At 43.0% G+C, this 72089-nt stretch overlaps 1 long non-coding RNA gene across 1 annotated transcript; it reads right to left on the bottom strand.

Annotated features, from left to right (window-relative positions):
* Window positions 1–31607: 31607 nt before the first annotated feature.
* LOC120387567 lies at window positions 31608–47794 on the bottom strand. Its single transcript, XR_005590228.1, has 3 exons — window positions 47430–47794; window positions 34021–34145; window positions 31608–31864 (listed from the first exon to the last, which is right to left on the bottom strand). It is a non-coding gene; the product is annotated as an uncharacterized LOC120387567 (long non-coding RNA).
* Between the last annotated feature and the right edge of the window lie 24295 nt (window positions 47795–72089).

Here is a 72089-nt window from a genome sequence, read left to right as displayed (position 1 = left end):
TTCCTTTTGGCTCTCTTATGAGGGTGCTGTTTTTGGAGATGTTTTCATAGATACATAGTCAGTCATAGAATTAAGGCCAGAAGGGGCCATCAGAGCATAGATTCCAAAGCCAGAAGGGACCCTTGGGATCATCTAGTCTGACCACTTGTCTAACACAGGCCATAGTGTTTCCCTCTCCCCCCCCCCACAAAATCCTAGATTGTATCTTTTTTAATCAAGACTGAATAGCTTACTAAAATCACCATTGATGGAGAATCCACTATAGAAACAGACTAGGTAGTGAGGCATACAAAGTAGCTGTAGAAGCACCCTGGTACAAGAAGTTAGGAAACATCACTTTTTAAACATGGAAATTTGTTATACCAATATAATAAAAACCAGCAAATGTTATACCAATATAATAAAAACCAGCAGGATCTTATTAAGAGGGATAAGGCAAAGATGCCACATTTATTGTAAATACCATAACAAAACAAAAGACGATGTTTTCCTACTTATTTCTATTACTACTTATTCCTTATACACACACACACACATATTCATTCTCACAATCATTCATTCAGGTTCTGTATAGATGTTATAGTTACCAGCCTAGAGGTTGCTCATGCCAAGTTACTGGCCAGGTATCTTGGTCATGAGGATGGAGCCGAGTCTGTGTCAGATGCATCTGATGCTCCTGGAGGCTGGCAGCAGAACCATAGACTCAAAGTCCTCAGTTTTTAGAGTCCAGTTTTATAGGAATTTATTCCTATGTCAGTTCATGAGAGTTGCTTCATTTTGCTGTTGCTAAATCAATCAGCAGGTGGCTGGCTCCATGTTAGATGCTTTGTTTTTCCTTCCTTTGAGGTGTGGTGGGTGGATTACAGTTTGCCCTCCGGGGGTCATCTGGTTAATCCCACTTGACACCTTCTTCAGCCGACACTGAATTCTTCAGGCTGGTACCTCCCTAACCATTCATTCACATACATTCTCTATCTTAATCACATCTATTTCACTGTCTCTTTACTTTTTGGGGTGTTACCAATTTATGTGAGACTCCCTGTCTTTTAAAAAGCAAAGATAAAGTGAGATGAAAACTTACAGAGGGTGGGGGTCTCTATCTATAGACTATAACAGCTACTGTTTTGGCTTACTTAGAGTTAATTAATGTTTAACAAGTTTTATACAAAGTATTTCTTTGAGCTTAACAAGTTTTATACCAAGTATCTCTTTGAGCAGGCTTTACACAGGCACAGCTGGTGGCTTGCAGGTTAGAGGCTAAATGCTGGGAATTACAAATTTACTTTTAACATAAATCTTAAGTTATAAAGTATTAATTAACAATAAATCAATAAATCATTTCTCATATAAACCATGTTTAATATAAACCTTCTTTAATATTCCTACAAATTCCTCAAGAGAAACAGGAAGCTGAAAGTCTTTTCCCAGGGCATTCTTTGAATTGTTTCCTGGTGTATTTGACATGGCTAGAGCAGTTAATAATTATTTAATACTATATACACAATATTACTCTTATGTTTAAAATCCTCAAAAGGTATATTTAGGTCATTCTTTTAGTTACTATAATAATCTTAAAGACCTTTGCAGTCACCAGCTAATTTGTGTAAGGGACCAACTGTTGCTTCTACGCACTTTGGATTATGATATTGCTAAAGAACATACTTTATATGTTTCAGAGTAGCAGCCGTGTTAGTCTGTGTCCACAAAAAGAACAGTATTTTTCCCCTTCCTTTATACTCACTTGACTGGTGATCTATTAGATTTATGTCTTCACCCCAGATGATGAAAGCAATATGGTAATATTGCTACCAACGTCGAATACAGAGCTAAATTTGCTGGATCAATTGATACCCAGACTTACCCCTCTGTAAATCAGGACTAGCCCCAGTGAAGTCAATAATGATATTTCAGGTTTACTCCAGTGCAAGTGGGAGCAGAATTCTGGAACTGCTGTCTGTTTTGTTAAGGCGCTATAAGGGCACTCTTCAGTCCCTTTTTTTCTTCAGTAGAGAAAAACAACAACATTAAAAACACCTCTCAGCCACACAGTGGGTCCAAGTAGGAGTGAGAGACTTTGGTGAGGAGAGGTGGGGAAGCTTGCATAGCTGTTACTCACAGTGTTCACTGAGATGAGCAAAATATTTACAGACTGCTTTGAAAACTTAGCCCAATATGTTTTAATGAAAAGTGAATACCGTGGGTTTTTTTTTTTAAGGAGAATTGCGTGCTTATGTAAGATGACAGTCTTAAAGACTGAAATCCTCTGTTTATCCGAAGAAAAAAGGAACAATACTGCACCGTCATAAGCACTGCAAGTATCTCCACATTGTCTCATCAGTCTGTCTCAATCTTACCTGGAGAAACCACTTTATGGCTTATAAGTTATTAGTCTCTCTGTTCTTTCAGTTATTTGCCTCTTGTTCCCTTCAATTATTTATTGAGCCTAGTACAATTGTGATGGTAGGTGTTGCAATGCAAACATCAGTCCACAAGGAACTAGAGTGAAACCAGCTATTAACTTCTTTCAGGAAATGGCCATCTGGTACAAGTGTCTTTCAGTCACCACTGACCTGAGTTGGATTTGAACAGATACCTAGAGACGATCTTTATCTTAGTTTAATGTTCTTAATTTTTTCTCCCTTGGAGGCTCTGGATATACTTTAATACCAAAATTCTATTTACCTTGGGCACAAATCCAAACTTTTGCATAAAAAGCTTAATTTTAAATAATTCATAAACTTTCATCTGCTGGGTTGTTCAAGTTTATAGGGTTTGAGTGCATTTAAGCACTCAAAGAATTGGGGAGGTTGTGGAAAGAGCTTCAGCCACATAGTCTCTCCTCCTTTTATATAGGGTTGCCAACTTTCTAATTGCACAAAACTGAACACCCTTGCCCTACCTCTTCCCTGCCACTTCCCTGAGGCCCTGCCCATGCCCCACCCCTTCTTCGAGCCCTTGCCCCCACTTACTCCATCCCCCGCTCGCTCTCCCTCACTCTTACTCACTTTCACTGGGCTGGGTCGGGGGTTGGGATGTGGGAGGGGGTGAGGGCTCTGGCTGTGGGTATGTGGCTCCAGGTGGCCAGAAATGAGGGATTCAGGGTGTGGGAGGGTGCTCCAGGCTGAGGCAGGGGGTTGGGGTGCGGGAGAAGGTGAGGTCTCCTGCTAGGGGTGAGGGCTCTGGGGTGGGGTAGGGGATGAGGGATTTGGGGTGTGGGAGGGGGTGTGGGCACCAGCTGGAGATGTGGGCTCTGGGGTGGAGCCAGGGATGAGGGGTTTGGGGCGCAGGAGGGAGCTCAGGGCTGGGGTAGGGGGTTGGGGTGCAGGAGGTAGTGTGGGGTGCGGGCTCTGGGAGGGGGCTTAGGGTTTGGTTCAGGAGGGGGTGAGGGGTGCGAGCTCTGGGAGGGAGTTAGAGTGTGGGAGGGGGTTCCAACCTGGGGCAGGGGTTCAGGGTGTGGGAAAGGGTTTGGGGTGTGGGCTCCAGCCTGGTGGCACTTACCTCAGGCAGCTCCTGGTCAGCGGTGCAGCGGGGTAAGGCAGGCTCCCCGCCTGCCCTGGCTCCGCACGGCTCCCGGAAGTGCCTGCCATGTCCGGCTCCTAGGCACAGGTGGCTCTGCACAGTGGGCGCTGCCCATGCCTGCAGGAACCTCCCTTGCAGCTCCTATTGGCCACAGTTCCCAGCCAATGGGAGCTGCAGAGCCGGTGCTCGGGGCAGGGGCAGAGCATGGAGCCTCCCTGGCTGCCCCTGCACCTAGGAGCTGGACATGGCAGTCATTTCCAGGAGGCATGCAGAGCCAGGGCAGGTAGGGAGCCTGCCTTATCCCCACTGGGCCACCGACTGAACTTTTAAGGGCCTGGTTAGCGGTGCTGATCGGAGCCGCCAGGCTCCCTTCTCAACTGGGCGTTCTGACTGAAAACCAGCCTGGCAACCTTACTTTTATATACTCTACTGAAAAAGAAGTTAAAAAAATATTATAGCTATTTACAAAGCAAGGCAATCACATTTCAGTGGCAGAATGGACACCACTCACTACTCTACTATCTTCACAGAGGTGTTGGTAGCTTAACTAGTTTTTCTTTTTTCAGTTGTATATGTGCTATAGTCAGAACAGAAGTAAAATTTACATCTGTACAATTCATGCTAATTTCCAAAGTAAACCATTGAAACAAAATGTTCAGTACTGTCTACAGCATTGTGGGACATTCCTTTTAAGCTTCCTTTCATTTTATAAAAAGGAAACAAAATGCCAATATAATGTCATTGTATTTACATAATGAGTTGTATTAAGTCTTGTACTACTAAAGAAAATGCTGAGCAAATCGCCAAATATAATTGGAAAATGAATTAATTTTCTTTGCAAGCATGTAACAGTTATAGCCCTCAATCTTGAAAGCTTACACCTGTGTAGAAACCCTTCAAGGGCAGCGGAACACCATGCAGGTATAAGTGTCCACCCACATGGACTCCGTGCAGGATCAGAGTCTATATTCATGTATCTAGGATGAATTTTGTAATAGGATGCTTGGAAGGTCAGGCAGCCTAGTGGTTGGTGCACCTGACTTCTGGCCCCTTGTTTCCCTGGTCAAGGTACCTCAGTCTTTTAGGCAGTGGGGTAGTGGGACCCAGGCCCTCACATAGGGCCATCCCTCCCTCAGCCCAGGGCCCTATGTGAGTTGAACCCTGGACAGAGCTCCCTTCCAGCAGGGAGTCTAAATCCATTGCCCTGGACTACTTCTACCACTGTCCCTTCAGTTTGGGGCATGGCCCCTATAGTCTGTCTGAGACAAATGCAGATTTGAGTAAATATTTAATTGAGAGAGGAAAATCAAAACGTGACAGATTGAAATTTCAAACCACGTGGCCGTTTATTAACAAGGGAAAAGTTACAACTTGGGCCCGGGGGAGGTAATTTATCAACTAGAAATACTGTCAAGATAAACCACACACAACTTGAAAACTGTCTATTTGCATCTAACAACAAGAACTAAACGACCTATGATTAACCGCTTACTAAAATCCAAAATAGACATGCAAACTGAGTAAACTGTGCACGCATTAACCGAATGTTGTGAAATACACCAACTAACCACAACAGTAATCAATACAACAATTTGATTCTTCTATACTGTATACACAACTTTGCACCAAATAAGGGAGAAAGGAAAAAAAAAGGAAGAGGCTAAGCAAACAAAGTGTTTACAGAAATTAAAATGCACATACCACACTCCAGGCGCAGCTGACCAGCAGTACAGACACAGAGTGCATGATGAATTGAGGGGAAGTAATCCTGACACGACACGACACGAGCCGGCAAAGTCCGGAAGAGACCCTGGCTGAAAGGGTGATCAGGCCTTCCAGCTAACACGCGGGCACTCCTGCCGTTTTTGGCACGAGATAGTTTTATTCAAAGACTTTTACTCGTGCCAGCCTCTAATTGGTCCCTAGTTCCTTTGCCCTCCAGGTTCCGAGCTGGAGCCCTCTACATCAACAGGAGCTGCACCCGGCACACTACTCTTTTGCACACAACACGCTGGTATTGTAGCACACAGCACCAACTTGACCCACAATTGACCAGATAGAAGGTTTGGGAATAGGCACATGGCACTATAATGTTGCACACCACACTACGGTGTTGCACACGATACCAATGTGACCTTTTGACCGACAATTGGCCATACAGATGCCATGTTTGAGCATGTGTTTAGGGTTGCAACAAGTCCAATTCATTGAGGTGGCTTACCTCTCATAGTGCCCTCTCATAGATCTTGGGTGGCGCCCTGCCGCAGTCCCAGGCTCCTTTGGGCAGAGCAGCCGTAAGTTTGTTGAGTCTGAACTCCACACTGTTTCTGGGCTTCAGTTACCTTTTTTCCTCAGTTGCTCCGAGGTCTCCTCTGCAGTCTCCCTTGGCTGGGGAGACAGCACTTACTCCCTGGCGGTTGCCTTGGGTGGCAGGCTAGTGCTCCTTCCTCTCAGGTATCGAGGCAGCTAGCTCCTGCCTCTTTGCCAATCAGCCCTGAATTGAGCCGAGCTCTCTCTTTTCTCCCCCTTCCAGGCCTGGCACTGGCTGCAGGTATAATAGGGCAGAGCTAGTTGGGCCCAAAGGCTCTCTTTGATCTCTGCTGTGCTGGTGGGCAGTTTCTGTGTGTCATCACAAATGACAATGAGTTACTATAGGCCCAATAGTGCAACATTTTAATTACAGTTTTGGGTACATCAGGACTATAGGATGGGATCTTTGGTTGTGTACTCCCAGGAGCGGCGCCAGAGTTTCTGGCGCCCTAGGCAGAATTCGGGGGGCGGCATTTTGTGCGATCCCCACGGGGCATGCGGGAGCTTCCGGTTCCATTCCCATCACGCCGCCGAAGAAGGACCCTCCGCCGAAATGCCGCAGGCGACAGTAGCAGTCATTGAGCTGCTCAATTGCCTGCCGCTGTTTTCCGCGGCACGTCAGCAGAAGGTCCTTCTTCGGCGGCGCAACAGGAGCGGAAACGGAAGCTCCCGTGCGCCCCCGGGGGAGTGCACAAAATGCCGCCCCCCTAATCCTGGCAGTTGCCTAGGGTCGCCTAATGGAAGCGCCGGCCCTGTATACTCCATAAACCAGTGTTGAGCAACCTGCGGCCTGCAGGCCATAGGCAGCCCGTCAGGGTAATCCACTGGCAAGCTGTGAGACAGTTAGTTTACATTGACTGTCCGCAGGCACAGTCACCTGCCGCTCCCAGTGGCTGCAGTTCACCGTTCCTGGCCTATGGGAGCTGCAGGAAATGGTGGCCAGCACGTCCCTGTGGCCTGCGTCACTTCCCGCAGCTCCCATTCGCAGGGAATGGCAAACCACGGCCACTGGGACAGAGGCAGATTTACAGTAAAACACAGAAAGAACAGGAGTACTTGTGGCACCTTAGAGACTAACAAATTTAATTGAGCATAAGCTTTTGTGGGCTTAAATTTGTTAGTCTCTAAGGTGCCACAAGTACTCCTATTCTTTTTGTGGATACAGACTAACACGGCTGCTACTCTGAAACCAGTAAAACACAGGGTGCTCTGGCACAGGGCCCCCCAACGACAGTGGGCCCCAGGGACGGGCAGCTGTGGGGGGCAGAAGCTTGGTCCTGCCAGCTCCTGGGGTTCCTGCTGCAGGCTCTGCCCCCACCGGCAGCCAAGCTCCCCCCTCTCCCACCTCTTCCCTGCTTCCTCCCCCAGCATGCCATGTTCCTGTCCCTCCCAGTGCTTTCCCCGCCACCAAACAGCTGTTTGCCGGTGCTCAGGTTTCTCCAGGAAGAAGGGGGAGGAGCAGGGCTGCAGCGCACTCGGGGGAGAAAGGTGGGCGGGGCCTTGGGAGAGGGGGTGGAATTGGGGCAGGGCGGAGCAAAGGCAGGGCCCCCACACTCCCCCTACACATACCCCCCCAGCCCCCTGCCGTAAGCCGCTCAGGGCAGGGGGCTGGGAGCACCCCCACAACCCCAACCAACACCTCAGCCCTCTGCCCTGACTCCTGCATCCCCCTCACACGCCCCCAGCCCTCCCTGACTCCTGCATCCCCACACATACCCACCCCCCCACCCCATGCCCTGACTCCTGCACCCCCCCACATCCGCACCCCCACCCTGGGCACCAAACGGGAGCTCCTCCACTCCCCCCCATTCCCACCTGCACCCCTTGCAGCAAATGAGAGCTGCCCCAGGTAAGCACTCCACACCCCAACCTCCTGCCCCAACCCTGAGCCCCCACCTGCATCCTAACTCCTGGTCAGACTCTACACCCCAGCCTGCTCCTGCACCCCCTCACATACCCCCAGGCCCCTAACCTCCATGACTCCTGCACCCCTTCACACACATCCAGCCCTGACTCCTGCACCCCCCTCATACTCCCCCAGCCCCCTGCTCTCCCTCACTCTTGCACCCCTTCACACACACACGCAGTCCTGACTCCTGCACCCCCCTCACACACACCCAGCCTCCTGTCCACCCTGACTCCTGCACCCCCCCACATCCCCACCAGCACCCCTCACATCAAACGGTAGCTGCCCCAGGTAAGTGCTCCACACCCAAACCTCCTGCCCCCGCCATGAGCCCCCTCCCGCATCCTAACTCCTGGCGAGACCCTTCACCCTAACCTCCAGCCTGCTCCTGTACCCTAACTCCCTCCCAGACCCTGCACCCCCATCCGAGCCACCTCCCAAACCCTAAGTCTTGTCCAGACCCCAAACCCAAATGTCATTTTAACATTTTTTTTATAAAGTGCTCTTATCCAAAGTGCTTTACAATAGCTAGCTAATGGTACAAACAATATTTGGAAAGATCATTAAGTCATCCACCACGACCCTCAGCACTTTTCAAGTGGTCTGTGGAAAAATAAGTTAGACTACAAAAACAATCAAGGTACCTCACTTTATTTTCATTTACTTCCTATTACTTATAAGAGGAAGATGAAGAAGAAAAGAATGAAAAACAGGGTGGAGGTGGGGAAGATAAGAGAGAAGGTTATTTTTCTTGGCTGGGAGGGGCCCCAAAAATGAAGCTGAGCACAGGGCCCCACTAATGCTAAATCCACCACTGCACTGGGAGCTGCGGGCGGCCATGCCCGCGGACAGTCAATGTAAACAAACAGTCTCATGGCTCACCAGTGGATTATCCTGATGGGCTGCATGCGGACCACGGGCCACATGTTGCCCACCACTGGTCTAGATGTTGTACCACTTCAGGGATGCAGGCTGCCTAACTTTAAACTACTGCTTTAAACAGTTCCATGGTCACATAATATGCTTGGCTGTTTATACAACGTGACGCTGCTGAAGCAGTACATTCAGAGCAGGGCCGCCCAGAGGATTCCGGGGGCCCGGGGTCTTCGGCGGCGGGGGGCCCTTCCGTTCCGGGACCCGCCGCCGAAGTGCCCCGAAGACACGCGGCGGGGGCCCCCGCTGCCGAATTACCGCCGAAGCGGGACCCGCCGCTGAAGTGCAGCCCGGTCTTCGGCGGGAAGTCGGCGGCGGGGGGTCCCCGCCGCGGGTCTTCTGGGCACTTCGGCGGTGGGTCCCGGAACGGAAGGGCCCCCCCGCTGCCGAATTACCGCCGAAGACCGGGCTGCGCTTCGGCGGCGGCCCCCGCTTCCGCCCCGGCCCCAACCTCTTACCCCCGGCTCCCTCCTCACCCGGAGTCTCAGCGCCTCGCCGGAACAGCCACAGCGTGTGGCCGGCGGGGCCTGAGCTCCGTCCCACTCAGAGCCGCGTGGTGAGGGGGCGGGGCTGTGAGCTCCGGGCCGAGCGGAGGGAGCTGAGCTCAGCCCAGAGCTCCCAGCCCCGCCCCCTGATGACGCGGCTCTGAGCGGGGCGGGGCTCAGGGGCCCCGGCGGAGACTCGGCGTTTGGTGCGCTGAGGCTCCAGGAGAGGGGCGGAGGCGGGAGCCCCCGCTGTTCTCTTGGGGGCCCCTGCGGAGCCCGGGGCCCGGGGCAAATTGCCCCCTTTGCCCCCCCCCTGGGCGGCCCTGATTCAGAGAAGAAGAGTTGCTGAGGTAACTAATCCTTCTTTTGATTTTATATATCAGGAGCGTAAAGCAATGAACTGGGAATGTGACAACGTAAGAGACTTGGGCAGTTAACAGATCCATGTGTGGGGAGAAATACCTGAGACAAATTGCAAGTGGTAGGAATCAGCTGACAGAAGTGACAGGTGACAGCTCAAACACACCAGAAGTAATTCCAGAGGAAAGTTTCTCTGCAAATAGAAATTTTAAAAAAAGTTGATTCTGAAAGCTACACTCTGACTCAGAACCTATTGCAGCACCGCTGCTCTTACTTTATAAAAAATGCAACCTGGGTGTAAATATTTAAAAAAGAAAAATGCAGGAGAGAAAGGTCAGAGAAGAGTGAAGTGTCATTTCAATTTATCATTTAGGGGACTTTTGGGTGGGAAGGTGGATGTCAGGGGCAAATGGATGGACTCTCAGCTGCTGCCATTCAAGAGTTTCTACAGGTGTATTTTATCTTTTTCCTCTCTCAAATGTCATAACTGAATTTCAACCTTGATAACAAGTCCTTGGAGGTTAGTGAGGTCTTGTTCTTTGATTTGCTTCTTGTAATGAAGTGTGACCAAAAAGAATCAAGCTTCAAATGAACAAGCCCTATTTTTAATTCTCAGCTGTTATGAAGAATTTAAGAGGATAAAATTAATGATGCTAGTTGGCACTGCTTCCTAAATAGTACTGGATATACTGAGGGCAGCACGTGAACATAACCACAGAGCTGTGTATGCTGCTGACACTTAGTTTTGAGCTATTTAAATAAAGTATATGTCAAATTATAATTCTTACAGCGAGCCATGCTAGCTGGATTCTCTCTTCTTGTAATCAAGGGTGACTGAAAAAGCAAGTGGTTATTTACTAATCAGAATTAAGGTGTTTCTGCCCCAGTTTTACGTCAGAAGAAGTGTCAAACAGTTGATGAAAATCAATACAAAATGACTGTGTTCAAAGTTATAGTTGCTGTAACGCAGTTTCTCAACAACTGGTCCGTGACTGGTGCTGGTCCTTGAGGTCTCCCTGACACAGTTTAGGAAGGCAGCAAGCCAGTCCCTGGTATCAAAAAGGTTGAGAAACACTGCATAGTGTATAGGAAGTCACTAATATCCTTTTAACTAATCTATGAACCTTCTAATGGCCCTGTGTTTCAGAAGCCACCAGAATCCTGCCTGATCAGCAGAGTATACGTGTAGCTAGGCCTTGGCTGTTTTGTATGTTTAACAAACATGGTTGTTTGGATCCCACCATACCAATGTGATTCCTTCATATTACAGATGTTGTATAAAAAGCACAAGAGACAATAGTTGCACTCTAACAAAGTGTATGTAACAGCAGGGTTCCCCAAGAATCTGTATTGGGACCTGTGCTGTTCAACATATTTATTAACGATCTGGAAAAAGGGGTGAACAGTGAAGTTGCAAAGTTTGCAGATAATACAAAGTTATTAAAGGTAGTTAAGTCCAAAACTGACTGTGAAGAGTTACAAAGGGATCTCACAACACTGGGTGACTGGGCAACAAAATGGCAGATGAAATTCAACGTTAAGTGCAAAGTAATGCACAGTGGAAAAAATAATCTGAACTATACATATACAGTAACTCCTCACTTAAAGTCATCCTGGTTAACGTTGTTACGTTGCTAATCAATTAGAGAAAATGCTCGTTTAAAGTTGCGCAATGCTCCCTTATAATGTTGTTTGGCAGCCATCTGTTTCGCAGAAAGAGCTTACAGAAAGAGAAGCCCATTGGAGCTAGTTGGTGGGGGCTTGGAACCAGGGTGGACCAGCAGCCTCTCTATCAGCTCCCCGCTCCCCTAAGTTCCCTCTGAGGCAGCCGTCCAGCAGGCTAGCAATTGCCGGGCAGTTCAGCTGTCTCTCCCCCCACTGCCATGTGCTGCTCCTATCCTCTGCCTTGGAGCTGCTCCCGGGAGCCCCCTGCTTGCTGTGCAAGGGCGGGGGGAAAGAGGGGTGCTAATGTCAGGGTGTCCCTCTTCCCCCCGCTCCTTTACCTCATCTCCACAGAGCAGGGTGAGGACATGACAAGGCTCAGGACAGAGGGAGCTTTCTGGCAGCAGCTGCTGTCTCAACTTGCTGATCTACTTAAAAAGGCAGTGTACTTAGAGTGGGGTCAGCATATTTAAAGGGGCAATGCGCCTCTCTCTCTCTCTCTCTCACAGACAGTATGTGTCTTTATCTCTCTCTGCCATGCTGTCTCCCCTCCCTCCATTCATACTGCCTTGTAGAGTGTGAGGCTACATTAACAACAATGTGTTAACCCTTGAGGTCTCAGCTGAGCTAGTTCACCATTTAGCAATAAGGCATTCCCTGGGAAATACCCCACCCTCTTCCACCCTCTGACTTCACCATTTCAATCAAGCTTCACAATCATCATTGCTGAGTACAGTATTAAACTGTTTGTTTAAAACTTATACTGTGTATATGTGTGCATATATATATAAAATATAGTCTTTTGTCTGGCGAAAAAAAATTGCCTGGAACCTACCCCGCCCCCCATTTACATTAATTCTTATGCAGAAATTAGATTCGCTTAACATCATTTCGCTTAAAGTAGCATTTTTCAGGAACATAACTACAACATTACGCAAGGAGTTACTGTACAATAATGAGTTGTAATAGCTAATTTAGAACCTCAGCAAGATCTTGGAGTCACTGTGAATACTTCTCTGAAAACATCCACTCATTTCACAGCCGTAGTCAAAAAGGCTAACGCTATGTTAAGAACTATTAGGAAAGGGATAGAACACAAGACAGAAAATATCATTCCACTATATAAATCCATAGTGTACCCACCCCTTAAATGCCGTGTCCAGATGTGGTTTCCCTATCTCAAAAAGGATATAGGGGTCCTCTGGTATACATCTCCCCCTTATATGTTGTCTTGGATATCCGTCGCTCATCAGTAGGGGAATGTGTTCCAATTGACGTTGGTCCTGATCTGCATATCAGTTGTTTGCATGGATTGGGGCTGATGTGAATTGGAACATGTTCCCCTATAGTACAGTATAGTACTGTACTTGCATCCGCCGGCCACATTCAAGGCTTATTATCTACAGAGGACATTTTCCATGCTGATTAAGGAGACAGCAGGTGAAGGAAAGCCCAGTGTAAAGGAGTTTTGGAAGCCCTACAATATCTTGAATGGCATTGAAAACATTGATGCATTGTGGGAAGAGGTCACTTTGCAATGTATGAGCGATGTTTGGTGCCGTGCATGGCCAGATGCTGTCCACAGCTTTGTGGGATTTGATGCCATTCCTGCTCTCAAGCAAGAAGTTGTGAAGTTGGCGAAGGATGTCGGCTTTGAAGAGGTGGAGGAAGATGAAGAGGAGTTGTTGGAGTCTCATGCTGAGCAACTGACAAATGAGGAACTGATTGAGCTGGATCAACAACAGATATCCAAAGAAAGCAAAGACAATGATGACAATGACATAGGGCAGGAAGCCAGGAGTCTAACGACAAAGAATCTCTCCCATTTCTTTGTATTGCTGGATGAAATGACGGAAATCATACAGAGTGGTGATCGTTTTTGTTGACGATCTACCAAAGTCTCCAGGGCTCTCAATGATGCAGTGGCTTGCTACAGGGAGATCTATCATTCAAAGATTCATGCAGGAGAGCAGACGTCGATAAAATCCTCTTTTAAGACTTCTGTACCTAAAAAGCCAGCCACGGAAAAGCCAGCCCAAGAAAACCCAGCCACTACCCCTACCTACATTTAGCATAATCGATACTGTTTTATACTGTATTACTGTACTGTATTTACTGTATTAAAATGCTCCATGTGTTTGAACGGTGTTAGTAGGGTTCTACCTCACATTATTCAATGTTTTATGTGTAAAATTTGTACTGTATAACCTGTCATTGTAAAAAGATACACAGTTTAGGTGAAAAGAGCATTGGCATAGGCAAGTGTGGTGAAGTTGTGAACACATTCCCCCTTATTCCATTATTTCTTATAGGGAAAAATTCGTCAGTATATGTCTTTTCAGTATCCCATGCCCTTTTCAAGAACGCAACCTCAATGTATACAGGGGACCCCATGCATAGCAGAACTGGAAGAGGTTCAGAAAAGGGCAACAAAGATGATCACAGATATGGAATAGCTTCCGTATGAAGAGAGATTAAAAAGAATAGGGCTCTTTAGCTTAGAAAAGAGATGACTAAGTAGAAGTATGCTAGAAGTCTATAAAATCATAAATGGTGTAGAAAAAAGTATTATTTACCCTTTCACAACAATACAAAAACCAGGAGTCATCCAGTGAAATTAATAGGCAGCAGGTTTCATGCAAACAAAGAGGAAGTACTTTCTCACACAGCGCACAACTAACATTTTGGAATTCGTTGCCATGGGATGTTGTGATGGCCAAAAATATAAATAGGTTAAAAAAATAACTGGATGAGTTTGTGGAGGAGAGTTTCATCAATGGCTATTAGCCCAGATGGTCAGGGACACAATCCCATGCTCAGCGTGACCCTAAACCTCAGACTACCAGAAGCTGGGAGTCCAAGACAGGGATGGATCACTCCATAATTGCCCTGTTCTATATACTCCCCGTGAAGCTCTGGTATTCCAGAGACAGGATACCTGGCAAGATAGACCATGGTCTGACCCAATATGGCAAGTCTTATGTATAGTAAAAATGGGCCCATTTACTACTAGCCCTAATACTTTATTTTCCACCTCCTCCTTTCCCCCAACCCATCTTCCTTCCTCTCTGGTATAGATATAAGCCTGCTTTCTTACTCTGTGCTGTTTTTCAATCTAGTTCTTTAGTTAAAGTATGTCTAATCTAAAACTTCTTCACATTGGCCCCAACTCAGCAACTGGATTCAGATGGGAAGCCCCTTGGGTCCCATAGAGTCCCAGTGTACTCAAGGGTTCCATTTGCATGGATCCATTTGCAGGATTGGGGCAGTTGAGTGCTATAAGATTGTGGAATTGTCTCACAAGGAAAGTAGTGAAAGCTCCATCAGTTGGGACTTTCAAGATATTCAATGTGAGGCTAGACTAGACAATGTACTGTAAAGAACAATCCTGCCTGTGCCGGGAAATGGACCAGATGACTTAATAAAGGTCTCTTCTATTTCTAACTGCTGTGATAACATCACTGATTCAGGCAGTTCTGGGCCAAAAATCTTTACTTGCTATCCGTCGGTTTAGTTGTCAGAGTGGTGTCCTTTCCAAGTCTGAGCAGACAGGATAATTCTTCATTCTTGTTGATGGCAGCAGCCATAAATAGCAGCAGACATTAATCACCACCCATTTGGTGAACGACTGCAGAAAGTACCATAAAATGGAAAGAGAATGAATATGAGATGACTGCTCGCCTTTAAAGTTTCATTTTATGCCAAAGGGTGGCCTGGAAAGGAAAATAAATTTGCCTTGTGCCCGATTTTGTTTCTCTATGATACATAAAGGAGGCCTAAAAATTATGTTTACTTATTTTTTACATTAGAAATCCAGGTCCTATCTTGAAGACTATGGTGACTAGAGAAGTAGTAAAATGATGATATATGAGCCACATATGGAAGTTGAGCAATAGAGAAGAACAAATGTTTAGTCAGACTTTAAAACTGGGGGTTTTACTTGTTTTTATTAGCACCTACAAAAGGGTCAGAAAGAAAGGGACAATCTGGGGAAAGAGTATAGGTACTACAGAATATAAAATATTGCTTAAATCTCTATTACAACACAAGGAAAGAGTATTTAGACTAACTTTTGCTGGAGTGCAGACCAGATATGGTAGGCATATATCTTGTTATAATCTGATTCTTTCTTCTCTAAAGAATTTTCAGTCCTACCTTCACCTTTAAATAACCCTTAAAGAATTCTGTGTTAATAGTATTCTCTTTAGATCTTCTGTATATAAAATCCTGTGTTTGATATTAAAAAAGCAGAGAATATATTGCCTGGAAAGGGCATGTGTGAGAAATGAATTCTGTTATCCCATAGAAGATTGACAGTGATCCAATTTTGACCTGTCTCAGTATAAACAAATTGCTGCTAAACTAAATCTGCAATTCCAAAACTAAATTGTATGATTTATTGCATTGTGTGTTATGATCACATCATCTGTGCTTCCAATGCTAATGACTCTTCTTATGCTTATTGTTGTTAGCCTCATGTAGCCAGAAATATACACCTGACATTTGATGTATTGTTACAAGCCAACTCAATTTAATTTTGTAATTTAGGACAAAATAATTTAGTGCTTCAGCTCTGCCTTTCAACAAAATGCAACTTCAAAATTTGGATGAGATTACTTGCAATCCTGCATTTATTAAATTCCAGCAAGATTAATTATACTATATAATATTAGAGCCCAATGCTCTTCGGAAAAGTATTTGTGGATACCAGATACAGCAATTGTTGTGGGAAGCTCCTTTGTCCCAACCATAATTTACCCTTCTCAAGTTAAAATATGAACTTGGTTTAATAAACTCTATTATAAGTTACAGCTGGGTGAACTATTGTGATTGAATCTGAGCTGGATCACCAGTTTGTACTAGGAGAACAAACTTTTTCATAGAACATGTTTGAAAGCCTGTCAAGGGTTTGTCTATAGCGATCACAAGTGACATGCCTGGCTCTGAAGTAGACTTGATAGACAAAGGGTGAAAGAAGCAAAAAGAAGTGAAGTGGCTTGCCCAAAGTCACACAACAGGTCAAAAATAGAGCCAGGAGGAGAATCCATGTTTCCTGGCTTCCTGTCTAGTGCCTATCCACTGCAACAGGTTGCCTCAACACCAAAGTGAAATTGATTCCCTTTGGTACTATTAAAGCCTCAAATTATGTACAAACTCACTTCTAGAGATAAAAGGGTGGTTCCTCTGAACCCTTCTCGTGGGCTTGAAAAGTTAAGGTCAATTTCTTCAAAATTAGGTACTTACATTGATTTCATATTTAGGCATCAAAATACAAAATCAGTGATAGCTATGGGTGCTCAACACCTTTGAAGAAAGCCAGGCCTTCTTGGGCAGAATTCAACCCTGAACTTCCTCCAGGCAGTGCCATCCAGCACTAAACTGTGTCTATCTGGCACAACTAATTCACACAGTACAATATTTTTTTCACACGCCCAAACCGTCCAAAACAATTATTACTTTGGAAGGAAGCATCCTGGTGTGCCTTTCCTATTCCTATGTTCCTGATCCAGATTCCTCTGCTGTAGAAGGCAGCCATTAGAGCAGGAAATGCTCTGCCTCATGCTTTGTCTGCTGCTCAGTCACCTCAAGATACAACATGACCTGAGAAGAGAGACTGGGATCAGGGTGGTGGTTGACATGCCGGTTTTCCCACCTTCCCCCAGTTCCTAGTTTTGGGCTCCTAGCAGTAGGCAGAAGACCAGTAACAATGAGCCACAAAGCATACTTTTAACTGCTGTTCTCTTGCAGCACTCCAGTTATTGGCTATAGCAGAGCATTGTGTCCTCTTCTAATGTAGGGCCCAGATCCCAAATTAATCCTCTCTTATGGGGAGGAAAAAGAAGAACTGAGAGGAAATTTGCCTCTGTCACCAACTCATGAATTTCACAAATGTAAATCAATAGGTGTTACATTAATGGGAATATCTCATACCCAGATGCTAGGGTCGGAGATTACAAAAGACTGATATCGGGGGATTATCCATATTGTTGTTCATACTATTCAGACCTTTTCATTTCTTGTTCCATAAGAACAGTAAACAGCAACAAAAATAAAAGAACTACTGTCTAGTTTCACATGAGAATGATTTAATGTCAAACCATGATTACGGAGAAGTTGGAAGTGACTCACTCTGCACTTCTGGGGAGTTTGCACTTATGCTCAGCATAATAACTTTTCCCTGACATCAAGATCTTTCAGGCTTGAGCACTATATTAAATAATCGTAAAGAAGATGTTAGGAAAATAATACAGTGTGTGGTTTTTAAGTGTAAATTGGATTATGCCAAGCTGCTTTAAATAAAATTGTAGTCATGCTACATTTCTATTACAAAATGAGTGGAGAAAGCCATGTGATGCTGTTGGTGTATAGCACACAGCATGAAAACAAATGATGGCACTTAGGCCTTTTTAGCTCCTTTGAATAAACTCAATTCCTTTGAAAAAGTAAAATTACTTTAACTGGATTCAGTTTTACTGTAAAAATATATAATATGTTTTTAGATTATAAATGTATTCAACACAGAGGACCCTGGAGAAAGTCTGGCAACGATATAGACTTCCTCCACTTTAAGTTCATTCTCTTGTCTCTCAACTCTGGCCTCTTTCTTTCTCAGGGGCTTTAATTCTCCTCCCTTATCAACTGATGCTGTCAGTCCCCATCAGCTCTGCTCTATCAGGGTATGTCTACACTACGGGATTATTCCGATTTTACATAAACCGGTTTTGTGAAACAGATTGTATAAAGTCGAGTGCACGTGGCCACACTAAGCACATTAATTCGGTGGTTTGCGTCCATGGTCCAAGGCTAGCGTCGATTTCTGGAGCGTTGCACTGTGGGTAGCTATCCCGTAGCTATCCCATAGTTCCCGCAGTCTCCCCCGCCCATTGGAATTCTAGGTTGAGACCCCAATGCATGATGGTGCAAAAACAGTGTCGCGGGTGATTCTGGGTAAATGTCGTCACTCATTCCTTCCTCCATGAAAGCAACGGCAGACAATCATTTCACGCCCTTTTTCCCTGGATTGCCCTGGCAGATGCCATATCATGGCAACCATGGAGCCTGTTTTGCCTTTTGTCACTGTCACTGTATGTGTACTGGATGCCACTGACAGAGGTGGTACTGCAGTGCTACAGAGCAGCATTCATTTGCCTTTGCAAGATAGCAAAGATGGTTATCAGTTGTTCTGTACCGTCTGCCATGTCATTGTAAATTGGCAATGAGATGACAGTTATCAGTCGTTCTGTACTGTCTGCTGCTGTCATGGGTGCTCCTGGCTGAGATCAGCTGGGGGCGCAAAGACAAAAATGGGAATGACTCCCCGGATCATTCCCTCCTTTATGTTGTATCTAAAAATAGAGTCAGTCCTGCCTAGAATATGGGGCAAGTGTGCTAGAGAACCAGTGTACCAGAGAGCACAGCCGCTCCATGTCAGATCCCGTAGAAATGATGAGCTACATGCCATTCTAGGGGGTGCCCCTGCAACAACCCCACCCATTGCTTCCCTGCTCCCCCAACCCTCCTGGGCTACCGTTGCAGTGTCCCCCCATTTGTGTGATGAAGTAATAAAGAATGCAGGAATAAGAAACACTGACTTGTTAGTGAGGTAAAATGAGGGGGAGGCAGCCTCCAGCTGCTATGATAGTCCAGACAGGACATTAAAGGGTGGGGGGGGGGGGGAGGAGCCCAGCATCCCACTGCTATGATAGTCCAGGCAGTACAGAATCTTTTCTTTAGACATGAAGGAGGGAGGGGGGAGGGCTGATGGAGCTCAGCCCCCAGTTGCTATGATGCATACCAGCCGTTCTGTACCATCTACTGGGAATGACCGGGAGTCATTCCTATTTTTACCCAGGCACCCCTGGCCGACCTCACCTGAGGCCAGCCAGGAGCACTCACGGGCTGATGATGACGATGGATAGCAGTCATATTGTACCATCTGCCACCGGGGAGGGGAGGGGAGAGGATGCTGCTGTTCACTGCCGCAGCATCGCATCTACTAGAAGCATTCAGTAGACACAGGGTGACATTGAAAAAAGTCAAGAAACGATTTTTTTCCCTTTTCTTTCGGGGGGGGAGGGGGTAAATTGATGAGCTATACCCTGAACCACCCTGGACAATGTCTTTGACCCTACAGGCATTGGGAGCTCAGCCAAAAATGCAAATGCTTTTCGGAGACTGCGGGGACTGTGGGATAGCTGGAGTCCTCAGTACCCCCTCCCTCCCTCCATGAGCGTCCATTTGATTCTTTGGCTTTCCGTTACGCTTCTCACGCAGCACTGTGCTGAGTCCCTGCTGTGGCCTCTGTCTGGAGATTTTTTTCAAATGCTTTGGCATTTCGTCTTCTGTAACGGAGCTGTGATAGAACAGATTTGCTTCCCCATACAGCGATCAGATCCAGTATCTCCCGTACGGTCCATGCTGGAGCTCTTTTTGGATTTGGGACTGCATCGCCACTCGTGCTGATCAGAGCTCCATGCTGGGCAAACAGGAAATGAAATTCAAAAGTTCGCGGGGCTTTTCCTGTCTACCTGGCCAGTGCATCCGAGTTCAGATTGCTGTCCAGAGCAGTCACAATGGTGCACTGTGGGATACTGCCCGAAGGCCAATACTGTCGATTTGTGGCCACACTAACCCTAATCCGATACGGTAATACCGATATTAGCGCTACTCCTCTCGTCGGGGAGGAGTACAGAAACCGGTTTAAAGAGACCTTTATATCGATATAAAGGGCCTTGTTGTGTGGACGGGTGCAGCGTTAAATCGGTTTAATGCTGCTAAAATCGGTTTAAACGCGTAGTGTAGACCAGGCCTCAGTTCCCTTCTTATGCCGCTGCTTCCTAGCCGCTCCCTCCACCTTCTCCTCCTTTCCCTCTGCTCAGGAGCTTATTCAGAAACAAAAGTGATAGCGAGTTCCTTTTTCTCCATTTCCTCTCCCCCACTTCATTCTTCTTTGACTCTGGAGGCCTCTGTGAGACTATTTAATTTGTCCCTTTCCACACATCTGTCCCGTCTCCTGCCTTTCCTAGCTCCCTTACAGGTTATCCCTCTTTTTTCTCATGATGGCCTCCCTCATTTCCTTTGCCTTCAAGCATGGTCCTTTCCTCTGATCTTGCGCAGGGGAGTATCTCAGTCTAGTTACTATCATTCTTGCCATCCAGAGAGGTAAAGTTTGAGATTACTATTTTATAATCTTCTCTCCACCCTTCTCTCTCCCAATAGACCTAATATAGGGTTAAAAATCCTTCTCGTGTTATGTTTTGTTCCTACTGCTAAGGCTAACCAATACTTTATTTTAAGAAGATTTTGGGTCCCTGTATTCACCGTTGGTCATAAGCTCCTGAAGGGAAGAACGATAGGTAGTGTACCCAGCTGCACCTGCTGCTTAGGCACCATTGATACAGAGGGTGCTGTAACCAGGGCCAGTCTAAGAGTTGGAGAACCACAGAATTCCACTCCAGTTGAGTGAATCCCTTCAGAATTCTCCACAGGATTCCCCTTCTGGCCAGGCACTGCATAGCAGTTGTCTTTCGGTCTGGTGCCTCCCAGTGACAGTCACTCTGTTGCTGCAGTGGTCTCTCTTCCCATAACCCAGCCCTCCAGCCAGGTTACAGTTTAGTTTACCCTCCCTCTAGCAGTGCAAATCTTGCACTTCTTTCAGGATGCAACACCAGAACCTACTAACTCTACCCCAGTGGCTCTTTTATTCCTCTCCAGCTGCTTGTCAGGCTGGGATCTCAGGGATTATTCTACCCCTGTCTTCCTTCTCACCTCTTCTCTATTCCCAGAGAGCGACTGCAGACTCTCTCTCTTCCCTGGCAGTCCTGTCTGCTCTCAATTTCCTAGCTTCATAATCACCAACCAGCCCTTACTCAGCTGGGTTTTATGATCAGGTCAGCCTGACTTTCTCTGTCACAGGTGCTGTCGGGTATGTTCTTTGGTCTCTTAGGCCCACATTAACCCATTCAGAGCCTCTGTGGGGTATACACAACATCACACAGATGTAGAGGCATGATGTCTCGCTCAGCTAGAGGTGCACTCAGGTGCAGCCAGCCCTGCAACCAGGACATGTCTCTCAAGAATTTGTAAGCTAGAACAAATGGTGTCAGCAATTTGACTGTATGAATCTCTACTTCTAGGAGTTCATGGGAGTATTAGCTGCTAAAATCATGCTAGCTTTAAAGAGTGTGCATATGGGGGAAAGAGGTGGGGGAGGAGAGTGAGGCAGTGAATTATAATAACCTATGTTTATACATAGATGTGATCTCATTTGTTTTTTTTTACAGCCTTTTGCTACTGAACATCAGCTACATAAAACTTCAATAGGTTCACAGAACTTAATGTGCCCCTCAGCTGTAATTCTTCTCATAAAATCAGAGACCATTAGCGTTCTATTCAGCTACTAACATCATAGCATGTCCTGTTTATATTTTCAAGGACAGCTACAACAGACCAGTGAAATTGAGTACAAAAAGTAAGAAAAACTGAAGTCCAATATTTTCTACATTTAGCTACAACAACATCCCAAAAAAGTCCTGACTGGAAAGAAATTGCTACGCCAGCAGCAGTACAAGATGCAGACTTTACTAGGAAAAAGAACCACAACAGGGATCAAATATTGGGTTTAAATTTTATGAAACTGTCTTAGTAAATTGACATATTTAATGATCAATAAACAAAAATAATTAGCAATTTAATAAGCTAGGTGACACCACACATACAAGGTTCAACAGTTCTTGAGTTCAGAGAAACATTGACAGAACAGTACAAAAGCTTTTTGAAAAAAAATTTAAAAAGCACTGGGCTCCAACTAGTCATTAGAAATAAAAATGCTCACTGCCTAAGACCAGCATCTCTGGCTACCTAACAGCACCATCAACCAACAGCTGTAACTTCCGACACTTTTACCCAAGACCATTCACCAGCAGCCAGGACCAACTTGTCTACCAGCACTGAATGGGGAACAAGAAATAAGTGTGTGAGTGACTTCCTGCTTGGGGCGGTCAAGGAAAAGGTATGCCTGCTGTGCCCTTTTCTTGTAGCATAGTTTCCTACCCTGTCTCCCCCATGGATTGGCAGGGGTGAAAGTAACTTAAAGGACTAACCGGTATGCTGGAGACCTGAGTGGGGCATGGCCTCAACTGGAAGAGGCGGGGCCTTTCAAGCCTCTGGAGCCCTGGGCCCTTTAAATCACCACTGGAGAAGCTGGTCCAGTGCGGCACGGCATACCAGCTCTTGCTAGTATGCCGTATCGTACCATACTGGCTTATTTTCACCTCTGTAGATTGGGGAAAAAAAACAGAGAAGCTGAATTTGTTGAAGGGAGTGGCCTCTTCACCTTCTAGCTCCCAACCCGGACAATGGGAACCAGAAACAAGCCCATTCCACGGCCAGTAGCTCATTATGCAAGTCCAGAACTAAGAATGAGTTGGGCCATGGGATGCAGTGAGAGTTAGGTTGTGTTTTGGGGGCCTGGAGGCAGGTGTACTTGAAACACCCTGCTGCTGAGTCCATTTATGTGAGAAAAGGGTTAGTTGTGGGATGTGAAAGTCCTTTCTGTACGGAACCCAGGGCATTCCCATCAGCCTAGGATTTGAAAAGCAATTAAGTGGAATGAAAGGTGACCACAGTTGACAGGGGTTATTGTTGGATAACATTTTCTTCTGCTCAATACAAGTTGTGGCCAACATGTAAAGCAAAAGTAAGTATATGACATCTTTGTTCACCAACCCTTCAATGGGGCCAATGAACTATTTAATGGTCATTTTTTTAAGTGACATTAAAATTGGCTTGATATGGCTGACAACATTGGCTTATTACTCAGACTCAAAATGGGATTCAAACTAATCCATCAGGTTTTTGTGAGCTGGCACATTAATGCTGACTAGTTGTTCTAAAAAGGCATTGCAATGGGATTGCATGTAACAACTAAACCCCACCGACCCCAATTAAGTAAAATATTGCTGCATTTTTAGCAATACCCTGGGGGATGCAGAAAAGGAAAGCTGCTATGGCAAACTCCTCTTACGAAGACTCTAGGAGAACAGGATATAAGATAAATGTTTATTAGCCAAGATGGTCAGGGATGCAACCCCATGCTTTGGGTGTCCCTAAGCTTCTGATTGCCAGAAGCAGGGAGTGAATGACAGGGGAAGGGTCACTTTATGATTGCTTTGTTCTGTTCATTCCCTCTGAAACATCTGACATTGGCCAACTGTCAGGAGACAGGACTGGGCTAGATGGACCATTGGTCTGACCCAGTATGGCCAGTTTTGTGTTCTTAAGTAAAACTGTCCCTGTAATTCATGAATGAATTCTGATTTCATAGATGTTTGATGTGCCCATTTCATACATTTACCTCCCTCTAATTGCTAGGAGCCAGGATTTCTCTCATTGGCACTATTATCCTCAGTCACTCCTCTTTTCCTCCACTTGTTGCACACCCTCACTCTTCCTCACCCACTTTGAATAAAGCTATCTTTCAGGGATACCTAACAATGATTTGTAACAGCTAGTGAAGTGCAAAAGTAAAGCTCAGTGACTAACATCACAGAACCTAGCATCTAGAACTGTTGCCTTCCCCACGATTTTTGTGATACCACCAATCAGCACATCTTTCAGGACATCAAGTGGAGTCCCCTTCCCCTGCCCATAAATGAAGCTAGCCTGCAGTTTAAAATCTGCCCCTGATGCTGGTTGGCATCATTCTGTTGACCAATTAGAGAGCAAAAATAGCTGGTGACCCATGGAGTACAGTTAAGCAGACTTATCTACTGGTAGAATCATTGGTTACTGTGTGTGACACTCTGTACCTCAACGTAGCAGGAACCCCCATATTCACCACTGTCATATAAATTATGATATGTTTTGTACCAAGTATACCTTGTGAGGTGTCATTTTAAAAGTCTTGATTTGATGAACATGAATATTGTGTTGGGTTGTATGTGCTATCATTGTATGTGGAATTATGCAGTATTGCTGTGTGTGTTACTGAAATATGTTGTGAGGTTGGGAACACCCACAACCAGCCTTTCAGTTACAACAAAGGAGTAGCCATCAATAGCCAGCCAGTCCTTAATGACTCATCCACACACAATCCTCTATCTCAGAGACTTCTTGGAGAAGGTACGTACGTCATAGGGGTGGACTAACACACATCACAGCAAGGATCTTTCCAGCAGCTGGAAGAAAGTATAAAAGAGGAAGAGCTATTTTCCCTATTCCATGATGCAAATGATGTAGGAGCCACTATGGTGGTCATATGTCATCTCAGGATCCCACAATATAGGACAGGTCTCTGTTGGCCAGGTCCACAGTCTGATGTTGATGTGCACTAGCGGAGCAGTGCAAAGTGTCTAGGTTGTGGCTGAGGCCTTCATCAGGCCTATATAATTGGTGACAAAAAGTTTAAAGTATAGACTGATGAGTCATGATGTTTATGAACTGTCTCTCTGAGATGAAAATATGTCTACATATTTACGCAGGATTTATGCCTAAGTTCCATTTTCCGATACCAATGTGTGCTAACTGTCAGTAAATGCTGACTTTTTAATGTTGACTACTGTATAGAAAACCTCCTAGTGACTTCAGTGAGAACTAGATTGAAGCCCTGGTTTGGAGACGAGAGAATAGACTTTCTCACTTACTATGCAATTACAATCTGAGCAATAGTCGACAATCTTCCTTTTTTCCTTTGTGCAGTTTTTCACTTTGTAGATGCCCTTGCAGGCTTTTATCTATTCTAGGAGTCCCACAGGACAAGAACATTCATGCTAATTCTGTAGAATGGCTGGCTAGTAGTTTCAGGGGACTGTTTGAGAAGCACTTTCAGCCTCTGGCTAAAATGTGAAGTACAAATATACAAGAGGAAGGGGAATTAGACTAAGAACAAGGATAAAAAGAATGATCTGAGAGAGAGAAAACAAAGAAGCATCACTTGGATCTCTGCAGCCTTGGCCTATTACATTTTATCTTATATATGGAATTGAAACTCCAACTTAGATATCCACATCAACTGAAAAGCATGGAAGGAGCGGACGAGGCCTGGATGCTGGTAGTTACAAATAAGCTTTTTATGGTGAAAGAAATGAAAGCACAAGCAGGACCTCACAAGACAATTATTACTTGAATCATAGGTATTCTTTCTAAGGATTACATAAAGCCAGGAGACAGATGTCCTCTCTATCTATATCTTGATTTTAGTATGGCTTTGATCCAGCTCCACAGGACACATTCATAAGCAAACTAGGGAAATGTGTTCTAGATGAAGGTGAGTGCACAACTGGTTGAATGACTGGACTCAAAGAGTAGTTATCAATGGCTCATGGTCAAATTGGAAGGGCATATTTGGTAAGGGGAGGGGTCCTGCGGGCAGCTGTCCTGGGTCTGGTACTATTCAAAGTTTTCATTAATGACTTGGATAATGGAGTGGTGAGTATGCTTATACAATCTGCATACAACACCAAGCTGGGGGCGGGGGGGGGCAGGGTTGCAAGCACTTTGGAGGACAGGTTTAGAATTCAAAATGATCTTAATAAATTGGAGAATTGGTCTGAAATCCACAAGATGAAATTAAATAAAGACAAGTGCAAAGTACTACACTTAGGAAAGAAAAAATCAAATGTACAATACAAAGCAGGGAATAACCGGCAACGTGGCAGTACTGCTGAAAAGCATGTGGAGGTTATAGGGGATCACAAAATTGAATATGAGCCAATAATATGATGCAGTTGCAAAAAAGGCTAATATCCTTCTGGGGTGTATTAACAGGAATGTTGTATGTAAGATATGGGAAGTAACTGTCCCCCTCTAGTAGGCACTGGTGAGGTCTCAGCTGGAGTACTGTGTCCAGTTCTGGGCACCACACTTTAGGAAAGATGTGGACAAATAGGAAAGAGACCAGAGGAGAGCAACAAAACTGATCAAAGGTTTAGAAAACCTGAGCGATGAAGAAAGGTTAAAAAAAAACAACAATGTGGGCATGTTTAGTCTTGATAACAGTCTTCAAGTACATTAAGGACTGTTATAAAGAGGACAGTGATCAATTGTGCTGCATATCTACTGAAGGTAGAACAAAAAATAATGGGCTTAATCTGCAGCAAGGTAGATTTAGGTTAGATATTGGGAAAAACTTCCTAACTACAAGGATAATTAAGCACTGGAATAGACTCCCAAGGGAAGTTGTGCAATCCCCAGTCACTGGCCATTTGTCAGAACAGGTTAGAGCAGGGGTAGGCAACCTACGGCACGCGTGCCAAAGGCAGCACACGAGCTGATTTTCAGTGGCACTCACACTCCCCTGGTCCTGGCCACTGGTCCGGGGGGCTCTGCATTTTAATTGAATTTTAAATGAAGCATCTTAAACATTTTAAAAACCTTATTTACTTTATATACAACAATAGTTTAGTTATATATTATAGACTTACAGAAAGAGACCTTCTAAAAACATTAAAATGTATTACTGGCACGCAGAACCTTAAATCAGAGTGAATAAATGAAGACGTGGCACTCCACTTCTAAAAGGTTGCCGACCCCTGGGTTAGAGTTAGACAAACACTTGTCAGGGATGGTCTAGGTATACTTGGTCCTGCCTCAGCACAGAGTGGATGGAGTAGATGACATCTTGAAGTTCCTTCCTGCCCTACTTTTCTATGATGCTATCTTTCCAGGTTTTTATGAAGTATCTGAACATAGTATCTATATTTGAATGGATCCCTTTAAGTTACTGTAGGATATGTTGCATTTTGCCCCATGTATTCCTATTGAATATTATTTCCTATAATAAAGGCATTTGTGTATTTATCATTCATAAGAATTTCATTTTCTTCTATGTGTATTTGTCAATTTCCACTGGATATGTATGAACTGTAGTGTTGTCATTTTTTGATCCATGCTGCTAATCAAAGTTCTGGGCCCTGTGGTTGTTCCAGCTGGAAGTAAAAATTGATAGACTCTGGTATTTTCTTTGATGCAAACTTGTTTATTTATAAGGAATATACAAAATCCTTTTTCTCTGACTGCAGAAAAAATCAGGAACAAAAAGAGTAGTTTCTTAGCTTAAAGTCCCCAAACCTCTTTAGCTAACAGCCCAATAGCCCTCTCTGTGTTTTGTTCCAGGATCACACTGTGCTTACAGGGTCCTGCTTGGCTTTCTTGCCTCTTCCTCTTTTTCTGTTCTTGTCTGTTCTCAGTTTCTATGTGAGCTCTCTTCCCCCATACACACTCCCTTACCCAAATTAATACTTAGCCGAAAGCGCCTGGAGAGGCTCACACACATCTTTTGTCTTTGGTGGGGGTTTGTGCTTACAGTTATGTCAATGGCAGGTGTGAACTCAACCTTTAAATCTCAATGGGCTTTTAACTCAACCCAAAAAATTAACTTAGAACAGTTCATAAGAATATTAAAATATGGAGCTTATAAAAGTACTGAAATATGGAGAGTACTGCAGACAAAGGAATGGTGTAGAAATAATTGGTGCTTCTTTTTTCTTTGAGTGGATTATTCATAGCAAACCCCATCACAAATCTTGAAAATGTGGATAAACAAACAAACAAAAAGTCTGTTATTACATTTCTTGGTAGAGATTGTAACGATGCTGCTCTTGGTGGGACACTTCTGAGAGTATCAGTTTGGGACAAATTGCTTTTTTGCACAGACAAACAGCTATTTCCCACCAGGTTAGAGTCCCCCTCCCCCTGGTCACAGCATAATAGGTTAAATACAGAAAACTGCTCAGAGTAATATAGCATACCCAACATTGTTATAAACAGGACTTTCAAGATAATACTGTTTCTGCTGTTCTTCCATTGCTTTTTTGACTTGGACCCTAAATCTAGCAAACCTCTCCTCAGCAGCCAGCAGCTCCATATGCCCCCTAAGATCCCTTTTCGCTCTCTCATTAGCTTCTCTTTCTAATTCAGCATTTTTTTTCCTTAGCTTCTTTCTCTCTTTCAGCAGCTTTCTTTCCAATTCAGCCATTCTTTCCTTGGCTTCTTTTTCTAATTCAGCATTTTTTTGCTTTTCCAGCAATCGAATGTCTGCTATTTTCTGTTCATGTTCAAGCTGCAGTATATTGCTGCCTTTTGCATCCAAATTGCTTCTGCAGCTTCTGTAGTATCAGGTAAGAGCTGTGCTCCTGCCTTCGGATCACTGGCCATTAACAGTTCTTTCAGTTTTTGATTTGTAGCTTTCTTTTTAAAGCTTAGCCCCTTTTCTGAACACAAATCTTCCAGGGCTTTTTTGTCAAGGCCCTCATATGCTCTTTGCTCACCCATTGCAACTGCTCTTTAACCAACCAAACTGTCAATACCAAAATTCAAATTTGGATAGTGTGGGGTTCTGATCCAAAGCTTAATTGACCTGGTTCTGTGGATCATAGCATGACTATGCCACTCTAATGATGCTGCCTTTAGTGGGACACTTCTGAGAGTATCAATTCAGGACAAATTGCTTAGAGCAGAGCAGTTATAGCCCAAGGCTGGGGTTTCTCCACTTCTAAGGCAAACCAAACCAGCCAGACAGAGAGGACTTTGGTTTTATCCCACTTGCTAACCATAAGTCATACAAGCAATTCCCTGAGACATTCCAGTTTTCCAGTATCACCAGCAGTGCCACTCGTTGTGAGGATGAATGGTTATGAAAACCAATACCCCAGTAAAAGAAAAAAGGTTCTCCCGATCCCAAAGGACCAAGCCCCAGACCCAGGCCAATATACAAATCAGATCTTACCCACAAATCACGCTGTTGCCAATCCTTTAGAACAGGGGTCGGCAACCTTTCAGAAGTGGTGTGCCGAGCCTTCATTTATTCACTGTAATTTAAGGTTTCACATGCCGGTAATACATTTTAACGTTTTTAGAAGGTCTCTTTCTATAAGTCTATAATATATAACTAAACTATTGTTGTATGTAAAGTAAATAAGGTTTTTAAAATGTTTAAGATGCTTCATTTAAAATTAAATTAAAATGCAGAGCCCCCCGGACCGGTGGCCAGGACCCAGGCAGTGTGAGTGTCACTAAAAATCAGCTTGCGTGCTGCCTTCAGCACACGTGCCATAGGTTGCCTACCCCTGCTTTAGAATCTAAAATCTAAAGATTTATTCATAAAAGGAAAAAGATATAGATGAGAGCTAAAATTAGTTAAATGGAATCAATTACATATAGTAATGGCAAAGTTCTTAGTTCAGGCTTGTATAAACTGCAGGCACAAATCAAGTCTCTGGAGTACATCCACAGCTGGGATGGGTCATTCAGTCCTTTGTTCAGAGCTTCAGTTTGTAGCAAGTTTCCTCCAGAAGTAAGAAGCAGGGTTGAAGACAAAATGGAGGGGTTTTCAGGCCTTTTATATTCTCTGCCTGTGGAAGGACCCCTTTTGTTCGTACTGTGGAAAATCACAGCAGCATGATGGAGTCTGGAGTCACATCGGCAAGTCACATGTCCATGCATGACTCAGTTTACAGGCCAAAGCCATTGTTTACATGTTAGTTTGAACATTCCCAAGAAAGCTCAGATGTGGATTGGCATCTCCCAAAGTTCATTGTCAGTTAAGTGTTTCTTGACTGGGCATTTACTGAGAATAGTCCTTTCTTAAGAGGCTGACCAAATGCTTCACTGAGGCTAATTAAAATCAAAACACATTGAGATACAAGTACATAGCCAATATTCATAATTTCAACTACAAAATGGTACACACATAAAGATAGCATAATCATAACCAGCAAATCATAACCTTTCCATAGACACCTCACACAACAACCTTTGTACAATATTTGCTGCAAATATATAACAGCGGTTGCAACAATGATCTATATGGTCATAGTTTATGTCAATAATGTCACAGGGATTAATTACTAAGTAATAGCAAAAGCACATAAAGATTTGCAAAATTACTAATAGGCCTAAAGGACAATAAATTGTAGAATAGGTATCTGAACAATAGCGAACATTATCTAAAGATGTTCAGATATACGTTAATGTAGTATTTTTTGTAAATTTCACCAGCACAATTTATGAGTTTTATAAAATACCTTGTACCAACAGAAAGGATAGAATAAAATAGGGTTCACAAGAAATTGAACTGCTATTCTTAAAAAAAAAAAAAAATCAAAACTTTTCAATATTGCCAACATGGACTAATCCAGGAGCTAAATGGGCCTTCCAAATCACTGGGTCTAAATGGGTATGGAGTGATGTGCAAGTTAATGCACTGAGGAAATCCTCACCAACACAAGAAGGTGGGTTGATGCCAAATCCAAGGGAAAGGGAATCTCTATGATGGTGAAGTTGTGAGCCCTGACTACAACTGGGAGACTAATCTGATCCTTACACAGCATCCAAAATTGTGTCTTTGAAAGCAACAGCCTGCAGCACAGAACAGAAACTGGATACCTGTTAAGAATAATTTCCTCTGTGAATGAAAGAATTTCTGAATATTGGGATTCAAAGCTACAGGCTCTGATGAAAAGGCACAGGTAACTGATACTAAGATTGAGGGATCTGAACTTGTTGCGGGAAGTACAGGAACTCCTCACTTAACGTTGTAGTTATGTTCCTGAAAAATGCGACTTTAAGTGAAACAATGTTAAGTGAATCCAATTTCCCCATGATAATTAATGTAAATAGGGGGGGTTAGGTTCTAGGGAATTTTTTTTTAACCAGACAAAAGACTATATTATATATATATCTGTATACACACACACACACACACACACACACACACACACACACACACACAGTATAAGTTTGAAACAAAATTTAATACTGGTACACAGTGATGATTGTGAAGACTGGTTGAGATGGAGGAGTCAGAGGGTGGGATATTTCCCAGGGAATGCCTTATTGCTAAATGAACTAGCAATTGACTGAGCCCTGAAGAGTTAACTCTCACAACACTCTACAAGGCAGCAGGAAGGGAGGGAGGGCAGATAGAGACACACACCCTGTGTGTGAGAGAAAAAAATGTGCATTTCCTTTTTAAGTAGCTGACCCCAGGCTTAAGTACACTGCCTTGTGAATTGAGACCTGAGACCCACAGCTACTGCCTAGAAGCTCCCTCCCTCTGTTGTGTGTCCCCCCTGCTCTATGGAAGATGGGGTAGGCAGGATGCAAGAGCAGGGGGGAGGGGGAGACACCCTGACATTAGCTCCCCACTTCTCTCCTCCCCCTGCACAGCAAGCAGGAGTCTCTGGGAGCAGCTCCAAGGCAGAGGGCAGGAGCAGCACATGGCAGTGTGGGGAGGGACAGCTGCTGCACAGGGAACTTAGGGGAGTGGGGAGCTGATAGGGGGGCTGCTGGTCCACCCTGGTTCCAACCACCCACCAGCTAGCTGCAACGGGCTGCTCTTCCTGCAAGCAGTGGACAAAACAGGCGGCTGCCAAAAGACATTAGAAGGGAGCATTTCACTACTTTAAATGAGCATGTTCCCTAACTGATCAGCAATTTAACTTCGAAACAACGTTAACCGGGATGACATTAAGTGAGGAGTTCCTGTAAATTAAAGCAGACTAAGCTTTTAAAAATAAATAGGATGGCAAGGAAAATAAACTTCAGTGAAGGAATATGGAAATATTGGGGATCCCTGAAGGTGTGGAAACTGCATGGCCAGATGTTTGTTTTGCTGCTTCGTGGATGAAGTAAGTGCTCAATCCAGAGAATTTTCCAGACTCTTTAAGGTTAGAATCATCATAGCCACTACCTACAAAGAAACAAAATAGCAGTAACTGTCAGAATTGGTATCATTGTTTGTGACTCTCTGAAAGTGCAAATTTAAAGTCCTAGGCACTAACTATAAGGACAAGGCATTGTTTGGTCAGTCTGACATCTTGTTCTTCAAAGACCAAAAAAGACAAAAACATTTGCTAATATATGGCTTCAAATGGGATTTTATGTTGCTTTTTTCCTGCACAAATGAGGATAAGTTATGGTGCACAGACATTTTTAACTCTTCAGATGAAATAGACTGAGTAATCATGGCATTGTACTGAATATACTAGGCTGTTTCTCCTCTAAATGAATGGAGTTATTTTGGGATGAACACCTAAGCAACTGTAAGGAATGGCATCAGAGGCCTGGGCCAGAGGGGGAGAAAGTACTTGCAACAAACAAATGTATCTAGAAGGAACACAAGGAAAGACTTAGGAGCATTAAAATCATGAGATTTCAAGTGATGGTGTGTGGAGGGGGCAGAAATAAAAACAAAAAGAGAGGATAGTATGGTACACAAACTACACTGAGGAATCAGATAACAACAAGCAGATGGCTTTTGTGGGAGTACCTAACTGAAAAGAGGGTGACTGGATTTTAGTAACAACAAAAGGATGGGGAATTGGAAGAAAATAAAAATTAATGGAGTTGTCTAAGTGAGTCAGAACCATAGAGGTGCAGAGACCCCAACAACGTAAAGAGTGAGCCTGGGAAGTGTGTGTATGGGAGAGGCTATGGAGAAATGCTGTTGATGGGGGTTACATTGATCTAGATCTAGCCAAGAACTGTGAGCAGAGGTAGTGTCTTTTTTAGGCTTTCATTTTCAATGAGTCATATGCAGATATGACGGGTGGGTGTGTTCTGTGCTTCAACATTTGAGAAAGTAGAAGACAGACCGAACAGCCATAATTTTTGCATGGAGAAGTTATTGTCAAACCCAGATAAAGACATCGCAAATAGAGAGACCCTTTATTCCACTGGGTTTTAAGTTCAAGTTATTCTGTTCCCCTCTCAAACATAAAGCAACAAGTTAGATATTTTCAATCTGGATAATTCCCCTCCATTCAAATAGCAGCCCATCTGACTGAAATGAAGCCCTAACTATAGTAGTACAAATAAGAACAAGTGTTTTCATCCGGTTCTTGGACTTGTATTCTGGCAATACTTGTCTTTAGCTAAACCTCTAAGGAACTAAAGGGTCAGTTCCGGAGGCACCCTACCTTTCTGTGCATGTTGATTTACTAATCATGAATTCCCTTAAAATAATGATGTTGTAGCTGTGTTGGTCCCAGGATATGATAAAGACAAGGTGGGTGAGGTAATATCTTTTATTGGACCAACTTTTGTTGGTGAAAGAGGTAAGCTTTCAAGCTCTTCAGAGCTCTTCCTTCAGACCTGTCTCTTTCAGCAGAGAAAGTTGGTCCAATTAAAGACATTACCTCACCCACCTTTTTCTCTTTAAGATAGTAGACATTAGAGCTGGTCAGAACATTTTTAACTTAATTTTTTTCCCTTGGAAAATGCCATTTCATCAAAATCAAAACATTTGCAGAGGTGTCTCTGTTTCAACAACTTTTTCCAATGGAAACATGTCTGAGGGCCAGGGTGGATTCTCTGGATTATGAGCGAGAAAGTCTAAAGTCTGACTTTTTTTTATTAAAAAATAAAAAGGGGACATTTTAACAAAATTTCATTTCAGAAAAACTTTTGAAACATTTGGCTTTCATTCTGATGGGGAACAAAACAAATTCTGGCATCTCAAAAGTCTGTGAAACAGAATTCTCAGTCTCTGGCCAGCTGTAGCAGATCTCCAAGCAATATCTTAAATACTTTATTATTGAAAACATGGTAAGAAGAATTCATGTGGCACTTCAGCTTTTTTTTACTACTCACATTTGAATTTGTAATATATTCTAATTTATTGATCTGTTTCTTGCTTGGCACAGGAATACATTTTGGGAGATAGACACATTTAAAATATCTAGATGTATCTATCTCTGAATGTCTGTTTTAAACTTTTAATGTATTTCACATGCACAGAGTAATCCAGTGATGAGAGACAAAGCTTTAGTAGTGCTTTTCTGAGATCCAACATGGATTACTGTAATACACATACTATGCTTTCAGTGCCTAAGTTTAGTTTCTTACTGTCTTTATTACAACTTATTCTCTGCTTTCAGAATTTTTTCCTGCAAGATCTTTATTGTATCTCTCTCTCCCGCCTTCAGACTCAGCCTCACCTCTGTTCTTTCTTTCTTAGACCTTCTTCTCTCCTAAAGAAATACAACTTACTGTTAGTGGAACAGTCCATTCAAAGTTTTATTTGTAATTCAGAAAGCTCAAGGGGGTGTGAAATTTCCCAAACTGCTTTCAATTGAGCCATCTTGTACAGAACTAGGAATCTGGAAGAGGGGATTAAACAAGTATGGCTATCAAACAGGATAAATAGACATAGGCCCAGATATTGAAAGGTATTTAGGCATTGCTGTGCTCAGTGTTGCAATGCCTAACTGATTTAGGAGGATACATCTCATTTTGCAAATCTCATTGACAATAGATGTGATTTAGGCCTTTTGAAAGGGAGATTCAGGCTCCTAAATCAGTTTGTGTGTTGCAACACACAATGAGCACAGCAATGTCCAAATACCTTTACAAATCTAAGCCATAGTGCATATTTATAATATTGCACATGCAGTGATCACCATTAAAAGTCAACTTTTGCAGAGTCACAACACAGTAGTATCTAAGATAACCAGTCTTCTATTATATAGTTGGTAAATGTTGCTTTTTAAATAGCTTCTCTTGGACCCTCTACAATTTTATTTAATGTTCATTAGACTGGCATGAGAAAAAGAAAGAATGCTGAGCTACTAGCTAATTGGGTAGACTGATATTGTCAAAGGCAGCAGAATGCAGGCAGGGAATTTGAGACATTTAATAGCTATATTGACACTCCTCTTACATATGAAGAAAGAACCCTTTTCAAGGACAAAGAAAACCAAAAAGTACAAGGTGGTTTAATGGTGTAAAGCGTAATGCTTAATAACTGGTAAGCAGCCCAAACCTGCTGTACTTGTTGAAATAGGCATGCACTCAGGACTGGATTAATGAAGAGGTCAATGAGGACAGAGCCAGAGGGGCCTAGCCTCTCTTGGTATTAAATATCATAATGCTCCATCAAAAATGGAACACGGAAGAAGTTCTAAGCTTTCACAAACACTTAATGGTATAAAAACAAAAGACATTGGCTCTCTTCATTGAATTTTCTTCTCACACAGATCACCTCACAAAACATACATGTTTATTTAAAACATTTAATTTAATGTTTTAACTGATAATTTTTACATTTAAAAAAGAAAATGCACCAGACCAAGTTAATAATTTTTGATTGGACATTATATCATGATTAGAGACCTCTAGCTCTATATTCCTAGGCTCTATATTACCTCTACAGGAAAGTCTATGCAATCGATAGGCTTATGAAAAAGAAGGGGGGGTTATTTTGTTTTAGGAAAAAAACCATTTGTTTTCTATTTTTTAGTATCAATGTCTTGAAAGGGTCTTGGAAAATTTAATAGCAAGGTGCAGGGCTTCTTGACATCAGTTTGCTTAGTACGTTTTAGAGATAAAGGAGAGTAAAGTTCCTGCAGGGAGAAGGTGACCTCTCCATTTCTTCCTCCTCAAGCTTGTGGGAGTGTTTCCCTTTAATTTTTAGCTTCTCTCTTTCTGTGAGAACCTTTTTGTGTGTGTGTGTGTTTGTGTGTGCGTGCGCGCGTGCGCATGAGAGAAGAGGAGCTAATGTTTAGCCAGTGTATTCTTTTAGGGGCAAGGACCATGACTTTGTGTTGTAGAACAGTTTAGGTACTATAGCCAAAATGTTCAAACTCAGTGCCTAAATTAACCCTCTAAATCCACATGTAGGTTTCTGAATAAAGAAGATCTAATTTTCAAAGATACTTAGCATCTGCTGTCCCATATAACTCACTGGGAGTTGCAGGTGCTCAGCATCTTTGAAAATAAGGCTATTTTTATTTAGGTATGGGTGTGACTTTAGGCATACGTATGAAAAAATTGACCATAGAAAATATATTCTCAAAGCTCCTTAGTTGGTATAAACAACATTGCAGATGTCAAGTGAGTCAGCAATGTAATTTGTTTTATTTTTGTTTTTAACAGAGGCCTAACCAATAACTAGAGTGGGAAAATAAAGTAACTTATAATGGGGACGCTACAGCTATTATAATGGGTGGCCATATTATTCCACTAGAGAGCAAAAAGAGTTCAAAAGAAAAGAAAATGCTTCAGAATGTTTATTTTCCTGTACAGCCCTATTTTTTAGTGAGTAATGACTGCTCTTCGCTACTTGATAGCACAGGCAGGCAGTACTATGGCAACCAGGCTGCAGAAAGGGCGAGGGGAAATGTTGCTTAGCAACATGAAGCTTGAGACAGGCAAATACTGGTATAAAGCATAGCTTTAAAATTTTAAAAAAACCAAAACCACAAAGCACAGCTGAAAAAAAAGTCAGTTTCTTAGATCAGAAAAAGACAAAGATAAAATATAGATCCACTGAAGCAAGAGTTAGAATGAGATGTAGAAGAGGAAATAAGTGAGAAATAAAGGAAAAAGAAAATGAGATGATAGCTGGAAAAAAGTTTTAAAAATATTACATATCAGAAGAGAAGGTTTACATATCAGAAGAGAAGGTTTAAATTGACAATCATAGATGGAAGATTTTTATTTTCATGAACCTGCAAACTAAACAGCAAGGATAAACATTATAAATAGAAAACATCTATGACTGTTCCACATCAAATCCAATACTGCACTACAGTAATTATACTCTGTAGTCTCTCTCGTCTATTGCTCGTGTTTTGGGATAGGATGAAGAGTGGACTTTATTTATCCAGTTTGATCTCCTAAGACCATTATTTAGTGCCAGCTGTCCTTACATAAGTTGGTCCTATAAAGAACTCAGAGGGTATTGTCCATTCTTTAGGAAGATGACAGGAGGAACTCCTGGATATTATTACCAGTACTAATAATTATTTATATAGCACCCACAGTATGATAAGCATTGTACAGGCAAGAAGAGATATGAGAGAAGTATAATATTTATTCAGATTAAAAATAATTAAAAAGATGCTTACCCAAGCTCAAGGAACCCTAACACATCATTAATAATATATATCATCCCAGCAGCATTAAATGAATCATTTTAATGGGAACTCAGCCCGCCAGGCCCTATCAAAACTCCTTTCCAACTCTTTATCATTATGGAAAGCCCAGGCTTGGTCCTCTTCAAAAACCCTCCCAAACAGATGTATTTTGCAGAATGCCTGGAAAAATCACTTAATTCGGGCTATTTCAGACCAAGGAGGACAGTAAGTTCCAGAGTCTCAGGACCCTCACAGAGAATGCCCAACTAGCAGTTCCCTTGCTTTTATAATGAGATGATCCAGATTAAATGCCCCCACTATAGCTATGGCAGTACAGCATGGGGACAGAGGGGATCCCTCAGGCAGCTGGCCCCAAGCCATTTAGGGCTTTATACGTCACAACCATACATTAAGCTCCACTCAGAAACCAACAGGCAGAGAGTGCAGATCTCTGAGCACAGGTGTCGTAAGTTCCCAGTAAGATGCCCTGCTCAGCAAGTGAACCACTGGTCTGCACCAGTTTTAGTCTCCAAAGAGTTTTGAAGAAGAGCCAGTCAAGGTTGGTTTTTTTTGTCAGAGAAGTTTTCTGTTGGAAAATGCTAATTTGACAGAAATGAGACATTCCATGGGAACGTGTCGAAATGTCAATTTCATCAAACCTTTGAGGGAAACAAGGCAGGCCAGTCTGCCTGATTTCCTGCCAGACAGACCACTTGTCTGCCCAACAGCTGCTGGGGAGCAGTGGTTCTCCACATCCTAGACTCCCAAACATAGGTTATGAAACAAAATTCTCTCAACATCTCCAGAACTTCAGAGAACAGCATTGGCTGGAAGTCCAGCAGAGAAGAAGGGAATCTTGTTCCTTTAAACCTTGATCTGTTGCCATGGAAGCAGACAGCCCACCCCAAACAAATCAATCAATCTTATTCATAAACAACAAGCAATTTCCTCAGATTGGGAGGGACTCAGACCACCTATTAAGCCAACACAGCCTTGATTTACCATACCAACCGCCAGAAACAAATCTGCTGTCCAAGATTCTGCAGATGCCTTGGTGGAGGAAAACAACTTTTTATATTGTGTCTGTACAGTAGGCAAATAAAAGAATTACAAAGATCATTTTTCCTGCAAACGATCAGCCCCGGCTCAAGAATTTTGCCACCAGCACTCCAGCCATTTTCCTTTTCCCTTCACTTTTTTCAGATCACCCCTTAAGCAGAGCAATCTGTGAGAACGAAACTAGTGAAGATAGCACCTAGCGGGCCACCTCATCAGTGGTAGAAGACAAGACAATGATAATGCCCTATCAAACCATGAAAGGAGTGAGCTGTTGATGGAACAAGATTCTCCCTCAGAGCTCTCTGGAAGATTTTTGGTTCCATCAATTTCCTGGGTTGGACCATCAAAATAGGCCCTGCACCTCCATCAGGAGAGATGAGCTCTAATCTCAAAGTGCAGGAGATAATGATCGGTCCATGACATAGGATTAAGACCCAAGTGCCAAACCTACAATCCCAATAAAAAAGCCAGCCCCAAAGAGTGACCGGCTGTATCAGCTGGGCCAGTAATTTCCTGGTGGCCAGGAAGTAATGAGCTGGCTCATAAAATTTATATAACTGCAGATTAAAGTGGCCAAGAACCTATAAGCAGGCAACATACTGACAAAGGCATGGGGATGGGACTATTATTATTTTTCATTTGTACTGCAGAAGCACCTAATCAGTCCCAGTCATGGACCAGGACCCTCATTGTGCTAGGCACTCTACAAACATAGAAAAAGACAATGATTGACTAGAGATGTATGTATTTCATTAATTCAATGAGTTATTTAATTTTGTATTTGGGTGGGGTTAGGAGTGAATAGGTCTCCTGGGATGATGCCTCCCTTGGACTGGGAGGTCTGGTAGCCTATTTTCTAGGGTGTATTTTTACTTCTGCATTTAAAATTTTCAATGTTCTATGCTTCCCCAGTCAGATACATTGAGCAAACTCAGAAATAACGATCTTGTACACAGATATAAAGCTGGCCTCCAAACCCACACTGTGGTTGCAGAGGACAATAGACACAGCAGAAAGAGAACAGTTCCCCCTACATGGGGGAGAAGAGGAAGGGACAGGACTTGGTAAGCCTGCCCAGAGGATACATCTTGCAGCAGAGCTCCTTATGGGGTCATTGCACAAAGCCATGCAGGCTGTTTGGGGCATTGTGAGGAGGAGTGGAAGGGGCAGTGGATCCATCAGCCATTTCTGCTCACTGAATTGGGTGTCACGAAGGAGCTGCTGAAACCTTAGTTTTGCAATGGCAGCTTCAAAGAGGCATTGCTGAATATCTAGGACCTGGGGATAGAATTCTGTTGTGCCCAGCCGAAGCACAAATCCAGTTACTCTAGTTGTGCACTAAAGTGCGCCGGAGAAACAGCGATTCTATTTCACAAAGACTTTCAAAATTTGTTTTCAGTCACACACCAGAACAAACCCCAAACCTTCTAAAATATTTTGCAAAATGGAATTTTGTAGGGCAGGTTTTCTATTCATCTATCTGTCCTCTCTGGAATTAACCAGAGAGTCCACCTTGGACCTCAGAAACCTTTCCATCGAAAACACCATCAAAATCAAGACATCTCCATGAAACACTCTAGTGTCAAGGCAACAGCATTTTCTGATTAAAAAATGTTTAGTTGAAATGTTCCAATCAGCTCTACAGTGTACTGTGCTAAGGAGTTATCTTTAAAGAATAAATTACAGACACATTTACCATACTTTTCATTGAAGATCCCCCATGCATTTACTTTTTTGGATAGTTCCACATTCCGTCAGTGAATTACAGTGTCATAATTACCAGGGACTCCTAAATAGCATATTCTAAACCCATGTGATTTATATGCTCTGTTTAAACAGACCCTCAGTAAAAGATACTTGAGTGGTGATCTCTTTACTTTGACCAGTATAATATTACATAAATTTGCATTCAAGTTTAGCAGAGGCCACTGCTTCCACAGCAGCTGCTGCTGAATGAAGTGATAATTCACAATGACACAAAGGAACCCAGCTTGTGGGTGGTTGATATATAGTAATGGTTAACATGACACATACAGCGGTGGTATTAGCAGAAGGACAAAGCTCAACTTTTATCACATTCATAGGGTTGTTTAAAAGCAAAAAGTTGTCAGTATGCAAAAAAGGTCTTTAAATGAATAAAAATGTGAACAGCAGGCAATTTCCTGCTGTTTTGATCACAATTAGGATACAAGCTACAAAAAGAAGTCAATCTTGCTTTAATGCGATGGAAGCTGACTCAAGTCACTTTCCCCTCAATACTTTTTCCCTTTGTGTAATGGAACTCTTAAAACTTGTACATTAAGAACATTAATTACATTGGTTGTGATATAAGACACAGTACACAGAAACACGATTCACTGTGAAAAGACCACAAGCTGCATTCACAGGCAATCTTAATTCTGGCATTTCCTAACTTTTGAATGCTTCACTTTGAAACTTTAATAATGTTCGTCTGAGGTATGTTTTTGAATTGACTATCTATTGACTTCACACATACGCTCAAAAAGAGCACGTTAAGTAGATATGTGGTGATACTGTCGTATTTTTGCAATAGGGAAAGTTACACTGTGTTGCTTTGCTGTCATCTAGTGAAGATGAAAAAGAAAGATCTAAAAAAATATTGCTGACTGCAAGCAACAGTCCCTGCTCATGTCATGCATCCCAGTCCTGAGTGTGACGGGTTTGGTCACAGAGACCCCCTTGCACCTGTCACCTGATGTGCTGGAATTATCTTTGAGCCCATTTTCCCTGCCAGCTTGGGACTCCAGAATCCTGCCTTGTTGAGTCAGACACACTAGTCTGCTGCAACACAGACTCAGGTCAGGTCCAAAGCTGCAGGTTTTAACCAAAAACTGCTCAGCAAGTCATCTATTTCCAGCACCCAGACTCCCAGCTCCCAATGAGATCCAAACCCCAAATAAATCTGTTTTACTCTGTATAAAGCTTATACTGGGTAAACTCAAATTGTCTGCCCTCTATAACACTGATAGAGAGATATGCACAGCTGTTTGCTCCCCCAGGTATTAATTAAAGGTATAACTCTGGGTTAATTAATAAGCAAAAGTGATTTTATTATGTATAAGAAGTAGGATTTAAGTGATTTCAAGTAATAACAGACAGAACAAAGTAAATTACCAAGCAAAATAAAACAAAACATGCAAGTCTAAGCCTAATACATTTAAGAAACTGAATACAGGTAAATCTCACTCTCAGAGATGTTCCAATAAACTTATTTCACAGACTAGACTCCTTCTTAGTCTGGGCCCAATCCTTTCCCCTAGTACAGTTCTTGTTAGTTCCACGTCAGGTGGTAACTAGGGCTTTTCTTATGACTGCAGCCCTCCCTTTTATATCTTTGGCAAAAGGCAGGAATCCTTTGTCTCTCTCTGGGTTTCCACCCTTCCTTCTAAATGGAAAAGCACCAGGTTCAAGATGGATTCCAGTATCATGTGACATGTTCACATGTCCTGTGAGACTTCATTACTCACTGGTTGGCACCCACATATACAGGAGGGCTTACAAGTAAACAGAGCCATTTACCACCAATTGTCCTAGTTAATGGGAGCCATCAAGATTCCAAGCCTCCATTAATGGCCCAAACTTTGCATAGTCACAATAGGACTTCAGAGTAATACTTCATATTTCTAGTTTTAGATACAAGAATGATACATACAAATAGGTTGAACATACTCAGTAAATTATAAGCTTTGTAATGATACCTCACAAGAGATCTTTTGCATAAAGCATATCCCAGTTACATTGTATTTACACTCATAAGCATATTTCCACAAACATATGTCACACTGAGGCAAAAATATATTTTTTTCTGTATGGTTCTTCTGTGTCAGTGAGAGAACCTCTCCACTTTCTCATCTATTTAACAGTCCCTACTTTCTGACACTCCCTGGCTTTGCATCTTGTGCAGGCATTTGCACTGGTGAACTGTGAGCTCTCAGTTTGAGCAAGGATAACTGACTACACTATGTGCAAGGCAATGGATAATCAAATTTGTGCAGCCAAAATCTTTGGGTGGATAAAGTCTGCATGAATGTCTCTTCTGCCTATTCTTTTTGTTCTTTAATTGGCTGGAAGTTTTCATCGACCAGCTAGAGGCTCTTCCCTTCTCATAGGGGCTCAGTGGGCTACTTCCGAATGAAATTATATTTAAGTAACGAGGACTGGCAAAGTTAGGAAATCATGCTTTGGATTTTAACTCTATAGGCTGAAGAAAACTTAAGACAAGAAATGGGTAGATGATGCCACCTGCTATGTTTCTAACATGACAGCAACAGTCTGCAGAACAAATATCCTGTTTTCCTAAAGCCAAGAGAGTCATTACAATCTGTAAGGAAAGATAGGGAAATGAAATAAATAACCCCTCACATCATTCAAAATACTGGGAGTTGTATGCAGGACAAGGGATGGAGAGCACAGAATGGAAAGTGCGCCAAGAATAGTAACTGCATTTTAGAGGCATTACTGGCCAACCTCCTATAGGGACTTTTGATTCACATGCCTACCTTCAGTGATTTGATTTTATAATGAAAACAGCAGTTTGTCCACAAGCTATGCCAAGCCCCAAAAGCCTCCCCATAGGCTGCAAGAAGTAGAGCAGACATTCCCCAGGTGGGTCCAGACTCTGGGGGCATCAGGGACTATCCCTCAACAGCAACAGGCAGTATGAGGGGCAGGGAGAGGCCAGCTAAAGCCCCTTGACCACCTTACCCCTTAACAGGCCCTGGACTCCAGTGATGTCAGCCGTTTGCTTTTTATGATCTGAATTCAATTGATTTGTGTCTGCTGACTATTTGCAGCAGTCTTCCCTTCCCCTCTCCCTCAAAGTCCCACCAGCCTCACTCTCCTTTCTTTGTGTCTTCCTTTCCCTCTTAATGTCCCTGTTGACAGGTGCAATTCCAGGGTGTCCCCTCATGGCCTGGGGTGGCTCCCTGCAGGCATCCTGCCCCAGTTTCCCTCTGCGGTCCCTGGAAATAATTTAGTGAGAGCCAAAAGTAATATTCCCCCTCTCCTGGAGTCTAATTTATTAAGCACCATGCACTTCCTAAAAACACCCCTTTAAATTCAGGATTTCACAGCCCTGCTAGGGACTGTGTCCTTTTAAATCCTGGCACCCCAACCCACAAACTCACTACTTTTCATCAGGGAATCACAACCCTTTCTAGGAACTGTACTCCAGCAGCTTCCTTAGCAGCGTCTTTCCCTAGCTTGGAGCCTCCTTTTGCATCACCCATGCGCAGGGAGTGACTACTCCTTGATCGTTCTGAGGGTGATCTAATTACCCTAAACAGGGAAAAGGGAGCCTTGCCTAGCCACTCTACAAGGCTCCTGGTCCTGGGCCCTTAAAGGAATAATAACCTGTGTTTTCCCCTATAACTTCCCTCTCCCAGGCACTAACTATTCCCTGGGACCATCTTCCTCCCAGTGGCCACTTTGGGTTATTCTGGACACCTGGAATGGGGTAATAGGCCTCTCATACTACCTTAAATGGTAAACTGTTATGGGCCTCTTCTCCTTTCTTCCTCCCCCACCCCACTTCCTTGCTCCTATTTATTCATTGTTCTCCTTCCATTCATCCTGTTCCTTTAAATAAAAAGGGAAATGGATAAACAAAAATGAAAAGACAAAGTAGCACTAACAAATTGTGTGTGCATCTTCACCCATATCACTTTCCCACGTTCTGTCCCTTCTCCCCAGGCTTCATTTGGTTGTTTTTTTTTGTCAGACCATAAACACTGAGGCCAAGCCTTCTTTCTTACTCCATATTTGTACATTGCCTAGCACAGTTAAAGCAACAACTTAATGGTGCTTTTTGGAAGAGGCTTTATTACCCTCCTCCAAAGATATCTCAATCAACTGACCAACTTTGCTTTTACCATGACCTGCCACTGACATAAAAGCATGGGATGCCACTTTCCTCTTTTAATTATCAGTAGGGTAATCCCTTTTTTACATATGCTAGTTACCAGTATTTTGATACCTGAAACATGTCCTAGCTCCTGGTCTGTCTCCCATTTGTTATCTGCAATAACTGAGATGTTGGGCAGAAAGGTCAGAGTTGGGGAAATATCTGAAATTGAAGCGTAACATTTACTTTTGTAAAGTGAAGCACTGAGCCAAAGAGAACAAGAAGCAATCATTTTTAGTGCTGATTGACAGGCCAGCAATGCTCCCATCTTCAGAGCAATTGAACATCTGTAAACCCTCCAAAATATCCCCTGGGCCTATGCAACTCATCTAAAAGTGAGACTTATGGAAGATAGGGAAGACTTTATTGGTGGATAATCAATGCAAGAGGAGAAGGGGGAATCCAGGTAGCAGTGAAAAAAACCCTTTAGTCACATTTTTAAGCTCTTTTTAACTGTAATGGCCGCATGGCAGCAATCACGAGTAATAAAATACAGAATGGAGCAACCATTAGGCATAAAAGTAATTAACAGAGTTCTGAACATGCTGAATTTATTACAATGTCAGCCCTTAACAAGTAATAAATATTACTTATGATTAAGGTATAATATATTCTGGAATCAAACCAACACTATGTGGTACTTGCCACATAGGCTACTGGACAAGATGGTTTAAGGCAAATCCTATCTCCAACAGTGATCAGTTCCAGGTACTACAGAGAAAGTGCAAGAAATGCCATGACAGACAATTGAGGAATAATATGCTCAGGGTAGAAGTTTCTTCTTAACCTTCATAGCCATCCTTCTACAGAACTAAATTTATGTACAAAAGAGTTAGAAAGAATACACTATAATCAAAGGATGAAAGTGTTGAGTCATGATTTAAAGTTTTCTCTTGCTCCCTAGCCTTTATCAGCTAGCAGTTTCCAGTAGCCATTGCGGTAGAAATGGGATTTGAAGGAAGGCAGAGCTAGCGCGGGTGTTCTACGATGAGAGTGAGAAGTTAAGAAGAAAGGTGAGGGTGGGAGAATGGGGACAATGGTGATCATTAGGTATGTGGTGGGGGAGGAGGGATCAGGTTATTGGGGCAGAGGAGGTAAGCAGGTGAGAACCCACAGTGTTAGTGTGAAGGAAAGAGTGAGGGTGGGGAGGAAAAAGGAAGTAGGATCTTGTTGGTCTTCTCTTTGAAAAATAGCCTTCACCATTCCAATCACTGATAGAGCTGTACTGGTGGAGGTCTTATTTTCTTTGTAGACACAGCCCAGTTGCAGTAATGGCCAAAGAAAAATTGTCAGAATTTAGCCACCTGTCCCAAAATATATTTCACAGTCCTCTTCAATCTTTTGAAGTCAAAGGTTCGTCATCTCTCAGATTCCAGGGGCCATGTTTAGATACATACTTTGCTCCATGAAAATTCATTTACAAGCCATATGTCATAAATGGGTGGAGATGTGGGACCAAATCCTCAAAAGGTATTTAGGCATCTAGCTCCCATTGATTTCAGTAGAAGTTGGGCACTTAAATACCTTTGGTGATCTGGGCTATAGTTCTTATTTATTCATTTTCTTTTTACTTGAGTGGTTTGGAGACTTTCTCCTGCACATATGGCCATGATATATGCAGAATTAAGAACCATTTACTTACCTGAAAATTTAAAATTTACAATGATACTATTAGTCATAAACATTTCAAAAAGGAGTCTCAATGAACTCAGTGGGATTAACCCACAAGAGTAAGGCCAGCAGGATTTGGTCAAACATATATTTACCGTGAAGAAGTGCCAAAGAAATTAATGACACTCAGGGAGATGTGAACTTCATTGCATGACACATCCAGGGCCAATAGTAAAAATTCAGTTAAATGGATGCCATCTGCGTATTCTGGGATTTGGTAATGTAAACCTCTTATGATATACTTGGGCTAGAAAGTTAAATTAAAAACTGTAAAGCTTTCAAAAATCACAGAATAGACACAAGTCAGCATATTAATTCATATCTTTCAGCCACTAATAGTTCATGACTGTCACTTTATTCTATGAGGTTATGATTGAAACAAGAAGAGCTACAAATTATAGTAGCAACCTAAAACTTGTCTGTTGTCATAGATAAGAACAGGGGAGAGTCACAGGGGGTATGGGTGGCAAAAGACGGCCGAAGAGCAGAATTTGGTACAATATATGTACGTTTAACCAGGTAACTAGGAATCCAAAATACACACAGTAAACCTGATTCATTTAGAATGTAAATCCACTGATGTCAACAGAATTACACCAGGGCTGTATTTAGCTCAGTATGTGCAACATGGACCTGATTCAGTAAATTCTTGACGGCCGAGGGGCTACTTGCGTGCTTAAAGATAGGCACATGCTTGAGTACCTTGGTGAATCGAGGCCCAACAGTCACATTAACATTGCTATGGAGCAGTTGAGGAACAGTTGCATCTAAAACATGCAGTTTTAAAACTTCATCTGTTTGAGTCATTTATTCTCCCACTCCAAATTTGCTTAATATACGTTAATTGAGCAAAGCATCTTCTTTCTTCACTCACCTAATTCAAAATGGATAACCAGATTTTGTTCAGAGTTTCTAAAAAATTCATTTGACTGAACCCAAGCTTAGAAAATGCCAGTTCCAGTTCTGTGTCAGTGAAAACAGGGGGTATAAGGAAAGAGAAACTGACAATTTACAGGTTTTGCAATAGCAAAAGCTATCTTAACAGGATTCACTTCACACACACTGAAACATATTCACCTCTGGGATGAAAAGTGGTAGTCATTTTTTATCTAAATGCAACAACAGTACACAACAATTTTATAGGATAGGAAGTAAAGCAGAACCTCATATCTATTTGAAACTGCAGGAGAAATGTGCTTCCGGCCTATCCATATTGAACTTTATTCAGTATACTGAAGTTAACATATCTCCTTTGGGGAAAATACAGTGAGGTCTGAATGACAAAAAGTGGTCAGGACCTTGGTTGTGCTTATTATTCTAAAGACAGCACTGTACCTCCCCAGCACCATGCTGGGAACAGAACTACTGAATCATTAACACCATTACTTTTGGCATCTTGGGTTTTCCATAGAGGTCTCCCATCCAGATACTGATAGGCATGACTCAGCTTACCTTGTGAAAACTGAAAAGCTCACAGCAGGGGTGGAATGGCTACAATAGAATAAGAACTATGGTGGATGTAAGTAACTGGCAATAGACTACCCAATATCAGATTTATGACATAGTCTCAAACAGTTGCCAAGTATTTGGCATTGTTGCTCTCTCTAACACATACCAAACCAGGAACATAAAATAAATTGTCTATCTAGGGAAGCTAGAGTGAAAAAATAATAAAAGAATAGCTATTGAAAATTGTTTTTACATTATCTGACTATTATAGTATGGACAGTCCATTGATAACTTACAGTTTGTTCTCTTCAGCTGAGGTGGGGTACAATTATCTGCTGGACTCATCTCCCCAAAGTGCCTCTTTCCCCTGGGGTATCAGCTGGTAGATGGGGCCAGGTTGAAGGTCTCGTCTGCATCAGGCTCCACGGAGCTCCTTTCTTCCCAGGCTGGGAAATGGATCAACAAGCAGTGGATCCTCTTCTTGTGAATTGTGTATCTGAGTTAAATTCAACTGTCTGTGCTTCTGTAATCTCTGAGTGGGTGAGAGTTCACTTCATTGCCCTTCTACAGTGCCCCAAAATTCCCAACTCCCATATAAAAGCAGCTGGAGAATTCAGCCTCTAAGGATTTTCAGCAAGGATTGCACAGCGTCAACATCCCCACATTCAAGTCCCCAAAAGAACAAAAGGAATGAACTTAATTAAGTGCCAACTTTATAAAATCTTATGATAAAGAAACAATGAATAATAATAATAATTTCATTTTATAACATAACATGGCGACTTTATAATCCACATTATCTTCACAGTTATACATAAGCATAAATAAAGAAAACAAATTAAATCTAAACAGGTCAGTCCCCACAGAAACACACTGAGAGGAAACTAAGAGTTCCCCAAAGCTTAGGTTGAGTTCACCTGAGTCTCGGTTAGAGTCTTTGATCACCAAATCTATACAATCTGCTGAGTCAAAAACAACTCTTCCCTCCACTTGCTTGTAGAAATTTCAGTTGGAATTCATGCAAACTCTTTCTCCTTCTCTACTGAAATCTCTGTTAGCTAGTCAGCTAACCAATTAACCAACCACCCAGATTAAGCAAATACATTTAAAGATAGATTTAAAGATAGATTTAGGGTGGGGGAGAGCAAGTGATGGAGGGAGGGTGGATGGAGCGTGTGGGGGGTGGGGCCTCAGAGAAGGGGGGGGCAGAGACAGGGCCTCAGGGCAGAGGAATGGTGTTCAGTTTTGTGCAATTAGAAAGTTGGCAACCCTATCATGGAGTCTGACCCCAGCAACAGGGAACCTATTGGAACATACCCAAAACTACCACCACGGCTGCCCAGAGGGCAGGGTGGCAAGTGGAGTAATTTGCCCCAGGCCCCGGAGGGGCCCCACAAGCCCTGGCCCGGCGGCGGTCCAGGTCTTCGGTGGCATTTCGGCGGCAGGGGGCCCTTCAGTGCTGCCGAATATGTGGAGCAACTGAAGGGCCCCCTGCTGCCAAAATGCCGCCAAAGACGCGGACCGCCGCCAGGTGAGTACAAGCACCGCAGCTCCCCCGCTTTGTCCCAGACCCCCTGAATCCTCTGGATGACCCTGACTACCACACCCAATTCCAGAAACTTCTGGACATAGAGTTCCAATTGTGCACCTGCTTAGCAACAACGACCCAGACAACTCACTCCTACCCCCGCAATAGATCTCTTAAAGAGATATCTCCCTTTTAGACGTGGATTACACGTCTCCAACTTTTTCTGCAGCCAGGTTGGCTGTTTTCCACCTCCCACAAAGGCTGATCCTCTCCCACCTCTGCTCATGAGGAATTCTGATCCTCCCTCTCTCTAGTGAGACCTGGGATAGACTCCCAAAGCCTCCTGATTGGCCAATCTCTTCTTTCCTCCTCCTCTTATCTCCCACTCTTGAATGAGTTCCATGTGCTCTGATCACAATGGGATGGGGAGGCCAGACATCAGAGAGTCCAAGATTCTTTGAAAGTCCTTTTGCAGCTTTGCACTACAGTCCCATCATGACAGAGAGTCAAAGCCAGCTTATTTGTAGCCTTTTCCTTGTTGAAGTCTCTTGTCGAGGAGGAACCCATAAAACAAAGCAAAATATAAAAATAATTGTTTTCCAGTGTAATTAACAGATCAGGTGTAGGCTTTTCCCTTTCTTCATTCTATCACATTCTAGATTGGTCTACAAAGAATGCCTACAGAGAATGCCATCACTATATAAAACCAAGAGGCCAGCTAAATGTTTCTGTTTGCCAGAAAGTATTGTGTGTGTGTGTTTTAATTCTGCAATCCCATGCCATTCTGAGGCTATGTCTACACTATGAGCTAGGGGCAGGATTCCCCTGCTCATGTACATATACTCTTGGTAGCTCAATGGGAAATAGTGTATTTATAAATAGTAGAGAAGCAGCACTTGCCCAGGCAGTGGCAGTGGAGCTGTGGCCAAATCATGCCAAGTATGTACCTACTGTTTTCAGGTGGGTTTGTGCTCAGCACCGCTCAGCCATACCTCTGCTGCTGCTGTCCCTGCTAGCATGGCTACACTGCTATTTATAATCATGCTAGCTCTCATCAAGATACCACAAATATATATATATACACACACATGAACAGGGGAATCACACTCCTAGCTCATAGTGCGTAGACCTAGCCTTTCTAAGTGACCAGTGACTGAGTGAAGTACAATAACAAAGAGCGAGATCCACCAAGGTGACTTAGATTCAGAGTTGCAACATTTAACGCCTAGGTTTAAAGCTCATCTGTGCAGGAGACTTTCTTGGTGAGGTGTGTGTGTGTGTGTGATCTAAGACTATGGAATAAACTCCCCCAAGAAATAAGTACCATCACAAACTTCACCACCTTCTGCTCCAAGTACAAGGCACATGTTTTGACATTGCCTTTTCTAATATAAACACATAGCAACAGGTATATTTAAAAAACAAAGAAACGCCAACCACCACAACAAGATAACTGTACATGCTTCTCCTTCTGGGGAGAGGATAAGAGAACAAACAACACCTGACAGTCATGTGGGTTAATGCACTACTGGAAGGCACTCAGATACCATGGTGATGAGTGGGGCCCTACCAAATTCACGCCCATGAAAAATGCATCACAGACTGTGAAATCTGGTCTCCCCTCATGAAATGTGGTCTTTTTTGTGCTTTTGCCTTATACTATACAGATTTCACTGGGGAGACCAGTATTTCTCAAATTGGGGGTCCTGACCCAAAAGGGAGTTGTAGGGGGACCACAGGGTTATTTAGGGAGTTTGCAGTATTACCTCCCTAACTTCTGCACTGCCTTCAGAGCTGGGCGGCCAGAAAATGGCAGCTATTGGCTAGGCACCCAGCTGTGAAGGTAGCATCCTGCCAGCAGCAGCGCAGAAGTAAGGGTGGCAATTCCATACCAGGCCCTCCTAATGTAACCCTTCTGCAAGGTGGAGCCAGCAGCAACCAGGGCCCGGTTCAATATCTAGGGGTTCTTTTCCATTGATACAACACAGAAGCGGCTTGACGCCCCCCACCCAGTAACCTGGGAAATTTACACACCACCTCTGGGAGCCTCTAAGAGGCAATACTTCCCCACTTGCAAGCACAGAGTCTGACTGTAGAAAGGAAACTTCTAATAAAAGGAGGAAAGTAACTCAGCATTAATTTGGGGAACCACTGCAAACAGGGTTCATAAACATAAACCATGAGTAAAAGGCCCACCCCAAGTAAGTTGGGCTGTATCCTTTCCCCCTCAGGTTCTTAAGTCCAGCAACCCAAAAGTCCCTTTCACGTGCCCGACCCTTCTCTGCACCCCATTCACAGTTGCTGTCCTGAGTCAGTGCAGACCCAGAGTTCAGAGGTACATCTGCAGAGTTCACCTCCCCCCCGGGGTAAATAGCTGAAATCATAAAATTTACTATTTTTAAAATCCTGTGACTGTGAAATTGACCAAAATGGACTGTGAATTTGGTAGGGCCCTAGTGATGGGCATGGTAGTAAAATCTTACAGGCAGAACATGACTCTGATATTTCAAAGTGGCTGAAAAAGAGTCAAGACAAATTCAAAAGTCAAGCTATTCAAAATGAAATAATGGAAATCATGGCTCTTAAAGTTGTGAGGGATATTTCTGAGAAAATTTCTGGAAAGTGGTATTCAATAGTGGTAGATGAAACAACAGACTTCTCCAACAAAGAGCAAGTGTTTTTTTTTTGCCTGTGAAATGTGGATGAGAACATGAATGTTCATGAAGAGTCCATTGTATTGTACAATGTAGCCTGTACATCAGTGGAGGTAGTTGTATCAGCAATCAAATTTATTCTATTGCATCTAAATCTCAGAGTCAAAAACTGTCTCAGACAATTTTATGATGGTGTCTCTACTATGGCAGAGTTAGTATTAGCTGCATCAACAAGATTGCAATAGGAGGAACCACAAGCTATGCATGATTAAGGCTGCAATTTAGTCACAGAGGTCATGGAAGTCACAGAATGCATGACTTCAGCCAGTGCCAGCTAGGAGCTGCAAGGTCCTTTGCCACCTGTTGAGACAGAGAGCTGCAGGGTACCCTGGAGCTCCCAGCTGCCGCGGGCAGCAGGGGGGATGCCCAGAACTCCTGGCCACCATCTGAGGGGGACCCTAGAGGTCTGAGCCCCCTGGGTGGTGGGGGCCCCTGGAACTCCCAGCCCTCCCACAGCTGCCCAGGTTCCCCATTGTGCCATGGGTATTTTTAGTAAAAGTCAGGGACAGGTCACGGGCTTCCATTAATTTTTCTTTATTGCCTGTGACCTATCTGTGACTTTTACTAAAAATATCCATGACACAATGCATAATCATTACAGCTGGTCAGGAAGTTTTTTTTAAAAAAACCACACTTTTTGTGGGGAAAATGCCGATTCATCCAAACAAACATTTTGTGGAACGCTATCAGTTTCAATTAAAATTTTGTTGGGAAGGTTTCTGAGGTTCAGGATGCAATTTTTGATCAAAACCCACTGCAAAATAGTCAAAAGCCCAGTGGGATGTGGGAAACCCTGTCCCAAGTCCCTGTCCCAAATCAAGCAGAGCAGGGACCAGAATCTGGATCACCCTCATCCTAGATGAGTGTCTTGACTATTCAGGGGCAGGTGGGTCTCTGTTTCCTATTTTCTTGAAAAAAGAAAAGGTCTAGTTTTTGTTCTGATGCAGAAGCTACTTTTTTTTTTCCCCTCTGCAAAATGGAATTCTTGTTTTCTGGCCAGCCCTAATACTCATTGCCATGGGCATACCTTCAATTTGGTATGCCAGGATGCTATTAAAAATAATACTAGCTCCCTCGATACTCTTGACACTGTTTACAAAAGTAATTTTTTTTTAAAAAGTCACCCAAATGAGATGCAATATGTCAGAAAAAGAATATGAAGTGTTAAGTACATTACCACACATCCATGTCTTTTGTCCAGTAAGATAAACTCTCCATGCAGAAGCATTGGCTGCCACTTCTACCACCATGTAGCACTATGTCTATGTGGAATTTGGGGGGTTACAAAGGATTCAACAAAAGATCCTGAAATGAGAGCTCAAATTGGTGGCACAGCCGCTCAAATGGAAATATTTAATTTCCTCTTTGGTATTGAACTCGGTTGAAAAAGTCCTCAATATGGTACATAATCTGTCTAAAACTCTGCAACGGGTCAGACTTTTCAGCAACAGAAGGCCTAAATGACACTTAATTCACTTCAACACACCCAATATGATGAAAGCTACAACTTATTCTGGGAGCAAATCCACCAGAAAAGTTGGAGCTAGAATGCTGGAGTTTCCAAGAAACTGCAACTAGGGACAGGAGAAACCACCTACCCCAATTCAGCAAAGATTTATATGTACCGATTTATACAGTAGCTGATTTTACAAAGTCCAGTATTCAATCAAGTTTTGAACAGAGAGGCTATAGAATTACTCAACATCTTGAAACTCCCAAATAGTCCTCATGTAACAGAAACACCAGTTCAAAATGCAGGGGCGGCTCTAGGCCCCAGCGCGCCAAGCAGGCGCGTGGGGTGGCCCTTTCCCGGGGGGGCGGCATTTGGCTCCGGTTGAGCTCCCGCAGTCAGGCAAGACTGAGGCGGGTCCGCTCGTCCCGGGCTCCGGTGGATCTGCCGCTGGCATGCCGGCGGGAGCTCAACCGGAGCCGCGGGAAGAGGGGACCCGCCGCGGGACCGGGGAAGGGCGGCGCAGCGCACCGCGCTGCTTGGGGCAGCCTGATTTCTAGAGCCGCCCCTGTCAAAATGTTCTTCAGGTGTATGGTTCAGATTTCAACCATGATTGATTGATTACTCAGCTTCATCTGTTGCAAGCCATCTGCCAGCTTACAGAGAGATCACTGAACTTCATTCAGAAATATCTCAGTTCACTCAGCCAAACAGAACACCAGCTGTTTTGCAAAGTGATGAAGTTGATAAAAATGATTTTGGGGGAACCAGCAACTAATGCTGTAAGTGTAATTTCATTTCTCTACACCATATTAAAACATGGCTTCAGTCAACAATGGGACAATCATGGCTCAACTGGGGTGTGATTTTTACATGAACACAGGGACAAAACCAATGACTAACAGTTAACAGATGTTGTAGAAGAATTAATTTCAAGAAACCCTGTGTGAAGATCGTTTGGAACTTTTTCTGATTTGTAAGTTCTTTTTACTCATGTTTAAAAAAGAACTGCTTTAATGGGTAGTTTTGTCCCATGACCAGTCTTGCCCAATTTTAGTAAAGTGAAAAAAACAGCTTCTGTTCCAAACTCACTGTTTTCTTTATTTTTTATTAATGCAATCCTCATATTTGGAGAGGGGGAAGGGCATGCTAAAGCCCTTCTAAGACCCCAGCTGTCTATGTCCATGAAGACTGTGCTTGTCAGTTTCTGTGGCTCTGTATGACAAAGTGAGTGAAGAATTGTTTGGAAACCACTGTAACTGATGCATGCTTACCTGATTTACTATTTTTAGCTCTAGATTTCAGACTTGTGACCGAAGATATTAGTAGAGACTACACAAGTTTTTATTTGGCTGATACAAAGCAGTTATCCATGTAAGAAAGAAGCAATTTAATGGAGGTCTGTATTTCATAAGTAGGATTTTTTTCCTCCTACTGGATTTGTTTGACAGTTTTCCACCAATAACCCAAAATAAAATCAAACCCAAATAGCCATCTAACTATAACTGAGGAATGTGGAAAAATCCCAATAGACAATTATGAATAACCTGTCCACAGAGGAAGTTTTTCTTAATCTTCATCAGTTAGTGATTGCTCTGAAGCAGGAAGGTTCATATCCTTTATTTGTTTTATCTTATCTAACTGTGGATAATCCCATTTGCTCAGATTTATCTAGGGATTCAAGCATATGTTCAGCTCTGGAACTGACTTCGATGGGAATACTCATGGGCTTCAAGTCATGCATGTTCTTAAGTACCTTGCAGAATCAGGGCCAAAATCTGTATGTATGTTTTATCCTTTTGAATCCTACTAAATTCTTGGACTTAATGTCTTGTGGCAATGGGCTCCACATCTTACTTATGTGCTGTGTAAAAGAATAATATTTCTTATCAGTTTTAAATGTGTTGCTTCTTATATTCATTGAATGTTTCCTTGTTCATAGACTATAAGGTCAGAAGGGATCTAGTTTGACCTCCTGCACAGCACAGGCCATAGAAATTCTCCAAGTAATTTCTGCTTCAAGGCCATATGTTCGTTTTTTACGAGAAAGGGTAAATAGGATCCTTCTCTATGCAATTTATCACTTGATATTCTTCTGTCAGGTTTCCTCTTATTTATTCTACTCATGCTCCTAACAGGATTCAGGGCACCCAAGAGATGAGTAAAGAGTTCTTTCGTGCATTTCCTTATGTGGAATGAAGTTTTGTGTTTAGTGTTAGGAAAAGTTACTTTTCCTGGGATTCTTCATCATCACCACCTGACACAAACAAAATTTTGAGACCTACTTTTGATTGAATTTTAATTAATACTATAATGTGAGTCATTCTGCTAACTCTCAGACTGCAGAGTCCAGTGACTGTAGACTCAGTTGCAGAACTACTCAAAGAGATGTATTTGGAAGTGGAAGTGGGAAATGAGGTACTGAATGTTGACAAATCAGTAGCAACTTTGTGACCACAAAAATTGTAGGATTTTGCATTGTATCAAGAAATCCCATCTGTCTTTGGGTCATGTGTGGAATTAGGATGAGAACCATTGGGCTAATGTATAACTATATTTCAGGGGATGGGGGAAAAGCTGTTTCAGAGATCTTGGGACAGTATTTTCAATTAATGATCATAATGCAGAAATTTCTAAGGAGAACATCGTTTGACTGTAGGCTTTCAGACTCAAGTTACATCAAGCTTTTCTTCTATATATCACTTATTCACATTAACAGAAGTCTTTTTGGACACTTTAAGACCTTTTAGAAATGAGAAATAGGTAAAATATACACAGTGGTTCAATAACCCAAACACAGGAGGGACAATTACTTGGTGATGAAAGAGGCCAGTCTAAAGCTGCAGTAATTTTAGATATAACAGAGATGCACTAGTCTCTACTGCAGATGGAACAGCAGTAGATGAGAATTCAGACGCCTGTTGGAGGTGCAAGAGTAGCATTGGAACATAATATACATGTTCAGTAATCATGCAGCCATTTGTGAACTTTGTGCTGAAGTTGTAAAAAGCTAAATCAATTAAAAATAAAATAATTAGCTGCCCTCTGCTTTGTAAACATGAAATGGAATTCTGGAGTTAATCCCAGCAATCATAATACTCTGCAGGTGTAGGCAGTGATTCTACAAGATGCTTAGTTTGTGCAGAGCCCTACTGAATTCACTAACAAGTCAACTAAGTTCTGCACACTCCCACGGACATATTTTTGCTTCTAGCTGCTGAAAGAATTTGATTAGGACACTGGAAGGGTGAAACTCTTGCTCAGAGGTTGACATTGATGTCTAGCTTAACATATGTGAGCGTGACATTCTTGTGACAGTTCTTTTTTATGGTATTTGGATACCTTCCATCAAACAGATTTTTGGAAACACCCATCATCCACAGTATTAAATATTTAGAATACCTGCAAAATAGGTTAAATTAAATGTGTGCCTGACACATTCACAAGGCTTCTCCTTTTCCTCCCTCTTTTTTTCAAGGTGGTGCCACGATATAATTAACTTTTTTTTATGGTGAGGTATTAATATAATTGAAGAAATATTCATTGATGTTTTCTGTTCTTTTAAAAAATTAAAGTGAGCCACCACCAAACGCAAGAGTACAGCACTATCTGCAGGCTTAGCAAACCTGTCAGGGTCACCTCTCATGAAAATGGAGGCACTGACTCATCTCTTTCTGCCAAGAGGACTCAGTTTATTTAGAGGCATTGATATGGCCATTCTGCTATTTCTTTAACTGATCTTTTATGTTGGTAGCCTGCTGGGTAGTGAGTGCTGTGAACATTTCAGAAAGTAGCTGCATGCTGTGCAAGTAACTCTCTCTGTAAATAATGTCCCAATTAATAAGCTAATTATATAGTAGGTTGGTATTTTATTGCTGTTCTCTGTTACTACAATGTTGATCATAACACAATAGTTAAGGTTGTATCAACCTTCTCCTAATGGACTCTTGTCTTAGCGGTTTAGAATTAGAGATTCACTGCAAGCTGAAATCTTGACATACAAGAGTTTTACCAAACAAGCAGGAGGGGATTTGAATTACAGTATTGTTTAGATTAAATACTTTATAGGTTTATAGATTATAGAATATCAGGGTTGGAAGGGACCTCAGGAGGTCATCTAGTCCAACCCCCTGCTCAAAGCAGGACCAATCCCCAGACAGATTTTTTTCCCCAGATCCCTAAGTGGCCCCTCAAGGGGCCTACCAAATTCACGGTCCATTTTGGTCAATTTCACGGTGATAGAATTTAAAAAATAGTAAAGCTCATGATTTCAGATATTTAAACCTGTAATTTCACAGTGTTGTAATTGGAGGGGTCCTGACCCAAAGGGGCTTTTGTGGGGTCACAAGGTGACTGTAGGTAGGTTGTGATACTGGCACCTTTACTTCTGTGCTACTGCTGGCAGTGGCACTGCCTTCAGATATGGGGAACAGGAAAGTGGCAGCTGCTGGCCAGAAGCCCAGCTCAGAAGGCAGCACCACCACCAGCAGCAACACAGAAGTAAGGTTGGCATAGTATGGTATTGCCATCCTTACTTCTGTGCTGCTGCCTTCAGAGCTGGGCCCTCACCAGCAGACGCCACACTCTGGACACCCACTGCTGAAGGCAGCAGTGCAGAAGTAAGGGTGGCATGGTATGGTTTTGCATTAGTTTTTCATCAATCCTCTCTGTTATTATTCATAACTAGATACTGGACGTGTTCAGGGCTATTCTAAATTACGCCTGGCTCCCCAAAGGAGCCAATCCAACACCTGGAAATAGCCAGGGGATAGAAACATTCTAGCCCTCCTCTTTACAAGGTGTGACAGGGCGCAACTCACCACTGCAGCGCCTCCTGTTGACTATCTTGGGAATTAGCTCTGTGTCCTCTTCTGGTGGTGTCTCACCCACCATCACTTCTGCTCCAGGGACCCACGTCACTCCCAGGGCTGCAGCAACCTCTTCATGACACAGCCCTCCATCTGTGCCACATTCTATGCTCTTCACTTCCGGGGGAATGTACCATAGTCCGATGGTTCAGCCACTTCCCTCAGTGGCAACTGCAGCCCAATGTCTGGCCATTTTCTTGGTGGCGAGGGGTGGGTGAGGGACCTGGGCCCACCTACTACTCCAGTTTGAGGTACCCTGTAGATGGCCACCATTTGCTGCGTCCCTTCTGACTCTGCTGTAGATTTCTCTGGGCTACTTCCCCACAGCCCCAGCACCCTCTTTGCCCTTGTCCCAGGGTCTCAGCCTGCAGATCATAGAATCATGGGACTGGAAGGGACCTCAAGAGGTCATCTAGTTCAGTCCCCTGCACTCAAGGCAAGACTAAGTATTATCTAGACCATCCCTGACAGGTGTTTGTCCAACCTGCTCTTAAAAATCCCCAATGATGGAGATTCTACACAGGGCCGGCTTTACAGTTTTCGCCGCCCTAAGCAGCGCACCAAATTGCCGCCGCGGATGGCGGGGGCAGTCCGTGTGCCCTTAGGGTGGCAGGCGCATTTCCGCGGTGGCAGCAATTTGGCGGCAGCTTCTATGTTTAGCTGAAGCCGCTGCCGACAGCTAAACATAGAAGCTGCTGCAGAACTGCCGCCACTGCGGAAACGCGCCCTAAGGGCACATGGACTCCCCCCCCCCGTCCACGGCAGCAATTTGGCGTGCTGCTTGGGGGCAAAACAACAGGGACTGCCGCCCCTTGCAGATTGCCGCCCCAAGCACCAGCTTGGAATGCTGGTGCCTGGAGCTGGCCCTGATTCTACAACCTCCCTAGGCAATTTATTCCAGTGCTTAACCACTCTGACAGTTAAGAAGTTTTTCCTAATGTCCAACCTAAACTGCCCTTGCTGCAATTTAAGCCCATTGCTTCTTGTTCTGTCCTCAGAGGTTAAGAAGAACAATTTTTCTCCCTCCTCCTTGTAACAACTTGTACTTGAAAACTGTTATGTCCCCTTTCAGTCTTCTCTTCTCCAGACTAAACAAACCCAATCTTTTCAATCTTCTCTGGACTTTCTCCACTTTGTCCACATCTTTCCTGAAATGTGGTGCCCAGAACTGGACACAAGACTCCAGTTGAGGCCTAATCAGTGTGGAGTAGAGCGGAAGAATTACTTCTCGTGTCTTGCTTACAATACTCCTGCTAATACATCCCAGAATGATGTTTGCTTTTTTTGCAGCAGCGTTACACTGTTGACTCATATTTAGCTTGTGATCAACTATGACCCCCAGATCCCTTTCCGCAGTACTCTTTCCTCATTTCCCATTTTGTTTGTGTGCAACTGATTGTTCCTTCCTAAGTGGAGTAATTTGCATTTGTCCTTATTGAATTTCATCCTATTTACTTCAGACCATTTTTCCAGTTTGTCCAGATAATTTTGAATTTTAATCCTATTCTCCAAAGCACTTGCAAACCCTCCCAGCTTGGTATCGTCCTCAAACTTTACAAGTGTACTCTCTATGCCATTATCTAAATCATTGATGAAGATATTGAACAGAACCAGACCCATGACCAATCCCTGTGGGACCCCTTCCAGCATGACTGAACGACTGATAACTACTCTCTGGGAATGATTTTCCAATCAATCATGCACCCACCTTATAGTAGATCGATCTAGGTTGTATTACCCTAGTTTGTTTATGAGAAGGTCATGTGAGGCAGTATCAAAAGCCTTACTAAAGTCAAGATATACCACATCTACTGCTTCCCCCTATCCACAAGGCTTGTTACCCTGTCAGAGAAAGCTATCAGGTTGGTTTGACATGATTTGTTCTTGACAAATCCATGCTCACTGTCATTTATCACCTTATTATCTTCTAGGTGTTTGCAAATTGATTGCTTAATTATTTTTCAGGATACAGAAGTTAAGATGACTGGTCTATAATTCTCTGGGTTGTCCTTATTTCCCTTTTTGTAGACGGGCACTATATTTGCCCTTTTCCAGTCTTCTGGAATGTCTCCCGTCTTCCATGACTTTTCAAAGATAATTGCTAATGGCTCAGACATCTCCTCAGTCAGCTCCTTGAGTATTCTAGGATGCATTTCATCAAGCCCGGGTGATTTGAAGACATCTATCTTGTCTAAGTAATTTTTGACTTGTTCTTTCCCTATTTTAGACTATGATCCTACCTCATTTTCACTGGCATTCACTATGTTAGACGTCCAATCGCCACAAACCTTCTTGGCGAAAACTGAAACAAAGAAGCCATTAAGCACCACTGCCATTTCCACATTTTCTGTTATTGTCTTTCCCCCCTCATTGAGTAACAGGCCTACTCTGTCCTTGGTCTTCCTCTTGCATCTAATGTACTGTAGAATGTTTTCTTGTTTCCTTTTACGTCCCTAGCTAGTTTGATCTCATTTTGTGCCTTGGCTTTTCTAATTTTGTCCCTACATACTTGTGTTATTTGTTTATATTCATGCTCTGTAATTTGACTCCACTTTCTGTAGGACTCTTTTTTTGAGTTTCAGATCATTGAAGATCTCCTGGTTAAGCCAGGGAGGTCTCTTGCCATACTTCCTCTCTTTCCTACACAGTGGAATAGTTTGCTCTTGTGCCCTTAATAATGTCTCTCTGAAAAACTGCCAACTGTCTTCAACTGTTTTTCCGCTTAGACTTGCTTCCCAAGGGATTTTACCTACCAACTCCCTGAGTTTGCTAAAGTCTGCTTTCTTGAAATCCATTATCTTTATTGTGCTTTTCTCCCTCCTACCATTCCTTAGAATCATGAACTCTACCATTTCAGGATCACTTTCACCCAAGTTGCCTACCACTTTCAAATTCTCAACCAGGAGCTGCCTTTAGCTTCCCTGGTCTCTGCCTACATTACTGCTCTGTCCAGGGTGCTTGCTGCCTTCAGCTTGCAAGGCAGCCAGTCCTCCCTCCTCAAGCTCCAGGGATTGACTGCTCTGCTCTGCAGCCCTTTTAATATGGGCCAGCCCGGCCCTGACTGGCTGCTCCTCACAGCTCCTCTCTGATTGGCTGCCTCCTGTGCAGCCTCCCAAAGGCTCTATTAACCCCTTAGAGCCCAGTGCGGGGCAGACGCCCCATCACACAAGGGTCAGAGTAGCATAGAAGCTACCACACTGGCCCTATACCACCCAGAGATTTTTCATGCTGGGGGAATCTTCAGCAGCCAGTTCTGCTGAACACACAGCCACTTTGTTCCGGTCCACCTTTGCAAAGCTGGCCCAATGGGAGCCAGGATTTGGTCCATAAATATCCATAGGGCTATATGCTGACATTAAAGTTCTTTATGACAGGCCATATCAGACAGTCATCTTGTCTTAGGTATATATTTATCCTCACTTTTTCCTCATGCTCAGAAGGAGGAAGCCTACAGGAGTCAGAGACAGAAATGTTCTGCATTAACTACAGATGCAGGAACTGGGATACCAGAGGCATTAGCGCATCCAAAATTTCCATCTGCAGAAAAGAGCCATCCTATTAGACCTCTATGATCTACTGACAGAGCAGCTTTAGAATAGAAAAAAGGCAAAGCTATTCCCATCCTGTCTTGCGCAAAATAATGTGTGCAACATTTTGGTAGGGACAGACTTTTCCAAGACGGTAGCAAGTTACTCATGCACTTCTTAAGTTAGTCATATGTCAATTTCCAGATGCCTTGCTCAATTTCAGGACACCCATGCTACAACACATACAGACTTCTATTAGTTCACCTGTCACTCCACATCACAACTCTGGATACTCCAGTTTATGGAAGCAATGAATTTCATGTGTTTCAGTTATGCTTCTAGCAAAGAATGACCATAAGCAAAAGCAGAGACATTTTCATAGCATGGGAAGACCAAAACTGCTAGGCACCATATAGCCAACCTGCCTAGAGAATATCCCATATCTACTCGTACGTTCTTCATCTTTCAGCTGTCTGTCATCAGTGCAATGAGGAAGATTTGGTAAGCACTAAGTACTTTCTGATTTTTTTCAGAATTACTCAAGTGTAAAATAACAAGACAAATTATATGAATTAAAACTTTACCTCATGATGTTATATAATATTCTGCCAGGAAGTGGAAAGAACATCTATAATGAAACACACAAGAAAATTTAGAAAATGTTGCCCATTTCAAATACTCTATCCCTCCTTACAGAATACAGAAAGGATCTTTTATTTGGCTCTCTGAGATGTCAAGGTTTTCCCAGTGATGCATCTGACACATCATAGCAGTGCAAAGCAGATGCACCCCATGAAGGAACAGTGGAAAAGCAGAAAGCGGAAAAAGAAACTTGAGGAAGGATCACCACATGAAGGAGCTGTACAGAAAATGTGATGATGCATTCTTGGGTCTAAATGGATATTATTCACCTGAGCATAATCAGATGGACAGATTATTTTTCCATTTAAGCTCCTAACAATGTTTTGCAAGTGTTGCTGGGGCAACCTGGCTGCCACATATAAAGAAAGAAGGCTGTGGGAGAGAGCCAGGGTAGATGTGTATGGTTGTAGGTTGTTGTGGGAAGCCAGAAAAGAAGAGGGTTCTACAGGGAGTCAGAATGTAACAGGGAACTGGTATGGGAGGGGAGCTGTTGCAGTGAGCCATGGAGGCAAAGGGATGTGTTGCAGATAGTTAGGAGGGAGCAAGTGTTTCAGGATGAGGGTTCAGATGAATGAATATTTTGAGTGATGGCAAGTAGAGGAGAGAGAAGAACCAGCACTGTGTTTTCTCCTCATTCCAGCATCCCACACCAACCCCCCGCCACTCATGAAGTTCCTAGGTGCAATGGGTGCCCAAGCATCTCACTTCACTTTCTCTCCAAGAATTATACAGAAGAATGTTGCACACAAATAGCAATATCTGCTATGGAAATTCATGCAATTTGCAGTGTTGAGCAGGAACACTGTTTTTGTTCTGTTCCTTTACACAAATGAACAGGTAGCTTTGCGTTAGGCCAAGTACCGAGGAATTAATAAAATAATGTAAGAGTGAGAGAGCATTCCACAAGAGAAGTGCTGCATGAAATATTATGATGTCTCTAACCAGGTAACCAGGATCCCTGAATTTCTATTAGTAGCAATCAGAGAAGAAATTCTTAGAAGCTACTTTTCAACATTGTAAAAGCACTTTTGTTTGAATTTCTTATCGTTAGAATTCACTTTGTACCCTCCTTGAGTTTGTCTGGGATAGATGATGTCGGGGGTCACTGGGCAACTCACTGTGGCAGGGGCAGAGTTGACTTGGGATGGGGCAGGTGGGTGCCAGTGCAAGGTCAGCTGGCGAGAGCAGGCCAGAAGCCTGTGCCAGGGGACTGGAGCAGGCTGGATGCATGAGGCAGGAACAAGAACAGGCTAGAAGCTTGGGAAGTCTGCAGAGGGAGAGTTCCCAGCCGAGTAGTGACATTGCAGAGTGGCTTGCTGCTCTTCCCGAGGGATTAAATAGCTGTTCTTGGAGGTCATCTGACCCAGTCCTTGCTCATGGATGATGGATAAGGGATGACCCATCGCAGGCTCTTGCTGAGGGCTTACCTCACATTACCTGCCTCCCAGATGTCTTTGGGCCAGGCTTGTCAGGATGGGATTAATGGAACGCACAGAGCAGGTCGAGAGCATGGATATTACTAGCTGGTTCCTATGAGCCTTCCCAGTCAACAAGGCATAGGAGCTTTCCCCAAAGGATCTTGGAATTGAGGATTTGCCTTATGAGGTATTCCTCCTGTCCTTGCACCATGAACACAGTGGGAGGAGACTGTGTCCCTCGTGTTTTTTTCAAGAGGCAGATGTGAAACTCAGAGTGCACTTGCTTCATGGGTGGTGGCGGCTGGAGACAGAAGGCAACCAGGTTAGTATGTTGAGTGACCAGAAAGGGGCCAAGATTCCCATAGTCAAGTTTCTAGGAGGGATGAAAAGTGTCCAAGTGTCACATGGAAAGCCATTAAAGCAAATTGTGAAAACATTCATCATAGATTGTGTGTCCTTTCTCATAGTAGGAATTATGTCATATGTTTTTTCAGCCTCATAATCCAAATACCAAAGACTCCTGTTGATTTCAGTGGGCTTTGGATTGGGCTCTCGGAGTATACCAGCATTGATTACTGAACTACACAACTTGCGTTTATAAAATCTGTTTATAATACTTCATATAGATTTAAATTGCAATCTCTTGGATACTTTTCACTATTGTTGAATGAGCACCCTCTGACATGTGCATTAAACTATTCTATGGACCCAGAATTTTAAGTCCATAAAGAGAAGTTACTAATTGAAAATAAAGGAGCTGCTTTTAAAACAAAAAGAAAAAAACTATCAGCATTTATTCTTCCTGCTATTGCCAGTCTCAAATGTTCAAAAATAATGATTCAGGGCCCAAAATATCATTACATTGGCTTAAATATCATGATTTAAAAAAAAAAACCCACAACCTTGAGGTTCTCTGTCTGCTTCCTGTTTTTTCAGCCATTAGAGTACATTCTGGTCATGTATTCAAGCTTTCCTCCAGAACAATGAAGGTTAGAATCTTCTTTTAAATGACAGTTGAGATTCTTCCCTAATCACTTGACTTCAGGAGCTGGAGCTTTAAGAGGAACCAGAAGTAATGTGAGATTTGCAATACAATCACAAATGTTGGCAACAATGTCTTCCATTCTTGTTCTTATACCACACTCATTACTGTAGTAGTTGAACAGCTTCCAGAATGTTTTAAGTGACATGACTAGCATTTTGTGTTTTGAGAATCTTTGTTTTCAAGTGGAATACCCTGTGAGGGTGTTTTTTTTTAATGATGGTTTTTATTTATGTTATATCTGATGTTCTTATTACTGAAAGAGCGGTTAAAAGAGTGTGCCTTGCAACTGGAATGGAAGCAGTGAGCTTTGAGGCCAATTTTAGATCTGGTGGGGGTTTGTTGGCCCACTCCTCAAGAAAGCTCTGTCTTTTGCATAGATGAGCTTTACCTTCATTGTGGAGAGCTCCATTGTGCCCAAGGAAAGGAGTTGTGAACCAGGATCCACATCTAGAAACTTCAGGCTCTCTTTTAAAAATCCATTCAGCATCTTGAAGATAAACTCCATGGAGTGGCTTGTAGATTAAGACACAGATCTTAAATTTGACTTGATATTTTATGGGAAATAATTGTAGAGAGCAGTGGACAGGTTTGAGGTGCTTGCCAGCACTTTGTGTTGCTGAAGAGATACGTTGCTGAATTCTTTATTAGTTTTCCAAGGACATGTCTACACTAAGGGGACTATATTGGCATAGCTACCTTGCTATAGCTATGCCAGCATTATCCTGTAGTGTAGATGCAGCCTATTGGAAGGGTTTTTTTCATTGGTGTAGGAACACCACTTCCCCAAATGATGGTAACTATGTAATCAGAAAAGCATTCTTCCATAGCCATGGCTGCATCAACACTGGGGATTAAATCAGCATAGCTATGTTGGCCAGGGGTGTAGATTTTTCAAAACCCTGACCGACATAACAGTATCGACCTAAATTTTAAGTGTAGGTCAGGGCTCAGAGATGATGGTGTCAAGCCCAGGAATATTGCGTTGCAGCTCTGGGAGGTAGTGAAGGTATGTACATACATACTGTATGATGTATTTATATATCACTCAAGACTGATATCCTCCACAATCACTTAGAAGTACTTTTCCGCACTGTAACAACTGTTTCATGACGAAGTGCAGAAAAATAGTTAAAAGAACATCTCATTAATATCATGGGTCAGGCTTCATAATTGTAAGTGTCAAATTTTACTCAAAGTGTGTTTACAAAAGCAACATTTCTCCCTCAAATAGCTCAAACTTCTGATCACAATAAAGCATACTTTGCACCAGGCATAATTCTCTAACATATCTTTGTTTGTTTGACAGGTTTGTGGCAATGCAAGGACCTGATAATCAGGGGCTCCACTGGACAGCAGCACAATCATAGGAGAGTTTCCAGAACTTTTCTGGTCTGTCCAAAAAAATGCATTAACCTCTCAAAACCCATTCACACTTCAGCCTATGCCTCTGAGTTACAGTAATTGCAAACATTAAAAAAATAGATTGAAAACATCCCCACCTAGTGGCAACGAATCTGAACACAACAAGAATGGCTTCAAATCTTCCTGGGTCCAAAAACAGCCTTTCTGCCAAACTGTTTCTATTCATAATAAAGTAACCATTCTGAGAAAATTGGAAGTAACTTAACTATTCTGATTTATAAACTATATTTAAGTCTGGTTAAAAAAATGGTCAAAGTACAGTAGAACCTCAGAGTTACAAGCATGGAGGTTGGTTGTAACTCTGAAATGTTCGTAACTCTGAACATTATGGTTGTGCTTTCAAAAGTTTACAACTGAACATTGACTTACTACAGCTTTGAAACGTTACTATGCAGAAGAAAAATGCTGCTTTTAATCATCTTAATGAAACAAACACTGAAAAAGTTACCTTACCTTGGTAAATCTTTTTTTTAAATTTCCCCTTTCCCTGAGAGCCCCCCCCCAGAACTCCCGACCTATCCAACCCTCCCCCTGCTCCCTGACTGCCCCCCGGGACTCCCCTTACCACCATGCCGCTCCAGCCACTGGCTCCACGTGGAGCCAAACCAAACAGGCTGCAGAGCACACAGCCCCTCCCCCGCAGAGTGCTAGTGATGCAACGCTGAGGCAGGGGGAACAGGGGAGGGACTCTGTCTCCTGAAGGCCAATGGGAGCAGCTAACTCAGGCCCAGGCACCCAATCAGACACACTGCACTCTGCGGGAGGGGAGGGAAGAAAAATCCCTGACGCCCCCAACCACTTGGCGCCCTAGGCGGACCTCCTATTTAGCCTAGTGGTTGCACCAGCCCTGAGCTTATGTTTAACACAGTACTGTATTTGCTTTTTTCTGTTTGTTTCTGCTGCTGCCTGATTGAGTACTTCTTGTTAAAAATGAGGTGTGTGGTTGACCAATCAGTTCATAACTCTGGTGTTTGTAACACTGAGGTTTTACTGTAGTCACTTCCTGTTTCCAAATTACATTTTGCTAAATAAGGTTCCTTGCAAAAATCAATGGTTGAATCCAAGGAGTTTACTCTGATGTTTCCAGAACCCCTCAATGTAATGAGAGACCTGTACAGTTGCCAAAATATCTTTTCTCATAATACAGTACTCCTTTCAGTCAGGAGTTTGATATTAACTAGTCTTTACAAAAAGAATCATCCTTTGACTGATTAAATGGAAAGAGAAGAATTGCCAAATTAACATACTTCCCAGAAATCCTCCTCAACTGCTTTATTAACATTGCCATCGAATATTTAAGTGGAGTTTTTCACAAATTATCACTGTGTAGTTGAGTGTAGGAGAAGGAAGGAAGCAAAGGGAGGGAGTCGGCAATATCTCATTTTTTTTTTTGTTTAATAATGGATGATGATCCACTTTTTTTTTTTCCTTATTCTAGCCAGCTTTTGAAATCTCCAGCCCTTTATAGAAACTGATATTACAGAAAGCTGGTGTCTTTTCTTACTAGTACTTTGTCATGAACAGTGAAATTAAGTTTCCAGTGATCCAGACTTTTCCTGAAGCATTAGACTTTTCCTGAAGCATTAGACTCCAGCTTTTTTGCCGCCCCAAGTGGTGAAGCGGAAGAAAGAAAGAAAGATAAAGCCACGATCAGAGGCATTTTGGCGGCAGCTCTACCGTGCTGCTTCATTCTTTGACGGCAATTTGACAGTGGGTCCTTCGCTCCAAGAGGCACTGAGGGACCCGCTGCCGAATTGCTGCTGAAGACCCAGACGTGCTGCCTTGCTGCTGCTTCCATCCAAGCACCTGCTTTCTGCTTGGGCCTGCCTGTGCCTGGGTTAGACTGTTCTGTTGTGTTGTATCATAGAGCAGGAATTTCAGCAGTCACAACTGTTCCATTCACACAAGCTCTTTAATTGGTCACTATTCTAGCCACATTTGGCCTAAATTTCAAAAGTGTTCAGCACGCATAAGTCCAGATGATGTCAAAAGGAGCTGTGAGTGCTCCAAAACTCAGGTCCATTGTGGACAGATTAAAATTTGACCCCCTGCCCTTTTGGGAGCATCTAGCTTCTCTGTCAGTGCTAAATATTCCCAATTTTTACTTGCCAAGAGCATAAGAACCATGTGTGGCCTCGCCTTGCAAAGGTGCTCAGATGGCCTTATTGTGACCTCTCACCTATTTTTGTACCTGTGTGGGTCCAGCTATAATCTAGCCTTTCATCAATTACCCGAGAGAACTCTGGAAAGGGTCATTTAAAAAGTGGAAGAAACTTGGACTTAGCTATATTCACACTCTAATGTGAAGCTCTCCCAACTCTGTTCAAGCCTGTCCCCATTCAGCACTTCTGTTGTAAGCTGGATACTGTGATGGAGAGTATAAGTGGAATATTTGGCTGCTCAGGTCCCTATATCTTCACACAAATACAGAGGACTATCCTCCCCACTCCTACCCAATGCATATAGACCTAATACAATATATTTTTAATCTTTTCTGGATCCTGTGTCAAAATATATAAGCTTCTAAGAAGATGGGTATTGCTATGTAAGTGCATAGCTTACTCTGTGCCCTCTTAACATAAAACTCAAAGATTGTATATTAAAAAAAATCCTCAGGAATGGTGAAATTCACCCTTGTGCAGAGAATCAGCACAAAACTTACACACTTCTTAAATCCTATTGTCTTCTGCACAGGGTGAATTTTACCCAAAGAGAAACTTTTTGTTCAGTAGCATTGTGATGGGGTATTCACCCCACACTAGCCCTGAAGGGGTTAATTTGGCTCAGAAGGGGCCAATTAACCTTATAGGCCTCACCTGGGGGACAGTGAGGCTTAACTGATAAACCCTAGTTGCAGACAATGCCCATCTGGGGGAGGAGCTGGGAGTGGATTATAAAGAGAGGAAGAGTGCCTGAGACAGATTGTCTAGAGACAATTTGATACCCCAGAAGTAGGAAACCTGGCCAGTGGGCAAAGCCACGAAGAGGGAGCATCCTGAGTCAGGAAGAGGAAGCACTGCAACTCTCATTTCCACATAAGAAAGGTCTATTGGACAATGAATCAGAAACAGGTCTTTATGTTCTGACCAATAGTGACATCTACTGTTCGGTTCATGGCTTACACTTAAAAGTACGAATGTCCAACTGAGGGCACCCTGACTCTCAGAGTTTATGAAGTCATGTATACAGGTTTCAGATTTAGTGACAAGTGATCTAACATCCTTTTTAGTGGGCAGTGCAAAGCTGTTGGCTGGGTTCAGAGTTTTAGTTTTTCCAACCCACTCTTTTTAGCATTAAATTAATATTTAATTGATTTAGTTTTTCTTCCTTTTTACTAACATTTAATTTATTTATTGGCCAAAAAGAGAGAGACAAGACAGCTGATCATTAAGAATTCTTAGTTTCTCAAAATTCTTGCATTACCAAGAACAACAGAATATAATGGACCAGGTCCTGAGCTGTGGCTGAGGAACACTTGGGGCAATTCAGGAGAGGCACATGCAGAGGTGTTGTTAAACCACCTTTCCACAGTTTGATCCTAGGGCTTTCCTAGTGCCTAGCCAGGAACTCGTGTAAATTAAGGCAGCCTGAAGGCTGTTTCTGATCCCAAGGTCTGCTCTAGCACCCAGGGATCAGCAGGGCATAGGGGAGCTCTAACCAAGAGCCCCTGAGAGAACCAAAGACTAGTGCTAGCTGGTCAGGCTTTTAGGTTGACTAGCAGGTATCTTACCCAGGTCCCTGAAAGGTCCTGGTCCTACATTGCTTATTGAAAGAAATGTGATTCAGTATCTTTTAATAAATGTACTAAAACACTTAAACCAAAAAATAAAATAAAATCAAGAAAACGTATCACAAAAGCTAAACTAAACTAAGACTAAAGCAACACAACAATACAATCAGAAACAAATCAAACAAGTTAGACTCAGAATTGAATTGTAATTAAATCATCAAATTAGTTAAATCATAATCAATCCTTACAAATTTTAAGGAGTCTAAGGAAATTACTGTGGGGTTTTGAATCCCAAATAAAGAATGTTACCAAAGTCAATCAGATATATAATTTGAATGGCTAACTATCTCAATTCTGAAACCAAATTATCATCTAACATCTGGACCACAGTGTCAGAGCCTATTATAAATCTTTCTCCTTTGACTTCAGTTCTTGTGTAGTGGCTAACCATTTTCTGTCTCCCCACCAATGACTTTACCAGAACACACTCACTAAGCAGAAGTTTGATAACTCTTCTTTATAAGAAATTACAGTTCACATTCAGCCTCAGATCTCTCAGACCTTTTCCAGACCTGAAGAAGAGCTCTGCATAGCTCAAAAGCTTGTCTCTTTCACCAGCAGAAGATGTCTTTTACTGGACTATTACCTCACTCATATTGTCCCTCTCATATCCTGGAACTGACATGGCTGCAACAACACTGCAAACAACCAAATCTCTCAGGACTTTTTAACACAGAATACACTCTAATGAGTCATTTTATGAGACAATATTTAGGGCTGTATAGATCTGAGCAACATTTCTTTCATGTGCCTTCCTCAGGTGGACTTTATGGGTTTTCATACACACCTACACAGTTTCACTTTCACACCTTATAAATAAACATGGGGGAAAAAAGGAACTTGGACATCTCCCAGCTAATAAAAATAGAAAAAGGAAAAATCAGACACAAGATAATATGGGGTTCATGAGCTCTTCAGCTCTCACTGTCTTCTGGACTTTCAGAGAGTAGGAGCTGGAAGTGGAGTGAAGGAGCCAGTTGGTAAGTACATCTTGCTAGCAGGCCTCCTTTCGGGTGCAGGGAGAGAATGGTCAAAGGCTGGAGTGGCCTGTTTGTCAGGACTGTGACTTCCTTTCTCCACGGAGATCAGTCTTGGGGATTCTGGAAAGCCAGTCTTCCCTCAGGTGGCTTGTTTGACCATAAGACCAGGCTATTTGGCCTCACCCTTGATTCTTATGGTTTGCAGATTTTCTCATGGCTTATGCAGTGGCCATTGTGAGCAATGCACTGTCAGTCATGTCTAGTGCTGCCTGTAGAGAAGCGCAGCAATTAATTGTTGTCCCTTTGCCACTATGGATTTCAACTACTCCTGGTGCTCCTTGGGCAGTTTGTCTATGAATTGAGACAATCTGTCTCAGTTTAAAAATTCTAAGGGAGGGCCAGTTCTGTCCATACCGTCTTTGTATACAGGAGGTCAATACAGAGGACACTTCTTTAACTCAGCATACTAGTGACCCCAGTGCTGGTGGTTTGGCTATCACCACCCTCAATTTTTTCAGGAGAGGTAACTCCAGGCCTTCTGATATGTCACTCAAAATCAAAACCATATAAGGTTTCAGTGGCAAGAAAATTGGTACTGAGGCCCTGGGTACCATGAAGATAGTTGATTCCAAGGAGAAAGGTACGGGTTCCACAATAACAGAGGCACTTGGTGCTGTGACTCCAGATACTGATTTAAAGGGTACTGCACATGCTGCCTCAGAAGTTGGTACCAAGACGCTAGAATGGGCCTTCTCCATCTTATGGTCCTTAGACGGAGGGTGTGTGGAGGGGTTTAGGCTAACTGAAACATATATAGAGAGGCCAACAGTCATGAAAAAGGGAAACTACATTAATTATACCAAATATTATATACAAGGCAAAGTCAATTGCACATTGGACAGAGTAAGCGGACATCACAGGAGTTGTCTTGCTGCCACAGCTGGTCAGAAGGAACTAAGGGATGGCTGGACCTGCTTTGCACTTTTTGCCCTTTGAAAGCGGTGGGAGTCAGGACACAAGGACACTTAGGGCAAAGCTACAGCCCCAATGGACACTGATGGCCAAAATAATTGGATATTGCACACATGGGGCATCTGCACACCATGAGTGGAATCCATGTGGACAATCACGCAAAGAAGAATATTTGAGTGATATAGCATGGCCAGAGGGCAGCAAGAGAGTGACAGATGGGAGATATGTAAGCCCCAGGATGATGAGAGCCTTATTCCCTGTAGAGGGAAGAGAGGCTGCTGCAGATTCATTAGAGCACCTGAAACCAACTAAGCCAATTAGAGCAACTGAAGCCAGTCACCTGATAAAAAAAACACCCTGCTTCAATCAGACAGTTGGAGGAGTTGAAGCAGAGTGGTTTGGTGTTGGCGCAGAGAGCAGTTTGAAGGAGAGCAGTTTGGAGGGAAGCAGAGGAGAGTTTGGAGAAGTGCTGTGGCAGGCCAGAAGACCAAGACCCTAGGTAAAGGGAAACCTGGTTTGTGCAGAGCAGAGGGACTCTACAGACGCAAGGGTTAGGAGAAACTTGGCCCAAGCAGAGAGAGGGCAGGAAGCCCCACAAGC

The sequence above is a fragment of the Mauremys reevesii genome, linkage group 1 (assembly GCF_016161935.1).
Source record: "Mauremys reevesii isolate NIE-2019 linkage group 1, ASM1616193v1, whole genome shotgun sequence".
Classification (NCBI taxonomy): domain Eukaryota; kingdom Metazoa; phylum Chordata; order Testudines; family Geoemydidae; genus Mauremys; species Mauremys reevesii.
Note: the sequence above shows the minus strand (reverse complement) of the source record. Positions and strands in the feature narration are given on the sequence as shown.